The sequence below is a fragment of the Loxodonta africana genome, chromosome 25 (assembly GCF_030014295.1).
Source record: "Loxodonta africana isolate mLoxAfr1 chromosome 25, mLoxAfr1.hap2, whole genome shotgun sequence".
NCBI classification, from domain to species: Eukaryota; Metazoa; Chordata; class Mammalia; order Proboscidea; family Elephantidae; genus Loxodonta; species Loxodonta africana.
The window spans coordinates 15,448,492-15,520,580 of NC_087366.1; positions in this window are offsets into that span (position 1 = coordinate 15,448,492).

Sequence of the window (72,089 nt, forward strand, 5' to 3'; positions counted from 1 at the left end):
TGAGCTACCTGGACACCTGAGCTGAATTCATATAAGAAAACCGAATGGACTCCTAGACTGATATACCTGATAACAGCTCTAGCCAGCTGGGAACAGGACGTCAGAAATCCAAAGGCAAAAATAATCAAGGTAGCTCACTCAAGCAACCCATCTGGGTATATCAAAACAAAACAAAGCAAGAAGCTACAACACAGTAAGCTAGCAAAAACTAATACAATAATTTAGAGATAGCTCGGAGACAACAGTCAATATCAATTCACATAAAGAAACAGACCATGATCTCCTCAACAAGCTCTCAAAACAAAGAATCCAGGGATCTTCTAGATGAAAGTGCATTCCTGGAATTACCAGATGCAGAATACAAAAGGTTAATATACAGGACCCTTCAAGACATCAGGAAGGAAATTGGGCAATACGCAGAACAAGCCAAGGAACACAGAGATAAAGCAACTGAAGAAATTAAAAAGATTATTGAGGAATATAATGAAGAATTTAATAAGCTGGGAAAATCCATAGACAGACAGCAATCAGAAATTCAGAAGATTAACAATAAAATTACAGAAGTAGACAACTCAATAGAAAGTCAGAGGAGCAGAATTGAGCAAGTAGAAGCCAGAATTTCTGAACTTCAAGATAAATCACTTGGCACTAATATATTTGAAGAAAAATCAGGCAAAAGAATTTTAAAAAATGAATACACATAAAGAATCATGTGGGACTCTATCAAGAGAAATAACCTACGAGTGATTGGAGTACCACAACAGGAAGGGAAAACAGAAAATACAGAGAGAATTGTTGAAGATTTGTTGGCAGAAAACTTCCCCGATATCGTGAAAGATGAGAAGATATCTATCCAAGATGCTCATCAAAATCCACATAAGGTAGATCTTAAAAGAAAGTCACTAAGACATAGTATAATCCAACTTGCCAAAACCAAAGATAAAGAGAGAATTTTAAGATCAGCTGGGGATAAATGAAAAGTCACCTACAAAGGAGAGCCTATAAGAATAACCTGGGGTTACTTGGGAGAAACCATGCAGCCAAGAAGGCAATCGGATGACTTATTTAAAAAAACTGAAGGAAAAAAATTGCCAGCCAAGAATCATATATCCAGGAAAACTGTCTCTGAAATATGAAGGTGAAATTAGGACATTTGCAGATAAACAGAAGTTTAGGGAATTCGTAAAAACCAAACCAAAACTACAAGAAATACCAAAGGGAGTTCTTTGGTTAGAAAATCAATAATATCAGGCATCAACCCAAGACTAGAACACTGGGCAGAGCAACCAGAAGTCAATCTAGACAGGGAAATCACAGAAATAAATCAAGATAAAAAAAAAAAGCTCAAAAGAAGGTAACAACGATGTTATTATATAAAAGAAGACAACAGTAAGACAATAAAGAGGGACTAAGAAATGTAATCATATATCTTCCATATGGAGAGGAAGATACAGTGATACAAAGAAATAAAAGTTATGTTTAACTTTAGAAAAATAGGGGTAAATAATAAGGTAACTACAAAGGAGACAAACTATCCCACTCATCAAAATAAAATACAAGAAAAAAAATAGAGACTCAGCAGAAACAAAATCAAGAAGTACGAATATGAGGAAAGGACAACATATAAAGATAATCTACTCAGCACATAAAATTAAGTGGGAAAAAGAAACTGTCAACAACACACAAAAAATGATATCAAAATGATACCACTAAATTCATACCTATCCATAACTACCCTGAATGTAAATGGACTAAATGCACCAATAAAGAGACAGAGAGTGGCAGAATGGATAAAAAACAAGATCCGCCTATATGCTGCCTACAAGAGACACACCTTAGACTTAGAGACAGAAACAAACAAAAACTCAAAGGATGGAAAAAAATATATCAAGAAAACAACAATCATAAAAGAGCAGGAGTGGCAATATTAATTTCTGACAAAATAGACTTTAAAGTTAAATCCATCAGAAACGATAAGGAAGGATACTATATAATGATCAAAGGGACAATACACCAAGAAGATATAACCATATTAAATACTTATGCACCCAATGAGAGGGCTGCAAGATACATAAAACAAACTCTATCAGCATTGAATAGTGAGCTAGCTCCACAATCATAGTAGGAGACTTCAACACACCACTTTTGGTGAAGGACAGGACATCCAGGAAGAAGCTCAATAAAGACACAGAAGATCTAAAGGCAACAATCAACCAACTTGACCTCATAGACATATACAGAACACTCCACCCAACAGCAACCAAGTATACTTTCTTTTCTAGTGCACATGGAACATTCTCTAGAATAGACCACATATTAGGATATAAAGCAAGCCTTAGCAGAATCCAAAACATTGAAATATTACAAAGCATCTTCTCTGACCATAAGGCCATAAAAGTGGAAATCAATAACAGGAAAAGCAGGGAAAAGAAATCAAACACTTGGAAACTGAACAATACCCTGCTCAGAAAAGACTGGATTATAGAAGACATTAAGGATGGAATAAAGAAATTCAGAGAATCCAATGAGAATGAAAACACTTCCTATGAGAACCTTTGGGACACAGCAAAAGTGGTGCTCAGAGGCCAATTTACAACAATAAATGCACACATCCAAAAAGAAGAAAGGGCCCAAATCAAAGAATTATCCCTACAACTTGAACAAATAGCAAGAGAGCAACAAAAGAAACCCTCAGGCACCAGAAGAAAATTAATTAAAAAAATTAGAGCAGGACTAAATGAAATAGAAAACAGAAAAATAATTGAAAGAATTAACAAGACCAAAAGCTGGTTCTTTGAAAAAATCAACAAAATTGATAAACCATTGGCCAAAATGACAAAAGAAAAGCAGGAGAGGAAGCAAATAACTCAAATAAGAGATGAGATGGGCGATATTACAACAGACACAACTGAAATTAAAAGAATCATATCAGATTACTATGAAAAATTGTCCTCTAACAAATTTGAAAACCTAGAAGTGGATGAAACACACTACCTACCTAAACTAACACAAACAAAGGTAGAACAACTAAATAGACCCATAACAAAAGAAGAGGTTGAAAAGGTAATCAAAAAACTCCCAACAAAAACAACAACAACAAAAAGCCCTGGCCCGGACGGCTTCACTGCAGAGTTCTACCAAACTTTCAGAGAAGAGATACCACCACTACTACTAAAGGTACTTCAGAGCATAGAAAATGATGGAATACTCCCAAACTCATTCTATGAAGCCACCATATCCCTGATACCAAAACCAGGTAAAGACACCACAAAAAAAGAAAACTACACACCTATATCCTCATGAACTTAGATGCAAAAATTCTCAACAAAATCCTAGCCAATAGAATTCAACAACATACCAAAAAAAAAAAAAAAAAAATTCACCATGACCAAGTGGGATTCATACCAGGTATGCAGGGATGGTTCAACATTAGAAAAACAGTTCATGTAATCCATCACATAAATAAAACAAAAGACAAGTATCACATGATTTTATCAATTGATGCAGAAAAGGCATTTGAAAAAGTCCAACACTAATTCATGATAAAAACTTTCAGCAAAATAGGAATAGAAGGAAAAGTCCTCAACATAATAAAGGGCATTTATACAAAGCCAACAGCCAACCCCACCCTAAATGGAGAGAGCCTGAAAGCATTTCCCTTGAGATTGGGAACCAGACAAGGATGCCCTTTACCACCACTCTTATTCAACATTGTGTTGGAGGTCCTAGCCAGAGCAATTAGGTTAGATAAAGAAATAAACAGTATCCAGATTGGCAAGGAGGAAGTAAAATTATCTCTATTTGCAGACAACATGATCTTATACACAGAAAACCGTAAGAAATCCTCAAGAAAACTACTGAAACTAATAGAAGAGTTCAGCAGAGTATCAGGATACAAGATAAACACATAAAAATCAGTTGGATTCCTCTACACCAACAAAAAGAACATCGGTAGCCCCCAAGAAGATAAAATACTTAGGAATAAATCTTACCAGAGATGTAAAAGACTTATACAAATAAAACTACAATACACTTTTGCAAGAAACCTAAAGAGACCTATGTAAGTTGAAAAACATACCTTGCTCATGGATAGGAAGATTTAACATTATAAAAATGGCTAGTCTACCAAAAACGATCTACACACTTAATGCAATTCCAATCCAAATTCCAAAGACATTCTTTAATGACATGGGGAAACAAATAACCAACTTCATATGGAAGGGAAAGAGGCCCCAGATATATAAAGCATTACTGAAAAAGAAGAACAAAGTGGGAGGCCTTGCCTTCCCTGATTTTAGAACCTATTATACCACCACCGTAGGCAAAACAGCCTGGTACTGGTACAGCAACAGGTACATAGACCAGTGGAACAGAATTGAGAATCCAGACATAAATCCATCCACACATGAGCAGTTGATATTTGACAAAGGCCCCAAAACAGTTAAATGGGGAAAAGACAGTCTTTTTAACAAATTGTGCTGGCATAACTGGATATACATGTGCAAAAAAAAAAAATGAAACAAAACCCATACCTCACTCCATGCACAAAAACAAGCTCAAAACGGATGAAAGGCCTAAATATAAAATCTAAAATGATAAAGATCATGGAAGAAAAAATAAGGACAACGTTAGGAGCCCTAATACATGCCATAAACAGTATACAAAACATTACTAACAATGCAGAAGTAAAACTAGATAACTGGGAGCTCCTAAAAATCAAACACCTATGCTCGCCCAAAGACTTCACCAAAAGAGTAAAAAGATTACCTACAGACTGGGAAAAAATTTTTGGCTATGACATTTCCAGTCAGCACCTGATCTCTAAAAGCTACATGATACTGCAAAAACTCAACTGCAAAAAGACAACCCAACTAAAAAATGGGTAAAAGGTATGAACAGGCACTTCACTAAAGAAGACATTCAGGTAGCTAACAGATACATGAGGAAATGCTCATGATCATTAGCCATTAGAGAAATGCAAATCAAAACTACAATGAGATTTCACCTCACTCCAACAAGGATGGCATTAATCCAAAAAACACAAAACAATAAATGTTGGAGAGGCTGTGGAGAGATTGGAACACTTCTTCACTGCTGGTGGGAATGTCAAATGGTGTAACCACTTTGGAAATCAATTTGGTGCTTCCTTAAAAAGCTAGAAATAGAACTACCGTATGATCCAGCAACCCCACTCCTTGCAATATATGCAAGAGAAATAAGAGCCTTTACACGAACAGATATATGCACACCCGTGTTCATTGCAGCACTGTTTACAAATGCAAAAGGATGGAAGCAACCAAAGTGCCCATCAACGGATGAATGGATAAATTATGGTATATTCACACAATAGAATACTACCCATTAATAAAGAACAATGATGAATCTGTGAAACATTTTGTAACATGGAGGAATCTGGACGACATTATGCTGAGTGAAATTAGTCAGTTGCAAAAGGACAAATATTGTATAAGACCACTATTATAAGGACTCAAGAAATAGTTTAAACAAAGAAGAAAATATTCTTTGATTGTTACAAGAAGGGAAGGGAGAGAGGGTGGGAGAGGGGTATTCACTAATTAGATAGTAGATAAGAACTACTTCAGGTGACTGGAAAGACAACACACAATACAGGTGAGGTCAGCACAGCTGGACTAAACCAAAAGCAAAGTAGTTTCCGGAATAAACGGAATGCTTCAAAGGCCAGTGTAGCAGGGGCGGGGGTTTGGGGACCATGGTTTCAGGGGACATCTAAGTCAATTGGCATAATAAAATCCATTAAGAAAACATTCTGCACCCCACCTTGGAGACAGGGGCCTGGGGTCTTAAACGCTAGTTAGCGGCCATCTAAGATGCATAAATGAGTCTCAACCCACCTGGATCAAAGGAGAATGAAGAACACCAAGGACACAAGGCGATTACGAGCCCAAGAGGCAGAAATGGCCACGTAAACCAGAGGCTATATAGGCCTGAGACCCGAAGAGCTAGATGGTGCCCAGCCATAACCGATGACTGCCCTGACAGGGACCACAACAGAGAACCCCTGAAGGAGCAGGAGAGCAGTGGGATGCAGACCCCAAATTCTTGTAAAAAGACCAGGCTTAATGGTCTGACTGAGACTAGAAGGACCCCAGTGGTCATGGCCCCCAGACATTCTGTTGGCCCAGGACAGGAACCATTCCCAAAGCCAACTCTTCAGGCATGGATTGGACTGGACAATGGGTTGGAGAGGGATCCTGGTGAGGAGTGAGCTTCTTGGATCAGTTGGACTCTTGAAACTATGTTGGCATCTCCTACCTGGTGGGGAGATGAGAGGGTAGAGGGGGTTAGAAGCTGGGGAAATGGACTTGAAAAGAGAGAGTGCAGGGAGGGAGCGGGTTGTCCCATTACAGGGAGAGCAATTGGGAGTGTGTAGCAAGGCTTATATAAGTTTTTGTGTGAGAGACTGACTTGATTTATAAAGTTTCACTTAAAGCACAATAAAAATTGAAAAAAAAAGTTATTTTGCTTCGGGATTGGTTTGAATGGTATAAGGGGCTGGGGTTAAGAAGCTTTACAGCTCAGGAAAGATCTCCCCTGTCATGCTATCACAGGAAGCATTACCTAGAGCATTTTATGACTTGGTACTTGTGGTGGTTTAGTGGTAGAATTCCCTCCTATCAATGAGGGAGACCTGCATTTGATTTTTCATGTACAGCTGCCCCTCATCTGTCAGTGAAGGCTTGCATGTTGTTATGATGTTGAACAATTTTCACTGGAGTTTCCAGGTTAAGATGGGCTAGGAAGAGAGGCCTGGCAATCCTTCCGAAAATCAGCCAATGAAAACACTATGTTTCACAAGAGATCTTCCCCCAGTCAATCATGGGGATGGCTCAGGACCAGGTAGCATTTTGTACTGTTGTACATGGGGTCACCCCGGGTTGAAGTTGCCGTGAATGAGGGCCAACTCTACTGCAGTGAACATATCAAGTTGTGGCAGCAAAAGAATGCCCCCCTCCTAAATTGTCCGTGGTTTAATCCTCAAAACCTGTGTTATGTTATGTTACATAGCAAGGGGAAATTAAGGTTACAGATTGATATAAGGTTACTAAGGATCTACCTTAAAATAAAGAATTGCAGTTTTGAATGATTGGGCAAAATACTGAACAACCCATGGAGCACCAAAAGGAGACAGAAGGAATACACAGAGTCACTGTACCAAAAAGAATTGGTTGACTTTCAACCATTTCAGGATGTAGCATATGATCAAGATCCAATTGGTACTGAAGGAAGAAGTCCAAGCTGCACTGAACGCATTGGCAAAAAACAAGGCTTTAGGAATTGACAGAATACCAATGGAGACGTTTCAACAAACAGATGCAGTGCTGGAGGTGCTCGTTCATCTATGCCAAGAAATTTGCGAAACTGCTCCCTGGCCAACTGATTGGAAGAGATCATATCTGTGCCCATTTCAAAGAAAGGTGATCCAATATAATGCAGAAATTAATGAACAATATCATTAATATCACATTGTCATGGATTGAATTATGTCCTCCAAAAAAATGGGTGTATCAGTTTGGCTGGGCCATGGTTTCCAGCATTGTGTGGTTGTCTTCCATTTTGTAATTGTAATTTTTTGTTAAAAGGATTAGGGTAGGATTGTAACACCATCCATACCCAGGTCACGTCCCTGATCCAACGTAAAGGGAGTTTCCCCGGGGTGAGGCCTGTACCACCTTTTATCTCAAGAGATAAAAGGAAAGAGAAGCAAGCAGAGAGTTGGGGACCTCATACCATCAAGAAAGCAGCACCAGGAGTAGAGCGCATCCTTTGGGGCAGGGGTCCCTGTGTCTGAGAAGCTCCTTGACCAGGAGAAGATTGAGGACAAGGGCTTTCCTCCAGAGCTGACAGGGAGAGAGAGCTTTCCCCTGGAGCTGACACCTTGAATTTGGATTTTTAGCCTACTTTACTGTGAGGAAATAAATAAATAAAATACTTGTGGTATTTCTGTTATAGCAGCACTGGATGACTAAGACAAACATGCAAGTAAAATTTTGCTGAAGATAATTAAAAAACCATTGCAGCAGTACATCAACAGAGAACTGCCAGAAATTCAAGCCCGATTCAGAAGAGGACCCGGAACTAGGGATATCATTGCTGATGTCAGATGAATCTTGGCTGAAACCGCAGAATACCACAAAGATGTTTACTTGTGTTTCATTGACTCTGCAAAGGCATTCAATTATCTGGATCATGACAAATTACGAATAACAGTGTGAAAAATGGGAATTCCAGGACACTTAATCATGCTCATGCGGAGCCCGTACATAGACCAAGAGGCAGCCGTTTGAACAGAACAGGGGGATACTGTGTGATTTAAAGTCAGGAAAGGTGTGTGTTAGGGTTGTATCCTTTCACCATACTTATTCAATCTGTATGCTGAGCAAGTAAATAATCATAGAACCTTGAAATGTATGAAGAACAGGGCATCAGGATTGGAGGAAGACTCATTAACAACCTGCAATATGCAGATGACACAACCTTGCTTACTGAAAGTGATGAGGACTTGAAGCACTTACTGATGAAGGTCAAAGACCACAGCCTTCGGTATGGATTACACCTCAACATACAGAAAACAAAAATTCCCACAGCAGAACCAATAGGCAACATCATTATAAATGGAGAAAATATTGACATTTTCAAGGATTTCATTTTACTTGGAGCTACAATCAACACCCATGGAAGCAGCAGTCAAGAAATCAAGTAACATATCAAATCAGGCAAATCTGCTACAAAAGACCTCTTTAAAGTCTTAAAAAGCAAAGATGTCACTTTGAGGACTAAGGTGCACCTGACCCGAGGCATGGTATTTTCAATTGCCTCGTATGTATGTGAAAGCTAGTCAAGGAATAAGGAAGACTGAAGAATCAATGCCTTTGAATTGTGGTGTTGGTGAAGAATATTAAATATTTCATAGACTGCCAGAAGAACAAACAAATCCGTCATGGAAGAAGTACAGCCAGAATGCTCCTTAGAACCGAGGATGGTGAGACTTCGCCTCAAGGACAATTTATCAGGAAGGAGCAGTCCCTGGAGAAGGACATCATGCTTAGTAAGGTAGAGGGTCAAAGAAAAAGAAGACCCTTGATGAGACGGTTGCAGTGGCTGCAGCAGTGGACTCAAACCTAGCAATGTTTGTGAGGACAGCGCAGGACCAGTCAGTGTTTCGTTCTCTTGTACATAGGGTCGCTATGTGTCAGAACCGACTGGACAGCACCTAACAGCAACAATAAAGATCTACCCTTGATAGAAGGAAATAATCCTGGATTATCTGTATGGGCTCTATGTAATCGTTATGGTCCTTACACATCAAAGAGGGAGGCAGAAAATTCAGTGTCAGAATGATATGATGTTAGAAGGAATCTATCAGCCATTGCTGGCTTTGCAGATGAAAAGGGGCCAGGGGTCAAGGAATGCAGGCAGCATCTGGAAGCTGGAAAAAGCAAGAAAATACATTTTGCACTAGAGCTTCCAGAAGTAACGCAGTCTTACCAACACTTTGATTTTAACCCAGTGAGATTCACTTAGGGTTTCTGAAATACAGAACTGTAAGAAAATTAATTTGTGTTGTTTGAAGCCACAGAATTTGTGATAGTTTGTTACAGCAGCAAAAGGAAATAACACAGTAGTTAACAAGTACAAGAGAAGAACATGTTGGGAGCGATGGAACATACCTTCTATAATGAGAATGACATATAAATTCCTCTCTTTCTCTATATATACAGTGAATCATACAATGAGTTTTGAGCTCAGTCTCTTTCTACTACATGTGAATGCTATGGCCCCTTTTAGACATACTTCTGTGCCTCCCATGTGACAACAGAGTGTGGACTCTTACTTCAAAGCCCTTTTTTATTTATTTCTCTTTGGTCTTGTCTTGTGTACTTTATGTACAGTCTTTAAGCCCTATATTGTCATCAGCACATTTCTTCAAGAGATTTTCTTTTTTAAATTTTCTCTGCAAATACTGGCTCTAGAGTTGATTAAACTGTTTTTCTTACTTGTATACTCACTCCCTGCTGTATCTCTTTTGGGATCAACTCTAGTCTATATTATGTACAGATTGGAGGGAGAGTTTAAAGAGGTATGTGTCATTTTCTTCTTAGAATCAAAATTGAAAATGGAAGCCTCCACTTGCAAAACAAGTATGCAACACAAGTATACTACCAGTAAACTCCCTGCTCTCACCAGTAGAATAATAGCTTGAGATAAGATTCCCAGTATTGTGTGGTTGTCCACGATTTTGTCATCTGATGTGATTTTCCTATGTGTTGTAAATCCTAACCTCTATGATGTTAATGATGCAAGATTAGAAGCAGTTATATTAATGAGGCAGGACTCAATCTACAGGATTAGGTTGTATTTTGAGTCAATTTCTTTTGAGATATAAAAGAGAATTGAACGGATAGGATAGGGACCTGATACCACCAAGAAAGAAGCACCAGAAGTGTAGCACATTGTTTGGACTCTGAGTCCTTCCACTGAGAAGCTCTAGACCAGGAGAAGATTGATGATAAGAACCTTCCCCCAGAGCCAACAGAGAGAAAGCCTTCCCCTGGAACTGATACCCTGAATTCTGACTTCTAGCCTCCTAAACTGTGAGAGATTCAGTTTCTGTTTGCTAAAGTCATCCACTTGTGCTATTTCTGTTACGGCAGCACTAGATAACTATGACTACTTGTTAGATGCTTCATACTCAATACCCTACAGTTTTCATAAGATCAAGAAGGAGGAGGCAAGTCAGCTTGGAGATTACCACTGCAGGGTGAAATGAAAAAAACAGCAGTTTAAGTGTCAGAGAAACTTGTGTACTCAATATATTTAGTCCTCTTCAACACCCCCTTATCATCTTCTCTTTCACTAAACCTTTGTAACAGGATTGGGGTACTCATTTTTCTATTCTCAGCGAGAAGTTCAGTGCTGGGAATATCCAAAATACTCTTCCTGGCTTTTGACTGGATGAATACGCCACATCTAGCATAAAAAGACAATTGCAAGTGAGGTCACTGCTTACCGAATGCACACTTTTGGGGTCATAGGCTACTTTGAGATTCCGATAAAAGCTATACACCTAAACTAATCAACCAACCACCCAATCAAACAACAACACAATTTGTCAAAAAATTTCCTATGGTTGGTTGTATAAGCCCTGAGGATGATTTGAACTTAGAATACAGATGAATGAATTCTGCAGAGAAAGAGAGTCCGTGACGAGTTGGAAACAACAGAAGAGAATGATACAAGGAGAGCTGCTAGTGATGTCATAGAAAGATCTCTCAGTTGAGAATCAAGTAACTGAGAGAGACAGTTCTGCTGTGAATTTACTTTGTCATGTGTTAAAAAAGGTTTTGGCAGAAAACATCAGACTAATGACTAATCTTAATAACCTTTTAAATATCTTTTAATCTTGAGTTTCTACCATGCTCTCTGGGTCTGTTTCTACTTTACAAAATAAATGTGTTAGATCAGATAATCCCATAGACGGTAGCATCACTTCCATTTCAGTACTTTCCTGAATCTATAGTTAGTCAAGTCCCTTCTAGTCATTATAAGAAACAAGCGTTCATGGGCACATCCTTTGCATATTTTGTAAAATGATTCTCTGGACTATTACACATAGTGTCTACCTATATTTAGTAGACATTACTATCTCTTAATGTACATTAACCAATGAGAAAAAAATGTGCACTAGGTTGATTAATGATCATTTAAGGTAGCGGGATGCATTTTAAATGTTTTTCAATGTATTGCTACAGCTCATCGTTCTAAATACAGCAATGTGAATCACTGTTACTCATTGGCATTTGCAACTTGAAAGTTGGAAAGCAGGAGTGTTCTCGTGTCAGCAGTCAGGACACATTCTAATGCCCTAAACTAAGTCAGATATAATAGCTGCAAAAGGTATTATTTTCACAAAAACAAACCAATAAAATCAACACTTTTACTCAACATTTTATTGAGTACCACCTTTTCCAGATACTGTGTGGTAGGCATCTTTAAAGACTTTTATTTTTTCTTTTGCATTGTGAGATAATACATCTAAAAAGGAAAAGTCTTTTTTTTTTATTTTAAACTGTTAAACTACTTAAAAGACATCCTTGAAGACTACCAATACATTTTGTGTCATAAAATGACTTCAACAATTAATATATTTTGACCTCTGTAATTTTTTTTTAGTTTTATGTATAATGTTTTTATTGAAAATTTCCAACTCAGTGACAAAAACTGCCCAGAGTATTGAACAAAGCAATATGCTTGCAAAATATCTATATGCCCTGGACATTCATTATACCACTCAGAATAAAATATTTTGTATTTCATAGGGCCAGATATTTATAACTTAATAATTTCTACTTTCTCACTTGAAAATAAGAAAAAATATAATTTTTACATTATTTTAAAGCTATATTCATATGATTAAATGAAAAAAATTATATCAAGTGTTCCTGACTCGAGTCATTTCTATGTACAAAAATAGTGAACGAAGAAAATCAAAAGGGACACATAGCTCTCATCGCCAAAAGGCAGAAAATATATCTTAAATTTATTGGGGAAACTAACAAAATGCTAACTGTGCCCACAGATACAGTTTTATTAGTTTTTCTAGAAAAGGCTTTGTTTTGTCCTGTTAAAAAGATTTCGTTATACTTTATGTGACTCATGTGACGTATAAATCTTCACAGACATCATACAGAGTTGTGTATAATCTACTGATTAACTGAAACTGAACATACTCCCGAAGATAATTTTATGTAGATTACAGCAGTTAAGAACAATGACCTTTTCTCAAAAATAATAAAAATATTTAAAACAAACAATACATGTCTAAAGAAGAAAGCAAGAATAGAGAAAAGAGGAAACAAATAAAAATTAAAATTGAGGTGAACCTACTTTTTGAGAGGAAATTTTTAGAATGTTTTCTTTTAAAGGGTGTTAAACAACCTAATTTGTGATGGTATGAAGAATGGTTTGACAAAAGACAAAAATTGTCCAGAGATAGCTGTTTCTTATAAAAGATCTTGGCGAAAGTCATACACAAAATATCAAAATATATTTCTGTTAAAGCAATTCTATCCATAGTTAAAGTGGTATGGTTCAGGTATATAGATAGGTCTCAAAGAATACACATTTCCAAATTAGGAGTAGGTTGATATACGCTAACATTATCCCTCTTTCTCAATTAAATGGGAAAGGCTCTAACTAGGAAGGGATTGTGAATTGTAATGAGATATAGACTTTCTGTAATATTATTGTTGTTGTTAGGTGCCGTTGAGCTGGTTCCAACTCATAGCAACCCTGTGGGACAGAGTAGAACTCTCCAAGGAGCTGCTGGTGGATTCAAACTGCCTACTTTTGGTTAGCAGCCGCAGGTCTTAACCACTGAACCACTGGGGCTCCGTTCTATGATATATAAACCATTTAAAAATATATACACCAATGATGCTCGGCAAGAGATGCGCAAGGCTGAACTCCTATAGAGAGAGCATGAAGCACCATAACAACAATAGAGTAACCCGAGGTTTTGTGAGTCAAATCTGTATGCTTGATATCTTAGTTAACTAGTACTGCTATTAACAGAAATACCAAAAGTGAATGGCTTTAACAAAGAGATATTTATTTTCTCAAAGTTTAGGAGGCTAGAAGTCCAAATTCAGGGTGCCAGCTCTAGGGGTAGACTTTCTCTGTCAGCTCTGGGGCAAGGTCCTTGTTCCTTGGCTCCTTGGTGATTACCCTATGGTGTGGCATCTATTTTCCACCATCATTTCTGGCTTCCTTGCTTGTTTAATCTCTTTTATATTTCAAAAGAGATTGATTCCAGACACACCCTACATTAATCATGTCTCATTAACATAACAAAGACAACCCATTCTCAAATGGGATTATTACCACAAGCATAGAGGTTATGATTTACAACATATATTTTGAAGGGACACCATTCATTCCATAACATTCTACCCATTGGCCTCTCAAAATTCATGTCCTTACCACACGTAAACCCATTCACCCCATCACATAATCCTAAAAGTCTGAAATTAAGTCCAAGTCCAAAATCTCATTTTCTGAAGAATCTTCTGTGCCCTCACCAGAACTGCCTTTGATATCCATAATTCTGCTAACAGTCTCTTCAAGGCAATCGAGGCTTTTACTGTTAAAAAGGCACCCTGAAATGCTTCCAGCTTTAACCCATTACCCAATTCCAAAACCACGTCCACATTTTAGGTATCCGTTAGATCCACACCCTACTCCCAGTACCAAATTCTTAGTTACCTGGTGCTGCTAGAACAGAAACACCACTAGTAGACGGCTTTAACCAACAGAAATTTATTTTCTCAAAGTTGAGGAGGCTAGAAGTCCAAATTCAGGGCGCCAGCTCCAGGGCAAGTCTTTCGTTCTCTGTCAGCTCTGGGAGAAGGTCCCTGTTCCTTGCCTCCTTGGTGATCATCATGTGGTATGGCATCTACCTTCCTCCATCTCTGTTTGCTTTTTTAGCCTTTTTTATATCTCAAAAGAGATTGACTTAAGACACTCCTTACACTAATTCTGTCTCATTAACATAATAAAGACAATCCATTCCCAAATGAGATTATAACCACAAGCATAGAGGTTAGGATTTACAACACATATTTTTAGGGGACACAATTCATAATACTCAATAACACTCTAAAATTTTAAAGATCCAAGGCTACTGAAAAGAGATTCAAGTATTGGTAATAAAAGTTAACTTCTAATAGCTACCATATTTCATAAAACCTAAGAAACAATTGATTCAAAAAATGCACTATTATTTCGTGTACAGCTAAGAAAAAGAAACAATGTCAGTAAATTTCATGATGATATCAACTCTAAGACACACACTAATTTCAGGTGTGTTAAAATGCAGCAAAAATGTGCATCTAAGAACCTATGACATACTGTTATAAAAATTTGTATTTATTGTTGAAAATTCAGTAACTGCAGAAATCACGTAAAGGCAGTACAAAGCAAGAGGTTAGAAATCTAATAAAATATGAACAAATGTAAAAAACTTGTGGCCAAATTCATGCTTCTGTTACTGAAGAGAATGCATTAACCAAAGGAAAGCCCTTATAGTCTAAAAAGACAGATGTGCCAACAAAAAGAAATGTATTCTTGTGTCTGCAACATTGGTGACACAGAGCTAGGCTAAAACAGAGGTCTCATCCACTGGGGAATTATAGTCCCAGAACACCAGATTAATATAATTCCCTTGAATCTGTTAAGAAATTCATGCTTATACTTTACCAAGGAGAAAACACACAGTTAAAAATTAAGCAACACTAACAGACTATTAATTCTGCAATTTAAAGAAGCTAAACATTGCTCTTCAAAATGTGTGTGTATATACTTATTATGGAAGTCTTCATTACCTTAGAGGACTAACAATCAGCAAAATTGAAGGAGTTCTGCTAGCAAATGGTCTTCCCTGGATTCCTTCCTTAGTTAAAAAAAAAAAAACCTAACCCACTGCTGTCACGTCAATCCTGGCTCACAGGTAGTTCATTCAATTCACTCAACGTCCATGGAAGCAGCGATCAAGAAATCAAACAACTTATTGCATTAGGCAGATCTGCTGCAAAAGACCTCTTTAAAGTTTTAAAAACAAAGATATCATTTTGAGGACCAAGATGTGCCTGATATTTTCAGTCTCTTCATATGAATGTGAAAGCTGGACAAGAATAAGAAGACTGAAGAAGAATTGATGCATTTGAATTATGGTGTTGGCAAAGAATATTGAATATACCATGGATTGCCAGAACAAACAAATCTGTTTTGGAAGAAGTACATCCAGAATATTCCTTAAAAGCAAGGGTGGCGAGACTTCATCTCACGTACTTTGGACATTTTATCAGGAGGGACCAGCCCCTGGAGAAGGACACCATGTTTGATAAAGTAAAGGATCATTGAAAAAGAAGATCATCAATGAGATAAACTGAAACAGTGACTGCAACAATGGACTCAAGCATAGCCACAATTGTGAAGGTGGCACAGGACCAGGCAGTGTTTCATTTTGTTGTACATAGGGCCGCTATGAGTAGGAAACCCTCGCCAGCACCTAACAGCAACAACATATAGGTTACTGTATCTCATTAGGGAGAATCCTGGTGTCTACAAAATATTGAGTGAATATTATTAAAGGGCTATGTTGTCAGAAGAAACAAACTGCAGGTCTTGAAGGAAGGTTCATACCAGCAGGATTACTTTTATGGCATGTTATGAGAAAGAGAGAAAAAAAAAATCCTAGAATCTACTCTAATTGTTGGCACTGATCACCAACATAGTACCACCCATGGAGAGCCAGAATAACATGTTTTTTTGGCGGGGGGGAGGGAAGTGTGAATGGTTAGGGGTAAAAGGTGGGAGTGGAAATGCTTGTAAAAGAACATAAATAAAATGAGGTTCTTAAGTAACTTCCACTGAAAGAATCTGACTAATCTTGACAGTGTTTTCTTGGCTTCCACACCTTCTTTATCAAACCAGGAAGTAGGTCATCCAGATCTGAGGCAGACAAGGTAGTCGGTTGGTATGTAAACAGTTAAAAGATTCTCCTGTAAATTAGTAGTGGATTTGTCAGATTCTTAGACTTAAAAGGCTGCTTGTCAGATCTCAGGTATCCTCCCCACCTTTTCATCCCCTTCACCCTGAATTCGCCAATACAACGAGGTATGCACACAAAGGCAGAGGCAGAAATATTAAGGAATGGAGTCAGTTAGAAAGTTACCATTCTCAACATTAAAAAAATACTGCATAAATGATTCTAAACAGAGGAAAAATACAGTCAGAATAAATAATAAAACATAATGATTCTTTGTGACAAATATGATTCCTCTTAGATTGATCTTAAAAGATGACATTTACGAATAACAAGTTTTAGTTACTGGTGAGTGTATTAGCTTCCTAGATCTGCCCTAACAAAACACAACCAACTGGGAGTCTTATAAGGACAGAAATTTATTTTCTCACAATTCTGGAGGAAAGAAATCAAAATTCAGGGCATCAACAGGCCCAAGCTCTCTCTGTCTGCTTTAGGAAAGGATCCTTCCTAGTTTCTTCTGGTCTCTGGTAGCCCCAGGTATTTTTTGGCATTCTTTGGCTTATAGATACTTCTTCACATCATAGGTTCTCCTCTGTCTGCTCTCTTCTTTTATAACAGATTAGATTAGGTTCCACTCTACTCAGGTATGACCTCATATTAACTAATAACATCTTCAAAGGCCCTATTTTCAAATAAGATCACCTTTGCAGGTACTGTGGAATAGGACATCAACATATGTTTTGGGTAGATACCATTCAATCCATAAGTATGATGGAATATTTCTTTGGATAAAGTAGCAACTAGAGGTATGGTCTACTGACCCCCTAGTCCATATTATTCTTGGACAGTCCTTAATTAGTCATTAAGAATTTTGATACCTGATTCAGTCTTGCACTCACTACAACTCTTGCTCACTTTTTAGAAACTTCCACGGGTTAAGTAGATAACCCATTCAATGATCTATAATTTTCAATTCTACTCCAGTCCAGGTACCATCCTTCCATTTCCAAGGGAATTCCTATCATCATTCAGAACTGTATTATGTCATAAAATTTAACCCACGATCTTTCTACTGACTCCTATACCAACAGTTCTCTGTCATCTTAGCTCATACCACATTACACTTCTACCTTATGTAGTACTCTAGTCTATTAATCCTCAATTTTATTTCAGTCAGGAGTCTTCTTTTGAGTTTTCTTTGTTCTCTATCAAATAATCCATCAGAGATTACTATCCTACTATTTTGGAATATAAGAACATTCCAATGTTGTCTTAACTTGAACAGAACTTTTATATTTTTATGTAGTTAACCCTATGAATTCTGTACTTTTTTAAATTTACAATCTTGCTAAAAGTCCTTCCTCACTCTAAGGTCATAAAGATAATCTCCTACAGTTTATTCTATGAATTGTATAGTTTTATGTTTCATAATTAGATGTTCAATTCTTCAGGAGCTCAACTTCATATAAGTTGAGTAGGAGGAGTGAATACTCCTGAGAGGCTTAGTTACAGCTGAGGCAGCAAGAGAACATGGGGGTATGAGTTAGGCAGATTAGCTAAGCCATCTATTAGTTGACTCTGGAGCCATGCTAATACACACCCATCTTTCACTCCCCAGGCAGGAGACTGTAGGCTTCCTCTCTGGAGAAATTAAGCCAGATTGACTTTAGACTTCTGGATAGCAGAGGGAAGGAGTGAAGAGCAGGGCCAAAAATAGGAGGAATAAGTGAAAGTCTACATACTAAATGGTCAGACCCAAACAGTGTCTGAGTTCAGAACAAGTAAATGCCCTCTGTTGAAAACCAATGCAATGAATTTATTCCACTGCTCTGACACCAACTAAATCAAAGGAATTCAGTTCAAATTCAAATCTATTCAACTCAATTGCAATTCAATTGCATGTGCAGTGCTCCTTCCTCTGATTCTAACCACCAGAACTAGGTCAGATCTCACAAACTAAAAGGGCACAGTCTTCCAGAATGCCAACTCTGCCAGAGGCTTCAGATGCCAGATGCAAGCTTGGGAGTCTCCAAGCCCCCTTACTTCTCACTGACTGGCTACAATTTGGGAGGTTGCCCGCTACCCTCCCAGGATTCCGGCTCTAAGTTTGGGGATCCCTAGGCTCTTCTCACTTTTGACCTGTTGGCAATAAATTTTGTGGTTCTCTCCATCCCCTCAGAAAACCAGAAATAATCTCAGGGGTCCCCAGACCCCCTTCACTTCTGACCTGATGGCTCCCACTGCTCCCTCCGGTTCAATAATTCACTAGAATGACTCACAGAACTCAGGAAAGTGCTCTATTTACAACTCTAGTCTTATCCCAACAGAAGATATACAATTGAAGAGATGCAAAATGCAAGGTCAGGGAGGGTTCCCAATGCAGAGCTTCGGTGTCCCAAATGACATGCTACCCTTCCACCTGCATCGATATCTGTCCCCAACCAGGGAGCCTGTGGAACTTCCATGTCAGAGCCTTTATTAGGGCCTCGTTACATAGTCATGATTGATTGAATCATGTCTCCCTCCCCTAAGGTCAGCTGATACCACAAAGTGGGTTTTTCTGGGATGGTCAGCCCCCACCTAAGTCATCTCATTGATATAATCCTTCAGGTGTAATCTGGGGCCCTTATAGATAAAACAAAAAAACCAAACCTGCTGCCATCGAGTCCATTCCAACTCATAGTGACCTTGTAGGACAGAGTAGAATTCCCCATAGGGTTTCCAAAGAGTGGCTGGTGGATAGAATTATATTTGGATAATGGGTGAGGAGATGAGCAAAGAGTGTGTAAAAGCTAAAAACTCATCTGCATTGCAGGAAGTTAAGAGATGTCTGAAATGGATTAAACGAAGATATACCTGCGTACGCATAATATCTAGAAATGTGAAGGTTAATACCAGAAAAAAAAAAAAAAAGAGTTAAAAGGTCCTTCCAAGACTGCTTCTGGGGAGTAGAAATCGCTGGGATTGGAAACTGCTTTTCTCACTATAAGCCTTCTGATTTGATAATCAAATGCTGTGCATTTATAATTTCGATGTAATAGTACTTAATGAAAAATGTTTATTTCACATATATTTCTACTCATATATATTTCTACTCTTAGGATGGTGAAATCTGAACATATCAACTGTAGCAGTAGCACAGAAGGAGAACCAGAAGCAGTCTTGGAAGGACAGTGATTTCTTTTTGGGACATGTTGACAGATTAGACATTTTGCACATGACACCAAAATCTAAATCTGGAGACCATGCCTTTAACCTTCAGTCTCACATATCCAGTTCTGCTGGTTATATTTCCTTGGATGTTTTCTTCACCTTTACTTCAAACTCGGTTTTCCCAAAACTACATTCATGATTATCCCTACCTCCAAATCACCTCTTGTATGATATCTCTCAACTGGTGGCATTATCATGAACCCATTCCCCTCCAGCTAGAAACTGGCATCATCCTTGACCATTCCCTTTTACTCATCTCAACAGTCATTTTCTAAGGACTGTTGACTATATTACTTAGTTTTTAATATGTACCTTTATCCGTCCACTTGTCTAATTCGGGATTCCCCCACGTGTCTGTCAGTTTGCCGCACTGTGGGGTCTTGTGTGTTGCTGTGGTGCTGGAAGCTCTGCCACTGCTATTCAGATACCAGCAGGGTCACCCATGGAGGAAAGGTTTCAGCTAAGCTTCCAGACTAAGACAGACTAGGGAGAAGGACCCGGCAGTCTACTTATGAAAAGCATTAGCCTGTGAAAACATGAATAGCAGCAGAACATTGTCTGATATAGTGCTGGAAGATGAGCCCCCCAGGTCGGAAGGCACTCAAAAGATGACTGGGGAAGAGCTGCCTCCTCAAAGTAGAAAAAAAAAAAAATTTTTTTTTTTTTTTTTTAAAGTTGAGTCAACCTTAATGACATGGATGGAGTAAAGCTTTTGGGACCTTTGTTGGCTGATGTGGCATGACTCAAAATGAGAATAAATGGCTGCAAACATCCATTAATAATAAGAACCTGGAATGCACAAAATATGAATCTAGGAAAAGTGAACATCTTCAAAAATGAAGTGGAACACATAAACATAGATATCCTAGGCATCTGTGAGCTGAAATGGACTGGAATTGGCCATTTTGAATGGAACAACCATATAGTCTACTATGCTGGGAATGACAACTTGAAGAGGAATGGTGTTGCATTCATCGTCAAAAAGAACATTTCAAGATCTATGGTGAAGTACAAGGCTGTCAGTGATAGGATAATATCCATACGCCTACAAGGAAGACCAGTTAATATAACTATTATTCAAATTTATGCACCAACCATGAGGGCTGCAGTCTAAAATTGATTGATCATGCAATCAAGAGGCAGTGATAATCACTGGTGATTGAAATGCAAAAGTTGGAAACAAAGAAGAAGGATCAACAGTTGGAAAATATGGCCTTGGTGATAGAAACAATGCCAGAGATCGAATGATAGAATTTTGCAAGACCAACAACTTCTTCATTGCAAATACCTTCTTTCACCAACGTAAACGGTGACTCTACACATGAACCTCTCCAGATGGAACACACAGAAATCAAATTGACTACATCCGTGGAAAGAGATGATGGAAAAGCTCAATATCATCAGTCAGAACAAGACCAGGGGCCGACTGTAGAACAGACCATCAATTACTCATATGCAAGTTCAACCTGAAACTGAAGAAAATCCGAGCAAGTCCATGAGAGCCAAAATATGACCTTGAGTACATCCCACCTGAATTTAGAGACCATCTGAAGAATAGATTTGACTCATTGAACACTAGTGACTGAAGACCAGACGAGTTGTGGAATGACATGAAGGACATCATCCATGAAGAAAGCAAGAGGTCATTGAAAAGACAGGAAAGAAAAAAAAGACCAAGGTGGATGTCAGAGGAGACTCTGAAACTTGCTCTTGAGCGTCGAGCAGCTAAAGCAAAAGGAAGAATTGACAAAGTAAAAGAGCTGAACAGAAGATTTCAAAGGGTGGCTGGAGAAGACAAAGTAAAGTATTATAATGACATATGCAAAGAGCTGGAGATGGAAAACCAAAAGGGAAGAACACACTCGGTGTTTCTCAAGCTGAAAGAGCTGAAGAAAAAATTCAAGCCTCGAGTTGCAATAGTGAAGGATTCCATGGGGAAAATATTAAATGATGCAGGAAGCATCAAAAGAAGATGGAAGGAATTCACAGAGTCATTATACCAAAAAGAATTAGTCGAAGTTCAACCATTTCATGAGGTAGCATATGATCCAGAACCGATGGTACTGCAGGAAGAAGTCCAAGCTGGTCTGAAGGCATTGGTGAAAAACAAGGCGCCAGGAATTGATGGAATATCAACTGAGATGTTTCAACAAACAGATGCAGCACTGGAGGTGCTCACTCTTCTATCCCAAGAAATATGGAAGACAGCTTCCAGGCCAATTGACTGGAAGAGATCCATATTTATGCCTACTCTGAAGAAAGGTGATCCAACCGAATGTGGAAATTATAGAACAATATCATTAATATCACATGCAAGCAAAATTTTGCTGAAGATCATTCAAAAACAGCTGCAGCAGTATATCAACAGAGAACTGCCAGAAATTCAGAATGGTTTCAGAAGAGGCCGTGGAACCAGGGATATCGTTGCTGTTGTCAGATGGCTCCTGGCTGAAAGCAGAGAATACCAGAAGAATGTTTACCTGTGTTTTATTGACTATGCAAAGGCACTCGACTGTGTGGATCATAACAAATTATGGATACCATTGTGAAGAATGGGAATTCCAGAACACTTAACTGTGCTTCTGAGGAACCTTCACGTAGATCAAAAGGCAGTTGTTCGGACAGAACAAGGGGATACTGACTGGTTTAAAGTCAGGAAAGGTGTGTGTCAGGGTTGTATTCTTTCACCATATCTACTTAATTTGTATGCTGAGGAAATAATATGAGAAGCTGGACTATATGAAGAAGAACGGGGCATCAAGATTGAAGGAAGGCTCATTAACAACCTGTGTTATGCAGTTGACACAACCTTGCTTGCTGAAAGTGAAGAGGACTTGAAGCACTTACTAATGAAGATCAAAGACCACAGCCTTCAGTATGGATTGCACCTCAACATAAAGAAAGCAAAAATCCTCACAACTGGACCAATGAGCAACATCATGATAAAAGGAGAAAAAACTGAAGTTGTCAAGGCTTTCATTTTACATGGATCCACAATCAACAGCCATGGAAGCAGCAGTCCAGAAATTAAGAGACACATTGCACTGGGTAAATCCGCTGCAAAGGACCTCTTCGAAGTGTTGAAGAGCAAAGGTGTCACCTTGAAAACCAAGGTGCGCCTGACCCAAGCCATGGTCTTTGCAATCGCATCATATGCATGTGAAAGCTGGACAATGAATAAGGAAGACCACAGAAGAACTGATGGTCTTGAATTGTGGTGTTGGAGAAGAATATTGAGTATACCATGGACTGCCAAAAGAAGGAACAAATCTGTCTTAGAAGAAGTACAACCAGAATGCTCCTTAGAAGCAAGGGTGGCGAGACTGCGTCTTACATACTTCAGACATGTTGTCAGGAGGGATCCGTCCCTGCAGAAGGACATCATGCTTGGTAAAGTAGAGGGTCAGTGAAAAAGAGAAAGACCCTCAAAGAGGTGGATTGACACAGTGGCTGCAACAATGAGTTCAAGCATAACAATAATTGTAAGGATGGCGCAGGACCGGGCAGTGTTTAGTTCTGTTGTGCATAGGGTTACTATAAGTTGAAACCGACTAGACGGCATCTAACAACAACAACAACAATCAGGTTTTCAACAGTCAAAGCCTGAGTTGTAATAGTCACTTATTCATCAGAATGATCTTATCATGTTTACCTTTATGCCTAAATCCATTCAGTGATTCTCTAGTACACACAGGGCAAAATCTAAGTCAGTGGTTCTTATACTTTGTGTATATGTGTGTATTCATGACAGAATTTAGAAAAGGAAAATTTCAGTGATGTTAATATAAAGATAAAAAGACTCAAATACCAAGTAATTCAGCAATAATTACAACTCAATTATTGATGCAATGTCACAATTACACTCATTCATTCAGTCAAAGAATAACTGTTGAGCACCCACTATGTGCCAGAGAACACTAGGTTCGGGATTCAGTGCTGGCCAAAGCTTCACAGAGCTTACATTCCAGAGGAGAGACAAACAATAGACATATGGACAAATCTGTAGTGATAAGTGATAAAGAGAAAACAGGACATAAATTTGGGAAGGTTATTTTATTCAAAGGTCAGTAAATGCCTCATTGAATAGGTGACATGAAAGAAGTGAAAAAGAGCCACGTGGGTACCTGAGAGAACGGTGTTTCAGAAAAAGGAAACAGAATGTGCAAAGATTCTGAGGTAGGAGTACTTGGAATGTTTGAGGAACAATAAGGAGCCCAGTTGGTTGGAGTGGAGCAAGAAGGAGACTAGTCAAAGATGAAGGCAGAAAGAAATCCAAAGGCTGGATCATCTAGGGCTTCATAGGCCATGGTGATAACTTGGGATTTATCCTAAAAGTGATGGAGATTCTCTGAAGGACTTAAACAGAAGTGTGACAAGATATGACCACATATAGTGTATCTGTCTACTCTATGGAGCTTTTAGGGGGTGTGATCATTAAGACTGTGTCAACTTGGCTGGGCCATGATTCTCAGTGGTTTGGCAGTAATGTTGTAGTTTGGCAGTAGTATAATGATGTAATCACTTCCATGATGAGATCTGATATAATGAGATCACCACCATGATGGAATCTGCGGTGAGTAGCCAAGCAGTGGAAAAGGAGTTTCCTTAGGGATGTGGCCTGCATCCAATACATGTGGACTTTCTAGAAAAGCTCACTGGCTTTTGCTCTGCTCTGGGTCCTGCCTTCTGCTTGTCAGCATCTAACTTCCAATTCCTGGGACTTAGGCCAGCAGCCTGCTGTCTTATCTGCCAATCATGGATTCGTCAGCCTTCATAGGCATGAGCCAGCAGCCTGCTGTCTGACCTGTGGATCTTGGATTCTCAACCCTTGCAGCTATGTGAGTCAGGAGAAGCCCTGAACCTGATGCCTGATGCCTAACCCACAGACTTGGGACCTCCCAGCCTCTGCAACCACCTGAGCCATTTTCTTGAAATAAATCTCTCTATATACGTATAATCGACTCGACGGCATTGGGTATATATGTATAATTGGGCCCTGGTGGGGCCGTGGGTAACAGCTCAGCTGCTAACTGAAAGGTCTGCAGTTCAAATTCACCAGCCACTCCTTGGAAACCTTATGGGGGCAGCCATAAGCCTATAGGGTTGCTATGAGTTGGTATCAACTTGACAGCAATGGGTTTGGTTTTCGCTTTACATATATATTGTGTGTGTGTGTATATATATATATATATATATGCTTCACTAGTTTTGCTTATCTTGGGAACCCAGCCTAAGACAGGGGGGTGGGAAAAGGTAGACTAGATAAGAGATAATTGTAATTGTCCAAGCAAGAGATAATGGGAGTTTTGACTTTGGTGGTAACAGCGGAAGTGGTGAGACATGGTTGGATTCTGAACATATTTCTTTCAGTGTCTATAAAGCATCTATGGTCAGTGGACCTGGCTATCCTTTGGCACTGTATTTCTCTTTAAATAGACTTATTATGGCCTTCATGGCAGTCTCATGTATAGAATGGGTGGCATATAATTTTTAACATAAAGCAAGATACTTTTAGATGTGAAAGGAAGGCCTATTAATAATTATACCAAGATAACAGGTGTAAACCAGGTCCATCTGAGGCAAACTAGGATGTATGGCTATGCTGGAGGCTATCTTCATTTCCTTGATATATTGGTCTCTCCATATGACAGTTTACAATAGGGTACACAAAAACCAAACCCACTGCTGTTGAGTCAATTCCAACTCATAGTGACCCTATCAGACAGAGCAGAACTTCCCTATATGGTTTCCAAGGCTGTAATCTTTATGGAAGCAAACTGCTGCATCTTTCTTCTGCAGAGTGGCTAGTGGGTTGGAACCACTGACCATTCAGAGCTGGCTTCATTAGAACAAGCAAGCAAGAGAGCCAGAGAGAATGTCTGAGCAAGACAGAAGTCACAGTCTATAACTTGATTTCAGAAATCATATCCCATCACTTTTGCCATATCGCATTCATTAATTAAAAGAAATTCTCTTGGTCCAACTCACTCACAAGGAGAGGGAGTTATGAAAGAGTATGAACACTGGGAGGCAGGGATCATTAGAAGACATTTTAGAAACTGTCTAGTACAATATTCAGAGGTAAATTTCCCCGTGCTCTTATAAACTTGCAACCTAGTATGATGTTACAAGTTCCCTGAGTTGTATCCCTCTTATTCTGCATCTCAAAACCAATTCAACTTATTATAATATAGTCGGTAATCCCTTCTTTCTTTAGTCTCTTAGGGTTTGTGGTCATTAAGGTTAAGGTTATGTGTCAACTTGGCTGGGCTATGATTCTCAGTGGTTTGGCAGTTGTATGATTTTGTGATCACTTCTATGAAGAGACTGATATAATGTGATCAGTTCCATGATGGGATCTGCTGTGTGTAGCCAATCAGTTGAAAGGGAGTATCCTTGGTCATGTGGCCTACCATCTAATATAAGTGGACATTCTGGCAAGGTTTGTGAGCTTTTGCTCACTCTGGATCTTGCAGCTGGCTCCTGTTCCTTGGGCCTCTGGCTCTTGGGACTTGAACTAGCACCAGGCAATGCAGTCTTGCCTGCCCATCTTAGCATTTGTCAATCTTCACAGCCTGTGAGCAAGAGTCTTGCTCCCTGACCTGCCTATCTTGGGTCCACCAGCCCCTGTGGCCCTGTGAATCAGGAGAAGCCTTTACCCTGACCCACGGACTTGGGATGTTCCAGCCTCTACAACTGTGTGAGCCATTTCCTTGATATAAATCTCTGTATATTTGTACACTTTACTAGTTTTGCTTCTCTAGGGAACCCAGCCTAAGACAGGGTTTGTCTCTAAGTTTTAGTGGCATGGATAAGGGAGAAACCAAACCAAACCCACTACCATCAAGGTGATTCTGACTCATAGTGACCCTACAGTATTTCCAAGGCTGTAAAACTCTACAGAAGCAGACTGCCACAGCTTTCTCCCGTGAAGCCACTCATGGTTTCGAACTGCTGACCTTTTGGTTAGCAGTCCAGCACTTTAACCACTGCACCACCAGGGCTCCTTGGGATAAGGGAGAGAGCATCATAAAAACTCTTCCTTAATGTCTTTTTACCTGGGTTGATAAACTTAAGTGTGGTCATTCTTGGAGGGATGCTCTTTGATATTCAGTGTCCCATAGTCCTCACCTAGGTACTATCAATGCACGTAAAAGGCCATAAAGAAGGTGGAGATTCTACCTTCATGTGCCAGGTGTCACCTAATCTACCTTTCCCCAGGAAGGTTTAACAGTTTTTTATTCAAAGATTTATTCAAGGGCTTTGTCCAACATTTGAGTCAGCAGAGAGGATTGTACTGTATGCTCAATTAACCTCATTCATTTATACAACCAATAGAAATTAACCTCCCTCTTTAGACTTTCATAGGTACCCCACATGGCTAATTCCTCCAGGTCTCTGGTGAGCACCTCCTGTAAATTTCTCCTCTTTTCCTGGCTCCTGAGAGCTCTCTACATTTTTATTCTTTTCATTTCTAGTTTCCTATTTCTCCAGTTTCCTAAAATAAACTGTTTGTTGAAAAAAAAAAAGATCAAGTCCTAAATTCTGACAGATTAGAGCCTCTGGCATCTCTTCTACCCTGTTTCTGCTTTCTTGGTAAAGAGAAGGGTCTTGATGTTTGTTCACTCTGTTGCATGAGTTGGTGAGGTGGGGGAGAATAGTGGAGGCTTTCCAGTCCAGGATGTGGTTCATGCTCTCTTTACACACAAACATGTCTAACACAGTTTCTTTAGAAAACTTCACTTACTAGTTTTACGTATCTTTGATTTTATTTCGAAAGAGCTAATATTAAAGTAGAGGGTCAGAAAAAAAGAAAAAAACTTAAAGCTCTCTAAGCCTCATTTTCTTAATTTGTTAAGCATGGTCAATAATGGAACCAAAGGAAATGATGCAAATAAAACACTCAAAAAATTCTTTCAGGCAGCAGATGTGAGATTTTAGAGAATCAATAAATTAACTTTACTCAAAGAATTTGGTCTTTGTCCTTGCTTCCTGAGAGACAACTCTACTCTGACATGATCTCGTTAACGAAACACAAGGAAAACCCTTAATTCCAAACAGGATCATATTTACAGGTACAGAAATTAGGATTTCAATAGATATTTCTGGACAACACTGTTGACTCTATAACATAGGCCTGTAACAACCTAGGTTTTTACTCTGTGTGAAATTGGAAATCTCTGGAGGGTTTTGTGCAGAGGGACATGATCTGATGTGCCGCAAATGTACTGCATTTTCTGATTACTAGGAATGTCTCCAAGTGGACAAACTCAAAAGAGGAAGAGGGATGCTCGGTGAAAAAATCGATTTTCACGTTTCACTTCTCTAACGCCAGGCTGTGTTGATCAATTGAAATCAATTTATTATCAGTTTTGTTCTCCTCTGTTCCACTTCTGTTCTGACCCTAGCTGCACATGAGCACCACTTCCTCTGACTCTAACCACCCACAGCTAGGTCACACTTCACAAGTTATGAGCCACAGTCTTCCACATTTTACGTCTGCCCAAGGTCTCAGACACCAACTGCAAGCTTGGGAGTCCCCATAGCACCCTTACTTCTGAGCTGCCGGCACAAATGTGAGATTTTCCCACTACCTCTTCAGAGGTTCCCAGCCTCCCTCACTTCTGATTTGCTGGCTCCTACTGCTCCCTCAGGTTTGATAATTCACTAAAACTGACAGAACTCACAGAAAGTGCAATATTTTGTATTATAGTTTTATTATATCAAAAAGGATACAAATGAATAGACACACGGGATAAGGTCTCTGAGGGTTTCCAACACAGACCTTCCGTGTCCCAAAAAGGGAAGCACTACCTTCCCACATGCATTGGTGTTTTTCACCAACCAGGAAGTTCACAGAGCTTCTCTGTCCAGAGGCTTAATTGGGGATCTCACTATGTAATTCAAATTCCAGCTCCTTCCACCTAAGGTAGTCAGTATCAGGAGACAATCAGGAGGTTTATACCATACAGTGGGTCTTTCTGGCCTGGCCAGCTGCTATGTAAAAGCCACTTCATTGGTACAACCTGTTAGGTTAGGTATGGTCTAGAATCCTCATCAAAGACACTGATGATTACTGGAGACATTCCAATGTTATAGAGATTACCTCTCAGGAACCAAAAACAAAGAACAAATTATTTGAGTAATGTAAAGCCCACAGGCCACACCCTGGTCTTTGGCCACAGTTCCTTATATGCCTAATATTTGGAAGATTATTCTTCCTTCAACCCCAATCTCTTTGATTACATCTTGAGTTAGCTGTAACTCAATTCCTCAGTACATTTGGCCATCAACATACATTTTATCATCTCAGTCTCAGTCAGTCATTAGCAATTAGTCTATTCCATCATCACATTATATGACCAAAAGTTTCCCAGGATGAGGCCACACAGGTTTACAGGATTCCATCTTATTTTTTCAGGTTCCAAAATCAGGGGTAGTCTTAGCGATATATGGCTTCACTCATTTAGGCATCTGGCATAACTGAGCTAAGAGAAAATTTCATCTCTTGCTCTGAGATTCTTTCATTGCATTAATGTAACCAACTCAATTTATTCATTCCTTTACCCTCAGCTACTATTTTTGCTGAGCTCCATTTATACACAAACTTTTCCACTTTTGAAGGCTGGTGGCACAGTGGTTAAAAGCTTCAGCTGCTAACCTAAAGGTTGGCAGTTCAAATCCACTATCCACTCCTTGGAAGCCTTATGGGGCAGTTATACCCTGTCCTATAGGTTAGCTATGCGTTAGAATTGACTTGACAGCAACGGATCTGGTTTGGGTACGGGACATCAGGTTTGGCTGCTATACTAGTCTAGATTGTCAGTAGTCCTGGAACCACTTACTGCATCAGGTAGGACTTCTGGCCTGTGAGAAAATAAATTTCTGTCCTTTAAAACTACCCATTCACGGTATTTTGTCACAGCAGCACTAGGAAACTAACACATCCTACAAGACTCTGAAATCTTCCTTCTGGCTCCTCAAAACCTGCTACCTCTCTGACACGTCTATGTTTTCCCCCTGGTTCATTTTACACAGACATACTGGCCGCATTAGTATCCTTCAAACTTTCAGGAAATCTCCGACCTCGGGGCCTTTACACATGGTACAATGGTTAAGCACTAAGCTACTATCTAAAAGGTTGATGGTTCAAAGCCACCATCAGCTCTATGGGAGAAAACACCTGAAAATTTGCCTGCATAAAGATTACAGTCTAGAAAACCTTATGGGGCAGTTCTACAATGTTCTGTAGGGTCATATGAGTTGGAATCAACTCAAAGGCACAAAATGACAACAACAGTCTAGGCACATGCATGCACGTGGCTTGTTCACTGCTTAAAGAAGGAAATAAACACAGTCTCTGTCCTCACTAAGCTGAGAGTTTAGTAGGGAGGTTGGCGTTAAATACATAAACCAATATGATATAATCACAAAATGTGGTGGTGAGTGCTATGACAGAAAACAGACATTCTGAGGGAGAATAATGAGACAGAGATAGTTAATTCAGAATGGTACACAAGAAAAGGGCCCTACCAGGAAGTTTCATTTAGGCATATAAAAAAAGCATATAACATAATCAGAAAGCACAGATCATGCCCAAGACCTTTTATCCAGGCTAGCAGAGACAGAACAAAAGCAAAAATAAATAAAAGAGCAAGCAGACAATTAGGTCTAGTTGCACACAGTCACTAACAGAGGAGAGTTAGAAACAGGATCTTCAGTATATGTGGGAATCCAACAAAAAGGAAACCAGTCTAAAAGGATCTAATTGTAACCAAGGGCAAGACTAAGTCAATGTTCTTCTGAGAACTACTCACTGAGCCTTCTTATAACCCCTCCTTCTTACGGAGAATTGTTCCTGGAGAAAAGTCAAGCCCTCTCTCTACCTCTCAGTGCATATCAGAATGCAAATAAGTAAGGATAACATTTTTATAGCAATAATCCTGAATCTTTGCAGACTGATTTTTTTTTTAACTTTCCCTGTCCCCTCTCCTGACAACCACTCATCTATTCTCCATCTTTCTAGTTTCGTCAATTCAAGAATGTTCTGGAAATGGAATCATACATCATGTAAACTTTTAAGACTGACTCTTTCACCAAACATGATGCCCATGGGACCCAGCCAAGTTGTTGCATGTTAATTCCTTTTTATTGCTGCGTAGTATTCCATGGTATGGATATACCAGAGTTTGTTCAACCACTCACTCATTGAGGGGTATTTCAGTTGTTTTCTTTCAAATTTATTTTTAAAAAGCAAATAGTTACAAATCTAGTTTGCAAATCACTCTTATAAATAGCTTTCAATCTACTTCACGGATCGCTGAAAGTTGCCGAGTAAGATGACTGCAGTTTGAGGTGAAAGCCAAATATGTCATGAGAGCTGCTACCATTTCGAAAGAATATCACATGAGATGTCACTCTTTGAATTAATATGACTTTGCAAGGGTGGCTTTTTAAATTTCCTAAACACTAATTAATTGATTATCTTAAACTGTGTCAAGTCTCAAGAGCCGTGGGGGGAGGGGCAAGAGATAATGGGCATGCGGCAAAGAAGGCTGATCCTATTTAAATGTTAGACTAAGGAAGAGGGTGACAATGGGAAATGGTGTGCCAACGCGTAGAGCATCACCATCCCTGTGGTTCTGAAACAGGAAGGATGACGACACAGGCAGTGTTCCCGCTTCCTATTTCCCTCGAGTCATTAGTGGTTGGGCTGTCACTGTCATCTCAGTGCCACGCTACTTTGGGCTTGCACTTTACGCCTGACAATGATCATTTCATCATACAAAGCTATATATGGAAAGAAGACAAAAATGACAACATTTTGTGTGAGAACAAATTCAGAAGAATGTATTCTCTTTTACGTCAAATGCGTTTTTAAACATTTGAAGTTAGCTGTAGCTCACTTTTTTTTTTTTTTTTTTTTGTAGCTCACTTTGGGTAAATCATTTACCCTATCTAGATTTCAGCTGCTACACTTGCAAAAGAGAAAAATCATCTCTTATCTACATGAAGGCAAAGAAACAAGTCGAATAATGCCTTGAAGAACCACTTTCACTATTTCATTTAAATAAATAGTGTTGTATCAGAATAGGTGATGGGAAAGAGATTTTGTAAGGTAGCAGAACAAAGACATATTTTGGACACAGTCCATGCTCTGAATGGACTCACAATTTAACTGGGGAAACAAATATTGAAAGCATGTAAGGACAAGGCCTGGAGTGTATAAAAATGGCTGTAGTAATTAAAAATAAATATTTCTTGATTTGTTGGCATCCTTCTTTTCAATAAATTTTCCTCTGCTCGAACCCCTGAGGGAGCAGGAGATCAGTGGGATGCAGACCCCAAATTCTCATAAAAAGACCAGACTTAATGGTCTGACTGAGACTAGAGGAATCCCGGCGGTCATGGTCCCCAAACCTTCTGTTGGCTCAGGACAGGAACCATTCCCGAAGACAACTCATCAGACATGGAAGGGACTGGACAATGGGTAGGAGAGAGATGCTGATGAAGAGTGAGCTACTTGTATCAGATGGACAATTGAGACTGTGTTGGCATCTCCTGTCTGGAGAGGAGATAGGAGGGTAGAGAGGGTTAGAAACTGGCAAAATTGTCATGAAAAGAGAGACTGGAAGGGCTGATTCATTAAGGGGAGAGTAAGTGGGAGTATGGAGTAAGGTGTATATAAGCTTATATGTGACAAACTGACTTGATTTGTAAACGTTCACTTAAAGCTCAATAAAAATTATTAAAAGAAAAAGAAACTTTCGTCTGCTCCACCTTAATTACACACTCCCATGATCATCAACTAGGTGATCAAACTGTTAAATCAAACATCCTGCTCTGTGACCATATCCTCCTATTCTTCCAGATCTCTTGTTTGGATAACCTCAGTGGGGTCAATTCTGAACTTCCTTGGACGCTCCAGTCCTTTAGCACCTCTACTGTATCCCTTTTCCATAGCTTCCTTCTGCCTTTTTTTCTCTCTTTATCCAATATAAATTCAGTGGTCCCTCTCCTCAATAATTTTGTTTTGCCAAAATCCTAAACTACCTTCCTTTTTTTTCATCCCTTTTTTATGACAAAATCTCTGTAAGGAGCTATCCACTAACTCCGTACTATCTCCACACTAACTCCATACTTACGTACCAGAATTTAAATGGAAAATTCATACAGGAGAAAAGCTTGTTGCCCTTACAAATTTATGATTATTAAACTCAAATGTGCCCTCAGGATTCCTGGTAATCTCACTGCTTTTCTCTGACCAACTTGCTCTCCCACTTTCCAAGAGGGCTTTTTCACACCTTCTTCTATCTCCTCAAACTTCTGCTCCTACTCCAGTTTCCCCCTTGATCCCTGAAGATGATCTACCTCCAACTTAATAAAGGACATAGAGACCATCAGAGGAAAACCCCAACAAGCTCCTCTATTAAATGCCCCTGACTTGGACCCACTATAGCCTACTTGACTCCTGCTTCAGCAAAGGTGTCCCTTCTCCTATTTAAGACTAAGCCTCAACCTGGGTTTCCACTCTTTTACAAACCTAATACCATTCCTTCTTTCTCTGGTATCTTTACATCTTCCTCTATAATCACTCCTTCCAACCAACCAATATAAACATGAGTGTTTATCTCGAACAAAACTCTCCCTTAATCTCACATCTTCTTCTTCAGTTAACAATCTCTTTATTCCTTTCCACAGTTTACCATGAAAAAATAATAATTTGTTTACTATGATGATTACAGATTTTGCCCCATAACTGTTCACTAGTGCCATCCTCCCTATCTACCCCTTTTCTAGTAAAAGACCGTGCCCTTGACCACAGCAGGGACATATGCCCCAAGCTTGACCAATCATGTTCGTTCTCTGGCCTCAGCAGTTGGTGATTGCTCATGAAGTCTGTATCACTTAGGTTTAACAAGCTAAACAGAAACTACACTGGGTAACTCAAAAAGAGAGGAATTAAACTAGTGAACTGTATTCATAGGTATTGGAAGACTGAAAGAGTAAAAAGATTAATAACTACTTAATAGCTGCAGAAAGCATCATTACCCCTTAGGCCTAAAAAGAAACACAGGAGCTCACTGGGATGTGGGCCCTTGAGCAGGAGACTTGGCCTGGCTGGTGGTTGGACACCCAGGAGCTACAGCCTAATAGGTGAGGTGTAGTAGAACAACTGCTATGCCAACTGCCTGGCAGTTGCTGGTTCTTCTAATGAGTACAGTGAATGTGGTTCTGGGGCCTCAGAAAAAAGCTGAAAGCTGAAGTGATGATCTAGGATCTAAAACAAAAAAAAAAAGAGGAAGGAAATTCCTTTCTTCCCTCCTCTTGCCTCTAATCATCTTCTAAGGCCTCCTGTTAACAGACTTGATAAGAATCCATCTGGCAAAAGAGTCTGAGAAATGTAGTTTGCCAAGTCCCAGCCCCAGCATAACAGAGCAGAGTAGAAAATTTAGCCTTACAACTGAAAGTCAATAGACAAACACTTGGCATACGACCTAGGCTGAATTTAGCAGAAGCAGATCAAAAAGAACCTCTCTCCCCTCTCAATTCAAAGAGCCCTGAGGCTTGATCCCAGAGGGTAGGCAGCATGTCTCCAGTGGAGAAGTCAGATCAAAGATAACTGCAGGGAAAAGCAAACAGGAATGGGAGAGTCCTACCTAGCGCCGTTGTTGCCCAGCTTCTAAACCCTGTGCCCAGCTTCTAAGTTGCCCAAGTTTGGAGAGTAAGAAAAGGAATAGGGTCTCCATCAATTTCCATGCAGGGTTAGGGGAAGATTGCCCTATTACATACATTTTAAAAGAAACTTTTAATAATAAAATTATGTTTTGTTTATGTGAAATAATTGGTTTGTCAGCGTACTAAGTTCTCCAACCACTTTGAAGAGGAAACTGGAGAAGGAAGAATCTGGAAAGGAGGAAGAAAGACTCTTGGCAGAGATCAAAACAATGCCCTAGAAGTCAAATTCAGAGAAGGCCTCAAGAGCTGGGCAGTAATATCCAATATCATTGAATGAATTACCCAAAGAGTGAATGATTAGGCTAACGCTATTTGTTAGTGGTCCCATGCTAAAACTTCATAATCAATGATTCATTTTATAAGTCCCCCCACTCCCTAGAAACCCTTTAAATAAACTCTTTCTAGATTTCTGGTTAGAATTGAAGGCAAGACTCTTGGTTAACAGCTTTCAGAACACGCTTACTTTTCTTTTTTGAAAAATTGGCACTTAAGTTAAAGATGCGTGGTAAAGATGAGAGTATTGAGCTTTTACCAGAGAACACACACAGACAATAAGAACATGGTGCAGCTCCTTTTACTGAAGGAACCCACAGGCTAGCCAGTAAGACCCTTCTGATTTAAACTGAGGAGTTCTGGACCTTTAGCCAACTTCAGGTAAAACCATGAATTTTATTCCTTAAAGCAGATATATTTGAATTTTTTTTTTTTAAATCAGGAGATATGTACTAGGTCATTTTATATTTCACACCTGGAAAATAATTCTAGACAGTGTAGTGATTTGCCCATCAAGTCAGGATGATTCATAAAAGCAGAAGATATTCCACATGAATGAAGGTAGTTTTCTAATTCAGCAAAAGCTTATTTTTAAAGAAATTGGAGAAATATCACAGTAATTCAAGCCAAACTAATATAAAAAATGCATATGAAGAAACATCATCTGCCTAATAAATATTAGCACTTACTTTGGGCTTGGGTCTGATTTAGGAGATAATATTGAAACCATTACTTCCAGTCCTAAAATGTGATCCAGCTGGAGCTGGACTCATGAGGACACATCAACTGGGCCCTGAGGTATAAAAATAATAGCTAGGATGGTCTTGGAAAACATCTTTTAGGGAAACTTTTACATAAATAAGTCATAAAACAGCACAAAAGACTCACATACTTTCCACTCTTATCTTTCTTTTTAACATTTAATAAATAGGAGATTTGTTGGACCAATGAGGACCCTCCTGACTGTCTTTGCTGAAACCTGTACCAATGATTGTTAAGAAAGACAATTCAAAATGTAGGATCACAGTTTCTAGCCAATGTGTGAAAAGGTGAAGCTTTCAAAGGTTTTGTCTGTTTGTAATGTTAATATATACTGATGATTCTGTGAAGTTCCTTGGACTCGGGAAGACGTGGCTGTAGCAGCATGCTTGTCCACTTCCCACTTTTGCATTTTTGAATACATGCCAAATAAAACTTTCCTTTTGCTTTGCTAAACTTTGTAATGTTTTTATCCTACAACAGGTCCTCCTGGCGTCAATCTTCTGCGCTTGATTGGGCCAGGCCCTCTGCTTTTCACCGTAACAGCCGGATGTGATATCTGCTGTTCTCATTGCAGTTCAGATCCTTTAAAGACAAGCCCTTGGGAGTGTGTATACTGTTTACTTTGTATAGCCCTTCATGGCAACAGGATTTGGTGTCCTCCTCATTTTAAAAGCTTTTTTTTTTTTCCACACCCCTCAAAAGGCCCTCTAGGAGAAAAACATTCTTCACATAGCCGGCTGTGTATCTTAGTAGCTGATTATACCTGTGTGTTTATTTCCAAAATACTGCCCGTCACAACTTGCACAACTTGGAAGTGAGTATATGGGTTCATTACAGGAAAATCTACATTCACATAAAAAAATGTCTCTTTTTTCTGCTGGCAGCAAGTTGCAGTGCCCTGCCCTTAGGAGCCATTCATGGAGTTTGGAAGAGCAGGGCACTGGCAAAGCATAAGCTCACAGATCATTGTCTAACCTAAAGATGGGCTGGCTTTAATGCTCCTCAAGGGAAATTATGTGTCTTCCGTTAGAAGGCAGGGAGGGAAACCCTACATCTCTTCCTCTAAAAAATTCCTTTAGAGAACAGGGCAATGCTAGAACCTGCCACATAGGATAAGCCTGTGCCTAGAAACAGAGAACCCCGAACAAAAGTGTAAACAAAATCACCAATGACAAACCATTATACTAATTAGTGTCAAAAGTGAGTGAGTATGCAAACTCTAAATCTAAGAAATTTATCCTTACTGATTATCAATGTGATAAACGTAGTATTTTAGAATTGAGAGGTGGGAAAAGCATTCTCCCTCCCCAGATAAATTGGGGACATCTGTTTTTCTGGTAATATGAACCATGTAACAAGTTTTTCCAAGCATGATGCCATGGCTCCCAGGTGTACCTGGATTGTTCACAGGTGTGTTCAAATATCGATCTTCTCAGTCTTCAGGTTAGCTGCAGCCCAGGGTTGATAAAGTAGGCTCTTGTTTTCCATCGTGTCCCTTAAAATAATTACAATGTTCTGTTTGTTCTACGACAGAACAAGGAGTAAGAGGCCAATAGTAACTAACCATATTTTACTCTTTTTTTTTTGGAAGATACCAGGAAACTCTTGAGACAAATGTGCAGTTCAACTGCACATATTATCATAGAGTTAGATTATTTTCATTTTCTTTTCTCCTTTGGCTGAGTTTTCAATTTTATATGCCTCATTTTGCATGTCTTTCATGCAGATGAATCAAATCCTTTTGAAAAAAATTAAAATAAATCTTTCTGTTGGTGGTAGTAGAGAAGTTGAAATATGAAATTCAACCCTGCAAACATCATCCAGGCTGCTTTATAAATAAAATTGATAACCGTCATAACAAGAAAAGTGACCTTTTATTAAAATCTTGCATTTGATTACAGTTAGGTATATATATATTTTAAATCTAATTCTCAGTTGCTTCTTCCCTGTGATATTCAATATACCAAACCCATTGCTGTAGAGTTGATTCCTACTCACAGTGACTTTATGGGACAGAGTAGAAATGCCCCATAGAGTTTCCAAGGATTGCCTGGTGGATTTGAACTGCCAACCTTTTAGCTAGTAGCCTTAACCACTACACCCCCAGGGTTTCTGATATTCAATATCTTCTTTAAAAATATATACCTAATGAATCTTCATCAGATCAATTATATTCAGGCAGTGCGTACAGCACATTATTTAATAAAACCAAGCAATTAATGTGTGATGGTACACTGCACTGGAGGGGATGGAAGAGGTAGGGGGCTTCCAAGGTGACTTTGAAACCCATAGCTGAAAGTTTCCTTAAAAATAAGTACCTCAGTTCTATTTTAGCATATTCCGTCTTCAAAGAATTTCTGCTTTTCACATCAGTATATTATAGCTAACAATTCTAACCAAGGTCTTGGTATCAAAGAAATAACGGTTAGAAATACTAAAATATTCCATGACTCCATTTCTCCTATGAATGGTTCATAATAATGCTGGGCACTATTAAATTTGTCCAACCGCCATGAGATAGGTCAGAGTGAAGGTAAAACAGAAACATGATCACTAATGCGATTCATGGTTCATAGGAATTACGCAAACCTTCAATCAAGAAAAGCCCAACTGCTCTGAGATAACCTTAAACCAAAAACCATCTCCTAAAGTTATCTGAAAATCAAACAAAAGTTTAAGTAGTAAAAAAGGAATGCCTTGAGCATTGTGCTATTTTAAGAACTACCTAAAAAATAAAAAAAAAAAAAGAACTATCTATGTGGGATCAAATTGACCAAAGCAACTCAAAAGATTAGAGAGGAACCTTAGGGGATAGTGAGTTTACATTAATGCAGGAGGAACAACTTAGAAAAGGAGGTTGAGAATGGTTGTACAGCTCAAAGAATGAAATCAATGTCACTCAACTGTACATACCGAAACTGTTGAGTTGGTATGTATTTTACTGTGCATATTCTCAATAACAACAAAATAAATTAAATTTAGAAAAAAATGAAGAAAAGATAGAAAAGGCCAACTATTCCTGTTTTTTTTTTTTGAGTTCATAAAGAGGAATACTTTTCTAGTATCTTTTGATGTAGGCTAATATATAATGCCAAAAATCAACTCAGTAAATTTGAAGTATGTTTTAACTCAAAGATAAAGTATTTGTGAGAAGAATGGACTCCATACTCTTCAGAAAACATTCCAGAAATAAGTGTTTTTCTACCGAACTTCTTTTAAGTGTAGAGTAGCAATAAGTTTAAGATTTTTACTCATTAATAAATGCTTGGAGTTTAGATATTCAGAACTATTTGTTGAAAGAAAATCCATCTGCTTTTTTTTTTTAATAGTAAGCAAAGCTAGAGGTAGAATTGAAATTCAATAATTTGTCATTTTCATTAGGATGTTAGTCTATATAGAAAGGATATTGCATCTCCAAATAAAGGTAGATGCCTAAGCCAGTATTTTCTTTAAAGGATGTGTCTTAGCTAAAATATTCCATCAAATTCAATCTGCATTTGAGCTTTGGTTTTTGCTTATACTATTGCTTGTACTATAGATGTGAAGATAAATTGAAATAAAATATTTTATCTAGTCATCACTTTCCTCCCAAATGTCCAAATGAACATAAGACCAAAGTTTTGGACCTTGGCAAAATAACCTAACTTCTCTAGCCCTTAGTTTCTTTATTTGTGAAATGGAAATAATAAATACCTACTTCGTAGGGTTGCAGTTGTTTTAAGAATTTGAGGAAATAGCATATGTAAGGCAATGAATATTTCTACACGTCCAAAGAAGGAAAACCTCTTCCATGCCAACTTCAGATAAAGCACAAAAGCCAATATTTGTGTGTATGTGAAAGCAGTATAATGATCCCCAACAGTAACTACAAGACTATGAAGGTAACAAATAACCAAATAGAAAAACACTCTTTAAGGCATTTGGTGCTCTTGCGAAAGTCTAGCCAATCAGCCACTTTAAAATAAGGGATTCTTAAACATGCTCGTACTTAGCAATTTTATTCTAATTCTTTTTGTTTTGACATTGAATATATTTTTTAAAGTCCTATAGACTGCAAGGAAACTCTGGTGGCATAGTGGTTAAGCGCTACGGCTACTAAAGAAAGGGTTGGCAGTTCAAATCCGCCAGGCGCTCCTTGGACACTCAATGGGGCAGCTCTACTCTGTCCTATAGGGTCGCTATGAGTCGGAATTGACTCGACAGCACTGGGTTTGGTTGGGTTTGGTTTATAGACTGCAAGGCAAGGTACCAAAAACACTAACCCAAGATTTTCCCTGTTTAATCGTAGGAAAAACAAAAGTAGAATCTTCTGCCCTTTTTCATTGGTCTTTGTGGGGGTTGAATCACCAGCTGTTTGTGAGCATTTTACAGATATGTGTAAATTGTTGTTAGATGCCTTCACATCTCTTTGGACTATAACAACCCCAAGTTACAAAATTGATCTGTCTCATAGGATCTCCTTTACAGAAGCAGATTGCCAGTTTTTTCTCTAGTCTCTAAATATTGATTACATTTCAATTGTTCAAACAGTTTAAAACTATTTTTATATTCATAAAGGGGGGAAAAATTGTCTGGCTCACACTCCATTATTCATTCATCTGTTCAAGATATGACCCTCAAGAAGACACAATTTATGGAGCAGAGAGTTGTTACACAATGGAGTAATCAGTGCAATAGCAGACGTAGACAGAAGGCATTATGGGAATAGAGAAAAGGGAGCAAGTCTCTCTGCCTGGGAGAAGGAGGAGGGAGGTGTGGGAAGGATGGAAAGATAGAAAGGCTGTCTTTAAGCCTGCTTAAGAGAACCAGTGGACAAGGCAGGGTTTGAGGTGTGGCAAAGGTGGAGGAAAGGGCAGTGGCGTCACTAGGAGGGTGCTAGGGGTGCAGACCATACCAGGTGTCAGAGGAGCTGACACCAAAATGACTGTCTATAAAAATATCCCTGTAGTTAGTTATAACCTGGTCATATAACCAAGAAGTCAGCAGTCTGAATCCACCAGTCACTGCTTGGAAACCCCATGAGGCCATTCTACTCTGTCCTATAGGGTTGCTAGAGTCAGAATTGACTCGACAACAATGGGTTTGTTTGTTTTTTTTTTTTTTTCTGGTAGTTAGTTATAACAACAAAAGCATTTTTCCTAAGCCAGACTTACAAGTATCGATATACATACAAGGCTAAACCTCTATGCTAATTTACTTTTTAATTTAAACCTTCTTAGGTGCTCTGGTCAGAGCGGTCATTATTACCCAGTTACGATGACGATCGGATCACATAGTTTCATCGGCACACACTGCAAGCACTCGCTACAAGCACTGGCTTTTGTTTTTGTTGCTGCCGGTATTTCTACAGTCACTGATTTTGTCAAATTTACTGCTGTTTTAATTGTAGTAATTAGTATCGTGAGCTTCTATCAATAACTTTTTTGAGAATGAAGTAGTAATTAAAGGAAAAGAAAGGCTTGATATATGGGAATTATGATTTACAAGTAACAGTGGTTCAAAAAACATTATTAAGGATTTTGTACGGTCTGGTACAGCCGGAGGGCCATGGGATGGGGGTGAGGACACCATGAGTTACCACACCGGGTGACACCAACCCTAGTGACACCACTGAGAAAGGGCATTCCCAATGGAGGGAAAATCTGTATACATGCATAAAGGTTTGGCAGAGCATGGCGTGTTTGGGGAGTTGATAATTCTTTTTGCCTAGAAATTACAAGAGAAATGAAAAATCGCAAGGGGGAGAATGGTGGGAGATAAAGTTAGAAAATCAGGCAGTAGATAGGTGGTGAAAATAAGCCATACTAAAGGATTTGAAATGGATCCTCTAGTGATTTCTGAAGCAGGGATTAGCGGTACTTTTTTGAACAGTGTGTTTTAAAATAAGGAACAGAGACTAGTAAACAGCCCGTTGTAATAAATAAGGTGCAGCTGAACTTTGGCAATGGAAATAAAAGGAAGAAAATGCATAGAAGGTAAAAGAATAACACAGAGAAGCAGATCAGATGCTGAGATGAGGAAGAAAGTCTCCTAGCAGGAATCTCTAATGTAATATTAATTAATGAATTATAGAAATACTGAAGGAAAAAAAAATACAGTTGCCATAGAGTTGATTTCGACTCATGGCAACCCCGTGTGCGTCAGAGCAGAACTGTGCTCTACAGGGTTTTCATTGGCTGTGGAAGTAGAATGCCAGGTCTTTCTTCTCTGTGTTGATTTTTTGTTAGCAACCAAGTGTGTTAACCTTTTTTGCCACCCACCAATCTTCATAAAAACACAGGCAAAACCAAATACAGGGACACCTTTGAGGTCGACTTCGCATATATTGGGAAACCCTGGTGGCATAGTGGTTAAGGCTATTGCTGCTAACCAAGAGGTCAGCAGTTTCAATCCACCAGGCACTCCTTGGAAACTCTATGGGGCAGTTCTACTCTGTCTTATAGGGTTGCTATGAGTCGGAATCGACTGGACAGGCAGCTGGTTTGTTTTTTTTTTTTTGGTTTCGCATATATTGAGATTGAGGTGCTTCTAGGACAGCCAGGTTGAGCTATTTCATTGTCAGTTAGGTAAAGGAGTCTGTAGCCAAGAGAGAGGTCTGGGCAAGAGGTAAAAATTTGCTGGTCATTGACATTCAGTTGGCAGTCTAAGCTATGGGATGGGAAAAGACAGCTCAGGGAGAAAAGGTAGACCAGAGTAGTGAATCACTCTCATTGTATAATAGCTGAGTCATCCGATGGGATTCTCTGGCTTGTCGGCTGATAATTCTTAAAAAAGACCTGGGCAGGGCCGGATTGTCCCGAAAGGCAAGGAATGATCTCTTTAGTGCCCCTCTGGCAAGGGTGGAGAAGTTAATTTTCCTGGTCTATTTTTTTTTTTCCTTTGAATTCTTCTCATCCTTTCTATCCATTTCATTTTTACTGCTTCTACCTGGTCTACCAGAAATGCTGGTGGCCTAGTGGTTAAGTGCTACAGCTGCAAACCAAAGGGTCGGCAGTTCAAATCCAGCAGGTACTCCTTGGAAACACTATGGGGCAGTTCTACTCTGTCCTATAGGGTCGCTATGAGTTGGAATCGACTCGATGGCACTGGGTTTGTTTTTTTTTTTTTTTTGGTTTCACCTGGTCTACTGGCCTCCCAGAGTGTCCTCTGCAATCCATCCTATACATTGTTTCCAGACCTGTCTTCATAAACACAACTCCTGATCATCTTGCTCCCCCCACTCCCATCTCACAAAAATATGTAGTCAATAAATTTCAGACATTTCACATTGCACTGCATAGGGCAACGAGCCAAGTTTTGGACACAGACCAATCTAAACTCAAACGTCCATTCTTACCTAATATTACATTGAATCATATGGAACTGCCATTTTTATAGGTTAGATACAGTTGAATATCAGCAGTTTCATGCAGTTCAACCTAATAACTTTGTGACCCTGGGCAAGTCAAATTATTAACCTCTCAGAGCTTAACTCCCAGGATCTCTTATATTCAGAGATTAGTGAACTGTTGCTGCCCCAAAGGTGTGTTCCCCCAAAAGTGCCCCATACCGTGCATCGCTAAGTGGGAACAGTCAGGGAAAGATGGCTTTGATCGACCTGATTAGAAAGTCCGTCTTCCTTGGGGAGGTGCTGGTAAGAATGCTGGTTGGAAAGATGCTAAAAGCATGGGTAGAAAATCTCTTCTCTTTGGGAGACAGAAATGTCAGGAGAGAATTTTTGGCCCAACAAATGGAATTAGGTGGAACTATTAGCATAAATCTTCCTGTTGAGGAGTGAAGCTAGAAAAGTTTTCTGAGTTTCATTTGTCAGGGATCTTTTTGGAGGGACACATTCTTTCTTCAGAAATGTTAATATCGCTAAGTTAATGCTTATTCAGGCCTGAAAACCAACCAGTTGCCCTCAAGTTGATTTCAAGTAACAGTAACACGGTATGTATCAGAGTAGAGTTGTACTCCATAGGGTTTTCAATGGCTGATTTTTTGGAAGCAGATTGCCAGGCCTTCTGAGGTGCCTCTGGGTGAACTCAAACCTCCAGCCTTCTGGTTAGCAATTGAGGGCGTTAACCATTTTCACCATCCACGGAACTACCCTTTTTATTCAAAGTGACTTTGCATATTTCTTATCTCATTTCTTAGTTTGGATTTTGTAGTTTAGCTATCAGAGGGCAACCTCATTATCAATTTCTTGGGGACAGCTCACTGTGCTCCCACGTACAATTTGCATTAGTGGTTTTTGAACATTTTTAAAACAAGAATACTGTCATTAAATATATATTATATTATGTTGTGTTATATTATATTACATTTATATTGTGTGTGTCTATGTAGATAGATATAACACCACCATATAAAACAAATAAAAGAGGAAATTCTCCCGTTGAAGTAGAAGTGAGGGCACAAAAAGCCCCCAAACCTGCCTCCCTCTTGTCCCTGGTGCATCAGGCCTCCACAGAAACACCATAAACTCCTTAGTAATATCTGAGGATCTATCAGCTTATCTTTTTTTTTTTTAAGTGTTTTATTGTATTTTTGGTGCAAATATACATAGCAAAACATATTTTCATTCAACAATTTCTACAAATAATTTTCAGTGATATTGGTTACATTCTTCACATTGTGTCAATATTTTCATTCTAGTTGTTTCACTTGGTCTCACTCCCGCCCCTCAACTTCTCATCTATGCTTTAGAGTAACTGTTGTCCTTTTGGTCCATATAGATAATTTCTTAGAACAGTGTAGTGCTCAAGGGTGACATTCTTTACTTTTTGAGGCAAACTACTATTTAGTTTACAGGTGACTTCAGGGAATAGTTTCACGTCAAGGTTTGAAGAGCATCTCAGGGAGTCCTCCAGTCTCAATGGACCCAGTAAGTCCGAATGCTTTAAGGATTTGAAGTTCTGTTCCATGTTTTTTGGGTTTTTTTCCCCTCAACTTATCCTTTTGATTGAAATTCTATCAGATGAGTGTGTGTATATGTGTGTGTGTGGGGGGGTGGTCGTAGTCCCGTTTCAGATGCTGGTAAACAGAATTCGTTGATAAAACAATACTCCTTCCAGTGGCACCCTAAAAGAAAAGTTTTGATAAATCAAAGAGCTATTAATGATGGAAAAACTTAGCAGTTTTAAAGGTCAGAAAACCAGAACATTAATTAATTTGGAGTTCTGTATATAGTTACTGTTCATTGAACTCTCCAAAGCAGTGTACTTTCTGACTTACATCTCGACTCTAGCTACTATTTACTGGTTAATGTCAAGTTGTCATGCAACCTGATGCAGGAATTTACAAACAACAGCCTTCTATAGTGATGATTCTTAATCTTGTGTGGGTCATGGACTTCTTGGAGAACTAGAAAAAACTATGAATAGTTCTTACCAGAAAAATACTCATTTGGCCACAAAAATTCAAAACTTTGTGTATACTTTAGAGGATGACAAACCCTTTGAAATCATTCATAAGCTATAGGCTAAGAGGTCTTTCTGCAGTAAGAAATCCATCTACTAATTGAACAGGATTTCATATTAAGCGGGGAAAAGAAAGAAAACAGTTTCTAATTGTGCCTTCAATGGGTCAGATTTCCTTCCTCATGACAACCTTAGGTTACAGGTATTATTATCCCTAAGAGGTGACTCTGCTCTATTTCTGCTGCTCTGTTTACAACTGCAACTAAATAGTGTTCACCCCCTTCCTGGGTTAGAGGTTTTGTTATTAGCAACTTTCCATCTCTTTATATCTAGGGATGTCACTATCAGCCTCTCTTTCATCCCACCCCACTGGCCACTGAAAGACTTTAATCAAGATCAAGCAACTAGTTTTCATCAGAAGTTTACTGATTCATGATATATGTATACAATCAAATATTCTCAAATCTTCAAGAATCCCGTCACTTATTATACATGTCTGCACTTTCTGTTCCTTGTATCCAACCCTTGTTGATAGAGAATTTGATTCCTGGAATTGGGGCATTATTGCAACAAAACCAAAAATGTGTGGCATTGGCTTAGTGACTAGGTGGTAGTTGGCAAACAAAGGGACAGATCTTGCAGAATGAAACTTAGGGATACTTGTTTTACAATGAAAAAATTTTGGCAAAACTGTCTCTTGCAACAACTTTGAACATGAACCATGAGCCGACAGTCTATAATTTAAGTGGAAATAATTAAAAATGCAGAGTATTAGTGTGAGTCAACTACCTCTGATCTCCTTTACCAAAGTTAGAAGAGAGACAGGCATGCTAGTTAAAAGACGTAGTTCTTGCCCTAGAGAGGTGGCCTTATCAAGGAATTGGCTGTAGCTCAGTCTTTCTCAAGCATTTCCATTAAGATCACAGGCACTAGCTCGCTGGAAAAAATCAGATCGATAGTGCTACCATCTTCTTACAGAAGGCTTTTATTTCAGATGGTTTCAATTTTTAGGGATTGAGGGAAGGGGGATGGGCAGAAGGGGCATCAAGGGCAGGAAATAAAAGACCAGAGCTTTCAATCATACTATCCCTAGATGATAGGTTTGGCTGTGTTTACTTGGAAATACCAGAAGCATACCAAGTTTTTGAGGAAAATTTATTGCTAAGAAATCTTTAAGCTTGACTCACAAAAGCCTGTGATTTTCTCCTCTCTAATGCAGCCCCTGATCCTCCAAACCTGTATCATCAGGAAGCAGGTGTAACAGTTGTTCGGCCTGCTAGAAGGGCATAGCCCCACTACCCACTTCAGATGTAACCACAGGGAACAGCAGGCAAGCGAGTCCCTCCAAGAGAACAGGGTCAGGAACTGAAGGACTAACCAAAGTTTATCCACTGTCAGGTTAGGGGATTTTCCCAATTCCTGCCAGCGGGATTTGAAAATTACAAGGTATCAGTGATTTTAATGCATTTCCAATTCTTTCATTTTTCTGAATGGGGGTTTATATTTCACTTATTTTGTTCTTATTCCGTCTTTGCACCCGGACTGGGGAGAAGGGTACGTGGAGAAAACATTTCTTTTAGCTTATGTCTCTGGGTCATAAGGACTTACATCCAGACTTACCTCAAAGCACTGCATGTCAGCCAGAAATACTGAACTTTGCATCACCCAACAAGCCAGGACATTGCACTAAATGCAGTCAACAGATAAGACTCAAGGATTATCTCCTTTGTGTAGGGGGTGAATAGGTTTTATGTGTGAAAAAAATAGTGCACAGGAATTCTTGGGCCACCAATGTGCCAGACTTTGGCAGAAGTTGCTAGTTGTACCTTTGATGACACAATCACAAAACTAAAGACTACATTCTCTAGCTTCCTTGGTAGCTAAGTATGACCATGTGACTAGGTTCTGGCTGAGGGGAAATGGGAAGAAATAAAGTGTGAAACTTCCATGTATGTCATTAAAAGCAAAGAGTGTGCCCAGCCTTCTACTTCTCCCTTTCCTGCCGGTCAAATCGGAAACAGTCACATTGGAACACAATATGGAAACCACACCTCAAGAACCTGGGTCCCTGCATGATTTCATGCTACAAGATGCCATATTTGCCACGGACCACCTACCTTGGAACTTAGATAAGACAGAAACAAATTAAATTAGTTTAATGTGGTGCTATCTTAGTCTTTTTACAGCAGCAGTAGTAGTCTTCTATTACACTGCACCTTCTCCTAGTGATTCGCTTTCTCCACTACACCCCTTCCCACCCTATTCATTTTTTGTTGTTGTTGTTTTTTCTCTCTTTTCTGTCTTCTTCATTAAAGTATAACTCCTTGAGGCTGGAAGAACTATGTCCCTTGTTCATCATTGCTTTCCCAGTATTTACTGCCTGGAATGTAATAGACACTGAATAAGCAGATGTTGAGGGAATAAAAGATCCAGTTTTGGACCTGATCTAAATTTCTTGAATTTCCTCAGACATCGCTTCTCTTATAACATGTTTTTGCTGTTTTGACCTAAAGGACTATACTATGATAAGATTAGAGAGTATTTTTACCTAAGTGGGTATAGCCCTGGTGGTGCAGTGTTTAAGAGCTTGGCTGCTAACCAGAAGGCTGGCAGTTCAAATCCACCAGCTGCTCCTTGAAAACCCTGTCGGGCAGTTCTACTCTGTCCTATAGGGTGGTTATGAGTCGGAATTGACTCGACAGCAGCAGGTTTGGTTTTTTGGTTTTGATATAACAGAACCTTCTATCATTCACCGATGAGTTCATCATACTGCGGTGGCTTGTGTGTTCCTCTGATGCTGGAAGCTGTGCTACCAGTACTTCAAATACCAGCAAGTGAAGAGGTTTCAGTGGATCTTCCACACCAAGACAAACTAGAAATAAAAGTCTGGCAATCTACTTCCAAAAATTAGCCAATGAAAACCTTACGGACGACGACAGAATTTTGTCTGATATAGTGCTGAAAGATGAGCCCCTTAGGTTAGAAGACACTCAAAACACACAACGGACACAAAGATGGACTTGAGCACACCCACATGAAGATGACACAGGACCGGGCAACATTTCACTCTCTTGTGCATGGGTTGCCATGAGTCAGGGCCAACTCAATGGCAGCTAACAACAACATAGCTGAACTTTAGTTTTGTATGCAGGCTAGGATAATTACTTATTTCTAGGGAGAAAAAAAACTAATGCAAAAGTAAAAATATAGTATTGAGGAAAGAGCCCAAGATCCACAAGACTGGGTGACTGTCTCAGTGCTATCCGATACTAAAAAACCAGTTGCCAGTAAGTGGATTCCAATTCATGGTGAACCAACATGTGTCAGAGTAGAACTGTGCTGCATAGGGTTTTCAGTGGCTGACTTTTCAGAAGTAGGTCACCAGGCCTTTCTTCCACAGTGCTTCTGTGCAGATTTGAACCTCCAACGTTTTGGCTAGCAGCCGAGTGATTTAACCATTTGCACCCCATAGACTCCTATCCCATACTGAGTGAATCACAGATGATTAAAGAATCATTAATTTTCATTACCTGATAGAAACTGGTGCTCTCTCACACACATTACAGAGTTTCTCTGAGGTCGGTAGACCTGAGAAATGTCCACACTTCAGGGGATTTTTTTTTTTTTTTTTTAATGAGAGAAAATTAAGAAAGCTTTTTAGCACTTGTTCCCCCTCCTCCCTGTACTCTGATTATTTTTCTAATAGCTTGCTTCAGAAGTAATATGATGATAAAGAATTGAAGGTATAAACAGAGGTCTGCTAAATTATTAAACTGCATTTTGAGTACTCATGTATTCAATTTCTTCCCGTTAGATTGATTTGGAAAAACCTGGTTTCCACACTGGGCTTTATTCTCAGTTATATTTTATACCAAACTTATTCTATTCAACCATTACATTAAAAACTAATTTAAAAGAGTACTCGAAGGTTTCTATATTTCCTATTGACGTCTACAATAATTTTGTTTACATAAATCATTTATCCATTTTTATATTAGAAAAAAATAGTTTGGCTATTAAAATCATTGTCAAAAAAAAGTCAAGCCTTTCTCAGGAGGAAAAGATAAATAAATGGTTCAAAAGAAAAGGTAATACAGTCATTTAGAGTCAAATTGCATCAAAGTTGAAAGATCCTGTAGTGAAAGTTTACAAAATGCAAATTAAGCAGGTAATTTTCAGTGAGTTTGAATAAAAATTTTTTTTTTGATCCCGAACTTTCTAAAATACATTATCAGATGAGTTCAAAATTTCAAGAAATGTCAATGATTTTTCCTGTTTATATCAGTTACCCGGTTTACAGCATCAGTATTTGTTTTGGTATCATGTAGGTAAGAAATTCCAGAAAAGGATTTAAAACCCAAAAGAGTTCTTAAGTCCTAGCCTTGAAGAATTCCAGGTTCGATTGGTTATAAACATTCTCCAGAGCTGGAAGGGCCCTGGCATCTCCTAGGGGAGCCTCTGAGCAGTTCTGGCTTCTGTTAGTGAGAGCACAGATACAGCAGGTCATGTAAACATGCTGCACAAGTAAAACGGGGGGTTCCCTAAAATAGCAATGGCATACCAGAATTACAGAATACCCCAAAAAGGATAGAAAATAGTAAATGACCCCAAGTAGGGTTAAAAATGGAATCATATTATAATTAGAAAAAGAAACATTTTTAATCAGAGAAGTACCACTCAAGGAAAGTATCTAGAAAATGATCCTAAAATAACTTTATAAGCAGTGGCATAAGACTCATAAAATGTGTGTTCACAGTCAAAAACAATTGAAAACAACTGTGGCTGAAGTTCAGAGACATGGAGTCACAGTGTTGGGATGTATTAGGTATGGCTGTTGTTCATTGGCTTAGACTATGATTAGAATTTGCATTTATATTTTAATATCTTGGTGTCGATAAGAAATAGACAAATGAAGACACAGAGCTTTGCTAAACAAAAAAGCCAAGATGGGCAAGCAGATAAGAAGTTCAGATGGAAAAGGACACCCTTTTTTTTTTTTTTAATTTTTGTTGTGTTTAAGTGAAGCACAAATCAAGTCAGTCTCTCCTACAAAAATTTATATACATCTTGCTATATACTCCTAGTTGCTCTCCCCCTAATGAGACAGCATACTCCTTCTCTCCACCCTCTATTTTCATGTCCATTCAGCCAGCTACTGTCCCCATCTCTCTTCTCATCTCCCCTCCAGACAGCAGCTGCCCACACAGCCTCATGTGTCTACTTGATCCAAGAAGCTCACTCCTCACCAGTATCATTTTCTATCCTATAAAAAAATAGTCCAGTCCAATCCCTGTCTGAAGAGTTGGCTTTGGGAATGGTTCCTGGGAAAAGGACACTCTTAAAAGAAGCTTGCTTAAGGAAGAATGAAGAAAACAAAAAACACAAAGGAAAGATTAGTCCAAGGGACTAATGGACCACAACTACCACAGCCTCCACCACACTGAGTCCAGCACCGCTAGATGGTGCCTGGCTACCACCGACTGCTCTGACAGGGATCACAGTAAAGGTGAAGTAGAGAAAACGCATTTTCTTTAGTGTTTTAATATTAAAGTAGAGAGAATATATTTTCTCGTTTGTTTTAGTTTAGCTGTATAAATTGTGATTAATCTCTAGCCTTTGGAAAATAGCATAAGCTCTTTTCAAAATATAGCTGAGCAGCCTGTTCCACTCTTAAATATAACAAACACCCTAATACCTTACAACATGTTTTCGCTATTCAAAATGAGTGATTGAGAACTTGACATGACTAATGCCATAATGATGCTCTAAGAAATCTCTAAACATTTTTTTATTACACCAACTGCACCAGTCTCTTCCAAAGGGGTGTGGAGCTCTCTCAGCTCCTGTGGCCTTGGTCTCTCTTCTCTTTTTCTTCTGTTCTCTTGAGAAATGGCCTTCAACCTGCAAAACGACAGGAAGGCTGTCTGGCATTTTTAATCTGCAACTTTCTTTCTTGCTCCCTATCTCAGCCAGAGTGGACTTGGCAGGACAGTTCCACTACCCTGAGAGATTCTTACTTTTTTTTTTTTTTTTTTTCCCAGCCTTTTTTTTGTTACAAACATAGTGATTAGAGCCCAGATGTCTGACATGCATATCTTTAGTGTAATAAAGAGTTTCTTGTAGTTGTTTTGTGACGTATAAGATCATCTGTGGACTCTGTGCTCAAAACATTGGGTAACCCTGACCTTCCCCATATAAAACCCTCCTAACAACCCTTCAGAGTAGACAGGATTTGGGAGAAATTTAACCTCCTCTGTCTCTTGGATACCGGTATTCAGTAAAGTCCTCTTGCTGCTTACCTCCTCCTGTTTCAGTATTGGCTTTGCAGCAGGTGGCTTGAATCCATAATTTGTGGTAACAGGGGGTCCCAGACAGAGCTGGAGAAAAATGTAGAACAAAATTCTAACTCAACAATAACAACAAAAAAAGACCAGACTTACTGGTCTGACAGAGACTGGAGAAACCCTGAGAGTATGGGCCCTGGACACCATTTTAGCTCAGTAATAAAGTCATTCCTGAGGTTCACCCTTCAGCCAAAGATTAGAGAGACCCATAAGACAAAACGAGACTAAATGGGCACACCAGCCCAGGGGCAAGGATGAGAAGGCAGGAGGGGACAGGAAAGCTGGTAATGGGGAACCTAAGGTCTAGATGGGGAGAGTGTTGACATAACATGGGGTTGGCAACCAATGTCACAAAACAATATGTGTATTAATTGTTTAATGAGAAGCTAGTTTGCTGTGTAAACCTTCATCTAAAGTACAATTTAAAAAACTTAAAAAAAAAAGTTTCCTTCGAGTTTGATCATAGGAACGGCTACAGAGGAAAGAGAAAGAAGGGGATGATAGAGAATGCTCTGAGATGTAGGTGCTTCAGACTGTTGCAGGGAGGAGTGATAACTAAAGACTTTTCTAAATCTGTAACTCTTAACTGGTATGATAATAAAAAAAATGTATAACCTAACATAACAAACCTAACCTAACCTAACATAACAACATAACATAACATAACATGCTTAGACTGTTCAGTGAACTTTGACTATATTAACCCAGATATGAGTTAGCTATAATCAATATCATTTGTTTAGATTAATGTGAATTAATTAGTTGCTTTATTTTTAGATTTTTTAGCCAACCTACCTACTGTTGGTTGGGATTTACCAGTCAGTCCCCAGACACAATCTTGATGGTGCTGCTCTTCAGTAAGCTTGAAATCTCAGGCCAACTCACCACTGATGGCAGGCAGCAAAGAGGCCAGAGGCAAATTCCAGAGAGCTCAGATATGCTCCTTTAAAGATTTGTTCCAAATTACAGAGAAGCATCTCTTGTCATTGTATCTAAACTGTCATATCAAATCCTTACTCCATCAAAAATGGTAACAACTTAGAAAGGCACAAATAAAAGAAAGTAGGTATTTTGATATAGCAGTTTTACTACAGTGACAAGAATTTTAGGTTATATTTCAAGACAACCCAAAAAATGCACTATTTTTTTTCTTTTTCAATAATTTATGCTACAAACATCTTCATCCCTACTCAAGTCTAAGTTCCATTCTTGAGTTTCACAATTAAGACATAGGTTAGTTTGTGAAATAAACTGAGGTTCAGGAAAGGGGTAGGTTAAGATTACGGTGAAGTTCAGGGTTGAACCTACGCTTAGGGCTGAGATGAGAGATTAACTGTGGCTCAGGAATTGGGCAGCTCAGGAATGATGGGGGTGAGGGACGGGCTGAGGGTCTGACAGAAATAACCTAACATGTCTGTGAATCCATATTAAAGCTATTACCCATATGGTTCAGTGGAGAGCAATTACACTCAAAGAGCAGGCAAATAGGAAGTCTGATGTTTACTTACGCTGCTACCCGAATCTTAAGAAGAATCCAAGTTGATAACTCCACAATAGTTCTTATTAAAATTTTCTGTCCTTCTCAGTTCTCTACAAAAAAGCCAAACCTGTTGCCACTGAGTCAATTCCAACTCATAGTGAACCTACAGGACAGAGTAGAACTGCCCCAAAGGGTTTCCAAGGAGCAGATGGTGGGTTTGAACTGCTGATCTTTTGGTTAGCAGCCAAGCTCTTAACCACTCTGCCACCAGGGCTCCTCCCAATTCTCTAACACCCTGAAAATCCAGGATACGTATCACTAATTCTCTAACACCCAGGATGACTCCTTCTCTCAAAAATACCAACCTATTCCCATAGCCTCCCACATCACATCTCTCATCTCTGCACCTAAGCCTCACACAAGACTTGCTAATAACACATCACATGCTCTTAAATTGACAACCACTGAAGAGTATGGTTTATCTTTTCTTCTCACTTCTTTTCCTAAACAAACAAAAATCCATGACATCTTTCCTTGCAACCCTTTCCCAGACTCGGGATTCCACATAACACTCTTCAGAAGTAGGGTGGATGAGACAGAACTTTTTTTTAGTGGACATAATCAATGCAAAGCCTGAGAATATTCATGTATTAGCATTTTTTGTCCAGTCACAGATATATGTAAATCTTAACAGATTACATTATCATACCAGCAAAACAGGTATGAAAATCAGTATGTCCAAGACAACTAAATACTGGTCATGCTAAATGTCAAGAGAAAAGGAAAAGAGAAAAAACAGCTATATACATTAAAAAAAAAAAAAAGGAACAGGAACAACCTTCTCTTTTTATGCCACATGATAATGATGACTAAAGAGTTAAGGATTCCCAGAATGACTGAAGTACAGATGGCCTATAAGTACGTTTAATCTTATCATGAAAACATTATCTTGCCTCTAAAATTTGCTAAGGTTGTTAATCTTAAGTACAAATCTGGATTTGCTACTCTCTTTATTTCAAGTACTTTATAGTAGCTATACTCCACAGTCACTACCAGATTCTGTATTAATCGTTTTGCTGAAGTGACAAGTCGGAAGTCTCAGGGACTTACAACAACGAGCATTAATTTAAATTTTCCTTCCTACATATCAGTGAACTGTGGGTCAGCTGCTGTGGCTGTGCTTCACATGTCTCCTCCTGAGACCCAGGATTAAGGAGTAGTCCCTATTGGGGACATGCATTCTCGTGGCAGAGAGCTAGTGTATATAGGCCACAGTTCTTAAAACTTCTGCTTGGTTGTGACAAATAACCACCTTTGCTCATATGTCATTGGCCAAAGCAAGTCACATGGCCAAACCCAATGCAGTGGGGTGGGGATATGCTCACCCTGTAGTAGGCACTATAAGTTTTATGGAAGCGGATGGATTGTATCATCCTCTAACAGCTGGGATTGATAACATAACCAATGTTTCATAATTACAGTATATTAGGTTTGACTGTAAATCCTTTGTATGGTGGAACACAACACAAAAACACTCAAATGAAAGGCAGAATTGTTATTTACAGCTCCAATGAGAGAAGGCTGCCACGTAGGGCTACACAGGGGTTGCACCTGGGACAGGCTGGGTAACAGCAAGCTGGAGCCATAGGAGGAGCCTTAAATATGGCAAGCGAGGTAGGGTCATTTACCTCTAGGTTTCATAGGGTTTCTGTGGACTGACTAATTTCACAGGCTCTGGTGCATAGGGTCTGTCCCTAGTTGTTTCGTCCCTGCCCCCAGGGTGATTAGGGTGGAAGCATAGTGGCCCAGGACAGTAAGAACTCTATAAATGAAGTCATTGGGGTGTGGATTTTATCAGCTGCTCAAAAGGGAAACTGACCGGCCTCTAGTTAGGGCCTCAAAACTAAGGAAAAAAACAGCATTTCATTAAAAAACATATATTACAATCTACCATGCACACTTTATGTATCAGCTGTGGGGAGTTACAGAAAGGTTTCCATAAGGAGTATCTGATTCAGATCTATATTCAAGATTGATCCCATTAGCAAATTTTGGAATCAAATCAATGCCTCCATGACAAAACTCATCTTTATAGCCCCTGTCTATGTCTTGCATAACTGGGTCATCTCCAATCTCACTCTTTTGGTCCTCCTTTTTCTCTCCTTTATCTTCAGCTTCTCCCTCTATACTGATTATTTTTCCCTTCAAGAAATAGACATGCTTAAGTTGGGTCCCATGCTCTTCTCCCTACCCTCACAGTAAAATTTCATGAACAACTTGAGCATAGTTCTCTGCTCCCTCAGTGAGCACTCAGGCTTACTTCTTTATACCCTTCCATTCTTCCAAAAGTACACTTGGAAAGGTCATCCGTTACCCTTGCATTCACTTTAGAGGGCTTATTTTGCTTGCCCTTTCTTCAGCAAAGTGCTACAGCTGCTAACCAAAAGCCCAGCAGTTTGAATCCACCAGGCGCTCCTTAGAAGCTCTATGGGGCAGTTCTACTCTGTCCTATAGGGTCATTATGCGTCAGAAAAGGCATAACTCTTTTCTGGCTCCTCTCTGACCCCTTCTCAGTGCATTTCCCACGCCCTCTTTTCTTCTAACTTGCAAAATGGTATGGTTCCCCAGTGTCCTTGGTCACAATTGCCTTCCTTCTGTGTGTGCTCAGCCTGTATTATCTCATTCATGACTTCAACAGTCTCCAGAGTTAAGATAATTTCACAGCTGTGTCTCAGACCCAGATCTTGCTCCTGACTTTCAAACTCATGAGTCCCCACCAGGCATTTTCCCAAATATTCCATGCTTCCTTGCACCTCCAGAACTTCATGACCCTGTTCCTCCTGTTCGAAATATTCTTCCCTTTATCAGCTGAACCCTTATTTATACTTCAATTTTCAACCCAAGTATTCTCTAGAAAGCTTTCTCCAGTTCCCCATTGAGGGCTGGCAGCCTATTCCGTGATATCCTGTGCATGGCTCCATCATGACACTCATCACACTGTATTGGCATTACTAGTTTGCTTGCTTCTCTCCTCTACTAGAAACTCAGCTCCTTTAGGGTAGAGACAGTGATTTGTCTTTGTATACATAGCAACAACGCATGACTGGCACATACTAAAAAAAAAACTACACCCATTGCCGTCAAGTCAGTTCCGACTCATAGCAACCCTACAGGACAGAGTAGAACTGCTCCATAGTGGTTCCAAGGAGCGCCTGGTGGATTCGAACTGGGCACGTAGTAGGTACTCAATAATGTTTTACAGTGACTGTATAAAGAATGTATGAATGACTAAGAGATAGATGGGATGTCTTTGAATCAAAAGATAAGTTTAGAGACAAAGAGTTAAGGAACCTTATGCCAAATTTTTTTTCCTCCAGAAAAGTTCAAGGCTACAGTGCCTGCTTCAAAAAAGGGTAATGAGAGTAGGGAGAGAAGGGTAAGAACATTTATTGTTCAAGATCTCAAAAACTTGATATGCAAAGAGCCCAATAATAAATTACACCAACACGTTTCAACATATTCTAGGATACCTTGTAAGAATTTTTTTAATTGTGAAGTTCCATTTTTTTAATCTTCTAAAAAATACTTTTATTCTGAATTATGTGAATGATCTCCTTCTAACCAAGTATGCCACATGATTTTATTGCTCAAAGTTTCATTCGTGTTTCTCATCATGTTGTTGCTGAGTAGAGTTACTTTCATTAACTTTGGCTACATCAGACAGGAATTTCAATCAGATACGACAGCTAAGAAAAAAAAAGTATGGGATATATATATTTACATATTTATAAAACATATATTTTGTCTGTTTGTTTATTACAGGGATTTGACCTTATACAAGTATGGGAGCTGGTTAAGAATCAGTCTCTGCAAGTCTGTTGTCTTCACATCTGATGCTGGAGCTTAAAGCCCATGAGGCAGGCAGTCAGGAAGGAAAGATGGATGTAAAGTTGGATCCAGAACAAGCTAGAAACCATAGGCATGAACTGGAACTGCCAAGGATGGACTAAAACTTGTATCAGGTCCTGTTGCCTCTGACCTTAGTGGTATGGGTGTCCTGGAGAAATCGAGGTACTTCACCATGGAGCTAAACACGCACACCTGTCCCAGGAGTCAGAGAAGCTGAAGGATCCAGGGAAAGATGGAGGAGCCGTAGGACTGGCCACAACCTCACACAGACTGGGTGAGCCAGGATTTAAGTGAGAAAGTGTATGGGCTCCAAAATAACTGTTGCTTCATTTCTGCTCTTCAAATCTTGCACAAGAATATCTCTTGTGGCTCACCCTAACCAGAAACATACAGGAAGGGGGAATTTTGGGAAAGGTAGTTCAGCCTCCCAAGTTGACATATTGCTCATGAAAAATAAATTTTAAATGATCTGTGTGTACCAAATGTCATCACAGCCTGGTATTAGGGTTCATTGAATATTTTTTGTGTGCTCTATTCTTTGGGATTTTAGGTACTGTTGTTGTCCCCATTTTCCAGATGTGGAAATTAAATCACAAAGTGGTTGGGAAACTTGCCTAAGATCATAGAGCCAATAAGTAACAGAGGCAGGATTTAAACTACGCAGGCCACCTAGCTCTAGAGCTTCTGCCCTTAAGTGCTACACTCTGCCACCTCCTTGTGACACAATGTGAGAAAAGCAGTAGCAAAATTGAGTCAACAACTGGCACATTGTAATCTAAACCTGTCAGGTGCAAAAAGACCTGGGCCATAGCAGTCAGTACCGATTTCCAGCTGGGAGCAGCGATAGCCTCAGCAAACAACCCCATTGTCTGATTAAGCTAATGATTTAAATTTTGCTTGCATTTTCTTCTTATAAATTTATTTTGGTTTTTTGATGTATGAAATCTATAAGGCAGTATAAGAAATTTATACACTACTTATATTTATATGTGTAACTTTTATGATGAAAATAAATTAATATGGCTCTCGTAAAATGAACAGCTTTGTTCATCCTGGGCATGCTTAGCTGGTTTTGTCAGACAATGGGAAATTAACAACCAACATCTCTGAGCTGATCGTTAGTGAAGTGTGAACATGTGAACTAACAATAAGTGAGTGAATCATTAATTAAACCTATAAGAAAAAGTTTTTTAAAACCCTCAAAAAAAAAATTGTCATTGAGTCAATTCCATGGTACAGCGGTAGAACTGCTCCGTAGGGTTTCCAAGGAACAGCTGATGGATTTGAACTGCCAACCTTTTGGTTAGCAGCCGATCTCTCAATCATTGCACCACCGGGACTCCTTAAAACCCTCTGAAGCCAAACTAAACCCAGTGCCCTCGAGTCGATTCCAACTCATAGCAACCCCATAGGACAGAGTAGAACTGCCCTGTTGAGTTTCCAAGGAGCGCCTGGTGGATTCGAACTGCCGACCTTTTGGTTAGCAGCTGCAGCACTTAGCCACTACACCACCAGGACTCCTTAAAACCCTCAGTCTCTACTAAATAAAAGATGCTTTTGTCAGATGACGCTGAGTTATTGGATTGAATGTGCGTGCCCTCTTCATCCATTCACAAAAAGCCAGATTTTCATGACGAAATGCTTCCTCCTTTTCTCTGGCAACAGGTTTTCAAAATGTCCCAAAGGCAGTGGGATGCAAAGCAGTGGGAATCACGGTATGTCAGAATGATTACGGCCGTCTGGTTGGAAGTCTTCTGAGACTGCCCTTGCACAATCGCGTGTGTAATTCAGTATTTGAAAATAAAAACGCATTTGGAGTTTTCTGTGACAATGGCTTTGTATTGCACAAGTCCCGAGCTGCTTTCATTTGACCACTTCCCCCTTACAGGCATTGCCTACACTTCCTGTGCAGTACTTTATGTACTAGGTGAGGCATCATGTGTGTAACGTGTATCTTTGGCGCCAAACGCTGCAGAATCGCACTTGGCACTAAGTGAGCCCCTGGCTCGGAGACCTGGTCCCTATCCACAGGCACTTTATCCTGAAAAGCTAATTTGTATGAAATCCTGAAACTGCAACTCTCGGAAAAGATCTTTTAATTTTTACAGAGTGTATTTCTTTAAAAAAAAAAAAAAGTTCGGTGAAAAGCCTTGCCTGCAGATCGCGTGCCTGCCTGGCTCTGGAGCTCTCCAGTTCTGGGTCGTTCAGGGCTGGACTCTATCCACAATCCTCGCCACAGGTCTGGGCCGGCCAAATCCGGCTAGGCCTCACCTGCCGCTTGGAATCCTCTTTGTTTACTTACTGAATCTTTGTCGATTCCCCGCAAAACTCTTCCAAGCCATTTCTACCTCCCGAAATCAAATTAGCTCCCTGTCATTCTTGCCAAACCCTGGCAGGCCGTCCGACGGCCCTCTATTTCATCTCAAAACACTTTGGGATCTACATGTAGGGGAATATGACCAACTCAAATGAAATTCTTCCCTGACTCCCCCAGGCTGTTGACCGTTTTTCCCTCCATGCTCGTGTAGCTTGGCTCAGACCTCTTGCACTGTCTCTTCCTTTCTTTTCTTTTTTTAATTTGGCACATGATGCTACCGTTGCCTCTTAAAAAAATTGAAAGTCCTGGTTTCTAATTTGGCCTCCTCTACTTAACCATGTGACCTTGAAGTCACCTTATGTTTCTGATACTCAGTTTTCTCATCTGCAGTGTGTTAATAATAATAATAAAATGTAACAAGAGTAATAAGATCTAGCATGTACGGTGCTTACTATGTGCCAGGCATTCTTTTAAAAGTGTACATGTATTATTTTTTTATTATGGTAAAATATACAGAATATTTACTATTTTAACATTTTTAAGTGGACAATTCAGCAACATTAATGACTGTCACAATGTTGTGTAATGATCATCACTGTCTATTTCCAGAACTTTTGCATCATCCCAAACAGAAATGCTGTACCCTTTAAGTAATACCTCCCCAATTCTCTCCTCTCTCTAGCTCTGTATAACCTCTCTTCTACTTCCTAACTCCATGAATTTGCTTATTTTGATGTTTCATATAAGTGTAATCATACGATATTTGTCCTTTTGTGTCTAATTTCACTTAGCAAAATGTTTTCAAGGTTCACCCATCCCGTAGCATGTATCAGAACCCCTTTCCTTTTTATACTTGAATAAGACTCTATCATATGTATATACCACGTTTGGTTTATCCATTTATCTGTTGATGAATACCTGGTTTGTTTCCACCCTTTGGATATTGTGAGTAATATCTGTTCCGGTCCCTGTTTTCAATTATTTTGTGTACACACCTAGGACTGAGATTTCTGGGTCACACGGTAGTCTATATTTAACTTTTTGAGGAACCACCAAAATGCTTCCATAATGGTTACACCATTTTATATTCCTACCATGAACATTTAAATTAGAACTATATATCTGAACGATATTTCTCTCTGTCTATAAACAAGTACTTAGGATTTTTACAAGGCATGTGTTCCTATTCCTATAGTTTAAATTTTTCAGTGAACATTAAAAAAAGAATAAGTGAAAATGACTATAAAAAGAAAATCTGACTGTAACAAACATTCTGGAATTGATAATTTAAGTAAATCAGTTTTGTACTCATGAATGCTGAAACTTTGCTAGAAATTATCCTTATTCCAAACACAATTTTTAAAATATTTTTTATATACTCCTTTAGGAAGTGCCAGCTATGACAGCATTGCGTTTTTCTGAATATTTCCAATAACAACACATATTTCACATTTGGGAATGTTTAATATTTTTGAAACAGTTAACAGTCATATGTCATCAAGGCTGATGAATAAAATTGCCAATCAGGCTAGGTAATGCCGCTTAGTCAAAACTGTATCACAAAGTCTCACTCTCATTTAAAACATGGTCATTTTTAAAGGATTTTGGGGGCAAAAGTTCACTTCTTATACAGTATATAGACTCAGAAAAGTGTTTCTAAATGTCTATTTCAAAATAATAAGCCAATTGTGCTTTGTGGGAAGAAATCTTCATGAATAGTGTAAACGATATTTGAAAAAAAAAATCTGTACTCACTTCGTTTGTAATTTCTACATACCAGTAGAGTCAGTGGAAACCCTGGTAGCATAGTGGTTAAGAGCTACGGCTGCTAACCAAAAAGTCGGCAGTTTGAATCCACCAGGCACTCCTTGGAAACCCTATGGGGCAGTTCTACTCTGTCTTATAGGGTCGCTATGAGTCGGAATCGACTTGACAGTGACAGGTTTTTTTTTTTTTTTTTTTTTTGGTTAATAGAGTCAATGACTTTTTTTGCTCCAGTCATAATAAAAATAATGTTTCTTCACCCATTAAACATTTAACATATTCTCAATATTTCATTATTTTATCTACTGTCCCTTGGAAGATTGAAGCAAAGTCAAGTACTTCTTATATTTGTTTAAAACTCAAAATGTATTTCATAAGTGTCTCAGAAATTATTATTGTGGTCAAGGTTGCTGTTGTGTTTTGGGTAGAAGTCCATTGACTTATGTAAATTTCACTGTTAGGTTTCCATTCTTCTAGTCAGTTACCAAATGCAATGAACTTCTAGAATTTTTCACTAATTTTATCAGTCTTGGAAGTTATTAGATAAATGCCTTACTTATTAGCTTAGAATTTTTCCTACTTTCTTTTAATAGTATTACTCCTGTCCTTACAACATCTCTATAAGTATCTTTTTAACATCAAGTATCTCATTTACAACAGCCCTGATGGGACAGTGGTTAAAGAGCTCAGCATCTAACCAAAAGGTCAGCGAGCGGTTGGTACCCACCAGCCACTCTGTGGGAAAAAGATGTGGTCGTCTGCTTGCATAAAGATATACAACCTTGGAAACCCTATGGGGCAGTTCTACTCTGTCCTATACGGTCACTATGAGTCAGAATTGACTCGACAGCAGTGGGTTTGGTTTTTTGGTTTATCTCACATGCTTTATAACTCATTCTTGCTCTGAGATTAAAAAAAAAAAAAAAAAACCTGATTTTACCGTAGTTACCAGCACAGCATGACTAAAAACCCATTGCCTTTGAGTCGAACAACATGACTAGCAGATCTTAAAAGTTTTGTTACTTTGATCTGAAATCTGTTGCAGCAACGCTCTCAACTTCCTTCCCCACCTTCAACATTTATCTGATTCTGCCACTGGAGCTTTCCCTATGCCTCTTTCATTTAGTAAGAGTGGGGAACCTCCTCCTATGCAAGATTACTCTCTCAACCTGCTTTTAGAAAACTTATTCTACCATTTAGTGCCTTTCATTCTTATCAACAGCCCGCTTTTCCCTCTTTTTACCCAGGTTTTGTCCCTCAGTATTTAAACCAGCGCAAGCTTCTCCCATGGAAGGTAAAGAAAGACAGAGACAAAGCGAAGAGAAAAAGAGATAGAAAACTTTTCTCTCCCTTAACTTCTGACCAATCATTTATTTGCCTTTTCCTTTAAAGAAAACTTCTTAATAGAGTAGTCGCTACTTGCTCTTTTAATTTACTCACTTCTCACGATCTTCTCAAGTCATAACATTCAGGGCTTTGCCCCAACTATGCCATTTAAATTATTTTAATTATGGTCACTAATAGCCATCATTTTACAAGCTTAATGGATAATATCAGGCATCTTACTTGACTTCTTTGGAATCATGACATTTTGTCACTCTTCACTACCTTCTTCTTGAAAACATTTACCTTGGTTTCTGTGAAACCACACTCGGTTTTCCTTCCACCTTGTGATGATTGGAAATGTCAACTTGACTAGCCTATGGTGTTCAGTTGTTTGTTTAAACACTAGTCTAGAAAGTTCTATGAAGGTATTTACATGTGATTGACATTTAAACCAGTTGACTTTAAGAGAAGCAGATTACCCTCCACCATGTGAGTAGGCCTCATTCAATCAGTTGAAGCCTTAAAATAAAAAACTGAGGTTTCCTGAGGGAAAAGAACTCTGCCTCAAGGCTGTAAATAAACATCCTACTAGAGTTACCAGCCCCCTACCTGGTCTACAGATTTTTAACACAAGGCTACCAGAGTTTCCAGTCTGTCACCTGACCTATAGATTTTGGACTTGCCAGCTTCCATAATCACACAAGCCAATTCCTTAGGATCTACCTCTCCCTCTGTCTGTCTCGCACCATCCATCTATCTTATTGGTTCTGTTTCTCTGGAGAATCCTGACTAACACACACTTCCTATTCCCTTCTTCTTTTTTTTTTTTTTTTTTGGTGTATTTTGGAGGTTTATTATTTAAAACTTGATACTTTACAAAATTCCAACATAGGCCCTTTTTTCTTCTCAGTCTATATACACTTACCTTGATCATCTCTTCCTTGACTTAACTACTGCTTCCATCAATGACATATTAACCTTTGTGCCCAAGCTTAGCTTTATGTCCTGAGTGCCAGTTGGAACTCATCATGTTGCCCCCAAAACCTTCTTATCCTCTCTTTTTTGGCAAATGGTAATACACAATTCTTCAAATCAGAAATATGGAGTCCTCCTAGAATTTTTCTCTGTCCCTCATTCCTCATATCCTTTGATCTTTACACCTTACCAATTCTATTCATTAAGTGCTTCTTCAAGTGTTAGTTTAGGGCTTTTTCGCTTCTCATCCAGATTCCTATCAAAGCCTAATTGGTCCACTACCTTTAGTCTCATTTCTTCCAACTTGTCCTTCCAAAGCCACCACAGTAAACTTTCTAAAAACAGATCAGTAACTTCCCATCAACTTCCAGATAAAACCCACACCCAAGACTGTTCATAATTTAGCTCCTGCCTACCTTTCCAGTCTTATCTTCTCCAGAACTCCACAGGCATCCTGACATCTAGCCACATGCAACAATTTGTAGTTTTATGAACATGCCATATTCTCTCTTCCTATGTCTTCCCCTCTCCTTCCTCTCTTCTCAGCCTGGCTAACTATTATTCACTCTTAAGAGCATCTCAGTTTTCATCTCTATCAAGATTTACCTTACCTGACCCTCGTGACTTCATCATCCAGAATGGAACTATGTGTTTTCTTTGGGCTATCATAGGGCTGGTTAATTCTGTGGCAAAAGGAAGTCATCAAGAGCCAATAGTGTTTCCATCTTTCTGCTCTATCATCTTCAGAGGGTAGGTGTCTTGGTTATCTAGTCCAGCGGTAACAGAAATACAACAAATGGATGGTTTTAACAAAATGAAGTTTATTCTCTCACAGTCCAGTAGGCTCGAAGTCCGAGTTCAGGGCGTCAGTTCCAGAGGAAAGATTTCTCTCTCTGTGGGCTCTGAGGGAAGGTCCTTGTGATGCATCTGTCTTCCCTTGGTCTGGAAGCATCTCAGCACAGGGACCTCAGGTCCAAAGGATGCACTCCAGTGCTGCTTTCTTGGTGGTATGAGGTCCCCAACTCTCTGCTTGCTTCCCTGTCCTTTTATCTCTTGTAAGATGCAGGCCACACCCTAGGGAAACTCCCTTTACACTACTTGCTCATCATTGCAATTCAACACATTAAGAGCAAATTTTTTTTTTTTTTATCTATGAGTCGGAATTGACTCTACGGCACTGGGTTATAGTAGAATTACTATTCTCTTCTTTTGGACTTTAATCCCCTAGTATATATAGTTAAGAGTTTGGAAGCTGGGTACGCTTCTTATTTTCATTCTTTATACAAAAATGTATGTGTATTTGTGAGTCGGCTCTCCCAAATTGAAATATACTATATTCTATAACATTTTCTTTCTGGTAGATGCACATTTTTCCATAGTGTAGTATGCCAGTTAATTTATTGCCTTTCTGCTCCAAATCCACCCTTCTTTGCCCTGCTTTGTGATAGTAGAATTATATCTTGAAATATTTCTCCTCTGCCAGCTGGTTCAATTTTAGGCTTTGTCAATAGAGGGTACTGGACCAAAAGACCAGAGCAGGAGGAAGAGGCTTTCCTTACTACTTCCAGAGTGTTGTTTTTGGCATGTGTTAAGGATTGAATTGTTCCCCCCCTGCCCCCCAAATATGTGTTGTAAATCCTAACTACTATGCCTTTGGCTATAATCTCATTTGGGAATGGCTTGTCTTTGTTATGTTAACAAGGCAGGATTAATGTAGGGCGTGTTTTGAGTCAATCTCTTTTGAGATATAAACAAGCAAACTATCAAGCAGAAATGGAGGCTGAAAGAGATTGAAAAAGAAAGGAACTAAGGCTGAGAGTCAAACCTCTGGACAGGCTGTGGCTGTCATAGGAATTCACAGCCTGTTGGTGGAAAGAAATGTGCTGGAGGACACACTAGAGCTGGTCCATAGGACCAAACTGCAGGTGGTAGAAAAGTTTGTCAGAATGCGCATGAAGTGATCTACTGAGGACAGCACTACCAGGCAGCTGTCAAGCCCTTCAATTGGCTGCCCTGCTGTCTTAGTTTTTTACTGCTACTCTAACAGAAGGGACAAGTCCCTGGAAAAGGACACCACGCTCGGTAAAGTAAAGGGTCAGCAAAAAAGAGGAAGACCCTCAACGAGATACAATGACACAGTGGCTGCAACAATGAGCTCAAACATAGCAATGATTATGAGGATGGCACAGGTCCTGGCAGTGTTTCTGTTGTGTGTAGGGTTGCTATGAGGTAGAACTGACTCAACGACACCTAACAACAACAATATAACAAATGGGTGGCTTTAACAAACAAAAATTTATTTTCTCACAGTTCAGGAGGGTAGGAGCCTGAATTCAGGGTGCTGGCTCTAGGGGAAGGCTTTGTCTCTGTGACTGCTCTGAAGGAAAGTCCTTGTCTATTTTGAGCTTTGGCTCCTGGACAATATTAGTGTGGTTTGGCATCTCTCTCCATTTCTGCTTGATGGTATTCCTGTTATAGCAGCACTAGATGCCTAAGACACCATCTGTCCTTGATCATATGCTACCTCCTGAAATAGTTGAACGACAGCCAGTTCTTTTTGGTACAGTGACTCTGTGTATTCCTTCTATCTCCTTTTGATGACTCCTGCATAGATCAATATTTTGCCCATAGAATTCTTGAAAATGCAACTTGAGGCTTGAAATTTTTTCTTCTGTTTACCAGTTAGGAGGCTATTATTCTCATCCACATGAGAAATACTGTGGCCTTGAACCAAAAGGGTAGCAATGCTTGCTGTGAACAATGGAAGGGGACAAATGTAAGATATAGCTTACAGATCTTGCTGACTGATAATATGTGGTGGGTGAGATGTAGTGTGGAATTGTTACTGGAGAATGGCCTCGGTTCTTGTCTTCGGTGCAGGAAAGAATTCAAACACTGAGACAAATAGTGCCAAGCGAGCAGAGGTTTATTAGCAAGCAGAGGGTTACTAGTAAAAGTACACTTGACTAGGAAGCCTCAAGTGGGCTACTCAGGTACAGAAAGACTCCGAGTGCCCCGATAGTCGTATCTTTAGGGTTTTATACACTTTTTGTCTCTTTGTCTATTTCCTTGGCTTAAGGTTTAATTACCCAGTTAGGGATCTTATCAAGTTAGACACTTTATCAAGTTAAGGACTTTATCAGATCAAAGACCCCTGTAAAGATCATTTTCTTGGCTTAAAGTTTAACTATGCAGGGACCATCTTATTGAGGAATGTCACCACCCCCTGCCTCTTCCTCTTTCTGAGTGCAAGCTCTCCCCCTCCCCCTTACATCCTTCCCCCCTCAAATACCATTCTCCCAAATCTTTGGGGTTGTTGAAGGGAGGTGGTCTGTCTTCTGTAGCTACTTTTTGCTGTCATTGGGGCATAGAGTTGGCCTTAGGAGAGGCACTTGTTCCCTAATTGGGGGGGCTGCTTGACTTTGGGAGCCGAGGATGGAAGCGCTGGGCAGCTTTATCTAAAGGGCTTTCAGAGCTTGTGTTATTTGGCAATGTCTGAATTACAGCCACTTCTAATTGAAACTTTTGTAATCTGGAGGATACAAAACAAGTTAGTATTTTAAGGAGGCAGGGTCTAAACAGTAAAATAAGAATCACAGATATTAAAGGACCAAGGAACGGTATTAGCCAAGATCCCCACGACAAGATGGATGACCAAGAGTTCCATCTTTGTTTGGCTTGTGTTTGGAGTTGTCTGGCTTTATCTAAAAAGTAGCGGATATGTTCTTGGACTTGGCCAGTTTGGTTCACCCAAAAACAGCATTGTTCACCTAGCGTGGCACATGTACCCCCATGGCTAGCCACCAACATGTCTAATCCTCTTCGATTTTGAAGTACTACAGCTGCCAAAGAATTTATTTGGGTTTATAGAGTAGCTATAGAGGCTGTTACCGGGGTATTGAGCTGGGCTAGTTCTAGTGAGAGGTTTGCATAAACTTGAACAGTTCCAAGTGCCCTGGTGGTTCCAGCTGCAAGGCCAGCCATTACTATGAGACTGCTAAGTCCAATGAATATGGGAATTAGGGGCCCTGGTCTTTTTGTCACCTTATGAATGGTGCTTAAAGGGAAAGGGAAAGGAGCTCCTGCTTCAGCTAAAGACACAGGAGGAAGGACATATCCTACTGTGCGTAATCCTGTACAATTTGTGGGCAGGAATATATAATCTGCAGTTCCACATACATAATATAGGCCTGAAGCTAATGGAAGACTACCTGAGACATGGTATACACTTGAAGAAGTGTAATTGTATGGAGTTGGTTTTTTGAAGGTGGAGGTATATTTCCAATTGTATATGGCAGCTAAGGCAACAGCTGTTAGTGGACTAAAAAAAAAAGCAGGGGGTAATGTTATGGGTGGCATTGTTTTCTAGGTTTTCCCAGAAGATCATTCTGCGGATGGATTTTATGAAAACCTTTTCTTTGGCAGTTTCAGGTACCAAGGTGAAATTACTTCCATTGTTGCCGGATTTCCATGTGGAAGCTGCCAGAAGGGCCAAATGGTTGCAACCCAGTGGTCTTCCCTGGCAAAACCCTCCAGCGTAGTCTAACCGTGTGTCTGAGGAGGTATTGGGAGGGAAGTTTATCCATCTAGACGAGAGCGGAGGATCAGGAAGAGAGGTAGTCAGGTTTCTGAGGTTGTGTGTTATCATGATGGTTACATTGCAGATCCTATCTGATAAGAGTCTCTTTGGGGGCCCAGTGAATAAACGCACAATGGGCTTTGTCCCCTCTTATTTGTACTCCTCGGTACACAGCCCCCATGATAGGGTGTACAGTTTGGTTATCGTGACTTTTGAACACCCCTTGTGCTCCGGTAGAGAGGGTATAGTGAAGAAAGCCTGACATTTGATCCCAGACCTGCCAAGAGGCAGGCCAGTCTTCTGCGGACTGTCCCCAAGCCTGTAGACAAATCTAGCAGGACTGGTTGTATTTGGTATGAGTGAGTGCCTTTATGACTCCCTGCAGTGATTTAATAAAGGGGGTGATAGGCTTGGGCCATGTTAGTTGGCCAAGTGAAAGTGTTATGGCACAGAAAAGAACACAATGCATTTTGATTTATCTGTTGTTATTGTCTTGTTTTCTTTTGAACAGATACTTCAAGTCTTCTATGCATTCACTCGTCCACTCTTGATGGCTGGCTCGGGGCTTCTTCAAATGTATCTTTAGTGTGGTAGGGTTTCACCCCGGAATGATGTATCCAGCTAGAAATTCCAGGCACTTTTACAGCAGTGGGGGTAGAAAGCATAACAGTATACGGCCCCTTCCATGTTGGGGCAAGTTGGGATGTTGGGGACCCACCTTTCCAAGTTTTGACTAGGACTAAGGTCCCCGGCTCATATAAAGGGACTGAGCTGTATATTGGAGATTTTGGTATCCCTAGCTCTTGAATTGTTTGTTGGAAACTTCCCAGAGAGGTTACAAAATGTACTAGTTGGTTGGTTTCCTCATCTAGGACCAGATCTGTTCTAAGGAAGGGTCTGCCATACGGAATTTCAAAGGGGCTGAGCTTTAAATGAGAAGTAGGGCTTATCCTCACTCAGAGTAAAGCTATATGGAGAGACTGGATCCAATTTTGGTGGGCTTCCTGGCCCAGCTTGGCTAAAATTCTTTTTAGTATTCGATTTGCTCTTTCTACCTTTCCTGAGAATTGAGGCCTCCAGGCCAAGTATAAGTTCCACTCGATTCCAAGTGCTGTACCTACCCTTTGACTTATGGTTGAAATGAATGCTCTACAGACCTAGGAAGTCCATACCTGGGGATGATTTCTTTTAGTAGTTTATTTATAACTTCTTGGGCTCCTTCTGTTTTTGTGGGAAATGTCTGTATCCATCCTGTGAAGGTGTCTATGAAGACTAATAAATATTCGTAGCCTAGGCATTTTGGCATTTTGATGACATCTAATTGCCAGTCTTCTCCTGGATATGACCCAGTTCTTTGGACAGGTTTACTAGCACAGGTGGCAGGCGGGCAGCTTGAGGGATGTTTATTGTACAAAGGGGGCACCCTTTGATAATTTGTTTAATAGTTTTCTGAAGCCCTTTACCTGAAAACAGGCGGGAGCAAAGCTGAGTTGTTTTATCTCAGCCAAGGTGGCATGAATCATGCAGACCCTTTAGGATTTCCCATTGAATATTTTGGGGCAGATGAAGGACTCCTTCTCTATAATACCACCCATCTTTATCTTGGGAATAGCCATTTTTCTCAGCCCACTGGTTTTCTTCTTTGCTGTACTGTGGTGTAAGGCATTTTAAGTTGGCTGAAGGAAGTAGGGCACCAATTAATAGGTCCTTGGATACTGCAGCTATCTTTGCTGCCTGATCAGCTAGTTGGTTACCTAGGGCTGTTTTACTATCTCCTTTTTGGTGTCCTTTGCAATGTATTATGGCTACTTGTAGAGGCAGGTGGACTGCCTCTAAAAAAATAGAAGCTGTAAAATATGGGGCCCATATTTTATGGGACTATTCTTAGCGTTTAGATACCCTCTTTCTTTCCATAAAGCTGCATGGGCATGAAGTATAAGGGAGTCATATTTAGAATCCGTAAAAATGTTCACCTTCTTTTTCTTTCCCAGCTCGAGGGCCTGGGTAAATGTAATTAGTTCTGCCAACTGTGCTGAGGTCCCTGTGGGTAAAGATTTAGCCTCTATTACCTGGTGTAGAGATAATGATCGCATACCCTGCGTGTCGTTTCTCTTCTTTGATGAAACTGCTGCCATCAGTAAGCCATTCCTTATCAGGGTTTATGAGAGGTTGGTCAGTAAGATCTTGTCAATTGGCATAGATCTGACTAATGACATCACAGCAGTTGTGAAGGTTTGGGTCCTTAGGATTGGGGGTAGGTAACAAGGAAGCGGAGTTTAGAGTAGAGCATTCTTTTACTGTGACTTGTGGATTTTCTATTAAAACTACTTGGTATCTTAGGATTCTGGTATTTGTTAGCCACTGAGGGCCCTTGTTGTTTAACAAGGAGCTGATTTGGTGTGAAGTATATAAATCAATTTTCTGCCCTAGCGTTAATTTTAGAGCCTCTTCTACAAAAGCAGTGGCGGCTGCCATCACTCAGAGACAGTGAAGCCACCCCTGAGCTACTGTATCAGTTCTTTAGATAGACATCTTACTGATCTCTTATCGGGCCCTAAGGTTTGCGTGAGGGCTTCTTTTCTCTCTGTTACATATGGTTGGAAGGGTTTTTCTGGGTTGGGTAATCCCAAGGCAGGAGCTTGTAAGAGGGCCTTTTTTAGGTTTTCGAAGGCATGTCTCTGCTCTTTGGTCCACATTAATTCATAAGTTCCCCGCTGGTTGTTTATTTTGAGGGCATCATATAGTGGTCTGGCTTTTTCATCGCATCTGAGAATCCATAGCCTGCAAAAGCCCGTTAAACCTCAGAGGGATCTGAGCTGTTTTGTGGTGGTGGGCTCAGGGATGTTTGTTATGGCTAAAACTTGTTTTTCTCCTGGGGTCAGCCTTAGTCCTAGATATTCTACTTCTTGTTGTAAAAGTAGAGTCTTTTCCTTTGAGACTTTGTACCCCTTTTCTGCCAAGTGATTTAGAGTTTGAATAACATGTTGGCGTCCCAATTGCTCTGTGGGAGAGCAGATGAGCAAGTCATCAACATATTGAACAACTTGCCCACCCCCCTCAAGTATTAGGTCTTCTAAGTCCTGTGCCAAAAAGAAAAAAGCTTGGCCAAAAAGGTGGGGGCTGTCCCTGAACCCTTGGGACATGTTAACTGTAGTTCGTCACCAGCAGGGTCAGACCATTGAAAGGCAAAAAGAAACTGACAAGCTGAATCTAAAGGGATGCAAAAAAATATATCCTTCAAGTCTAAAACAGAAAACCATTGGGTGTTAGGCAGTATTTCTCCCAAGATGGTGTAAGGATTAGGGACCCCAGGGTGGAGAGGAATTACAGCCTCATTAATGATCCTAAGGTTTTGTACTAGCCTATATTTCCCATCTTTCTTTTTAATGGGGAGAATGGGGGTGTTGCAGGGAATTAATATTCCGTGTTTTAAGAAGGTAGTAATTATGTTTTGCAATCCCTGCCTAGCTTCTAAGTTAATGGAGTGTTGTTTTTTTCTTGGAAATTTGTTGGGGCCTTTTAACCTTACCATTACTGGGCTGACATTATGTGCCTGCCCTGGTATCTCAGTAGCCCATACCTGGGGGTTTAACTCTTGTTGTTCATCTATATCTATGTAAGTTCCATTTTGGTTAATTTGTAAGGTCATTATTTGCTTAAGAGTCAGATCTTCTGTTGAGAAGATCACTCAAGTTTTTACCTTACTTAATATGTCTCTCCCTAGAAGTGAGATAGGACATTCTGGGAGGATTAAAAATTGGTGTGAGAAGCATGTTGTACCCCACAGACAGTGTAACGATGGAGTGAAATATTTTACCGTGGGTTGCCCTTCTACTCCCTGAACCATGCTTTTGTTAGAAGAAAGGGGTCCTCGATAGGAGGTTAGTACGGCAAAGGCAGCTCCCATGTCCAAAAGAAAAGTTACTGACCTTCCTGCTACATCTAGGGTGACCCTCTGCTCCTCTGCACCGATGTTGATGCTTTCTGTGTTTTCTCTGAGAGCTTCTTGGAACCCAGGGTCCCGTCAGCTTAAACCCATTTCCATTGAGGGATCAGGCCTGGGAGTCCTTTGACCCTCGGGGCAGTCTTGGCTCCAATGGCCATGTTGTTGGCAGTTGGGACAGGGCTTCTGGGGCAGTTTGTTCTGGGGGCAATCCCTTTTCCAGTGGCCAAGTTGACCACATTTGTGACTCCCACTGGGTGGAGTATCTTTGGGTCTTCCTGCTGGCAGTGGGTTGTACCTGCCCTGTAGGGTGGCTAGGAGATGGGCCTGTCTCTTCTCATCCTTTTTTCTCCTTTTCTCAGAGCCTTTCTTCTTCTTCCTGGTCTCTATTATAGAAGACTGAGGAAGAGACCTTTAACAGTTCATTTTAGAGAGTTTGAGGTCCTAGCCCTTGTATATGAAGTTTACGCCTAATG